Source organism: Zea mays, chromosome 1 (assembly GCF_902167145.1).
Source record: "Zea mays cultivar B73 chromosome 1, Zm-B73-REFERENCE-NAM-5.0, whole genome shotgun sequence".
Taxonomy (NCBI): domain Eukaryota; kingdom Viridiplantae; phylum Streptophyta; class Magnoliopsida; order Poales; family Poaceae; genus Zea; species Zea mays.
In genome coordinates this window covers 43,496,329-43,567,199 of record NC_050096.1, presented here as the reverse complement: position 1 = coordinate 43,567,199, position 70,871 = coordinate 43,496,329, and the positions used below count along the sequence as shown (strand labels likewise).

General features: G+C 47.5%; 4 protein-coding genes across 5 annotated transcripts; 1 reads left to right on the top strand and 3 right to left on the bottom strand.

The window, feature by feature from the left end:
• Positions 1–32,318: 32,318 nt before the first annotated feature.
• Positions 32,319–35,142, top strand: LOC100272353 (uncharacterized). Its single transcript, NM_001146836.2, has 5 exons — positions 32,319–32,755; positions 33,103–33,232; positions 33,325–33,795; positions 33,878–34,061; positions 34,752–35,142. Exons 1-5 carry the CDS (start codon positions 32,583–32,585, stop codon positions 34,922–34,924), a joined length of 1,131 nt encoding a protein of 376 aa, NP_001140308.2. The 5' UTR covers positions 32,319–32,582; the 3' UTR covers positions 34,925–35,142.
• Positions 35,143–36,005: 863 nt separating this feature from the next.
• LOC103634485 (vesicle-associated protein 2-1) lies at positions 36,006–38,601 on the bottom strand. Of its 2 annotated transcripts, none has more exons than XM_008656213.2 (5): positions 38,480–38,601; positions 38,256–38,370; positions 38,002–38,143; positions 37,868–37,894; positions 36,006–36,485 (listed from the first exon to the last, which is right to left on the bottom strand). In XM_008656213.2, exons 1-5 carry the CDS (start codon positions 38,598–38,600, stop codon positions 36,366–36,368), a joined length of 525 nt encoding a protein of 174 aa, XP_008654435.2. In that variant the 5' UTR covers position 38,601; the 3' UTR covers positions 36,006–36,365. The 2 variants fall into 2 exon arrangements, with proteins under 2 accessions (XP_008654435.2, XP_008654440.2); XM_008656218.2 differs by having other exon boundaries at positions 36,006–36,482.
• Positions 38,602–39,480: 879 nt separating this feature from the next.
• Positions 39,481–42,445, bottom strand: LOC100285887 (APx1 - Cytosolic Ascorbate Peroxidase). Its single transcript, NM_001159274.2, has 9 exons — positions 42,174–42,445; positions 41,890–42,064; positions 41,724–41,789; positions 40,549–40,597; positions 40,323–40,408; positions 40,162–40,241; positions 39,911–40,013; positions 39,780–39,838; positions 39,481–39,707 (listed from the first exon to the last, which is right to left on the bottom strand). Exons 1-9 carry the CDS (start codon positions 42,290–42,292, stop codon positions 39,692–39,694), a joined length of 753 nt encoding a protein of 250 aa, NP_001152746.1. The 5' UTR covers positions 42,293–42,445; the 3' UTR covers positions 39,481–39,691.
• An 8,785-nt stretch (positions 42,446–51,230) lies between these two features.
• LOC100277770 (uncharacterized) lies at positions 51,231–51,769 on the bottom strand. Its single transcript, NM_001364102.1, has one exon. It carries the CDS (start codon positions 51,675–51,677, stop codon positions 51,504–51,506), a length of 174 nt encoding a protein of 57 aa, NP_001351031.1. The 5' UTR covers positions 51,678–51,769; the 3' UTR covers positions 51,231–51,503.
• Positions 51,770–70,871: the final 19,102 nt, after the last annotated feature.

Below are 70,871 nucleotides of genomic sequence, written 5' to 3'. Positions count from 1 at the left end.
AAGTCCCGGCTTCGATGTCTGAGGCGCTTGGCCTCACTGACGTCGGCTGGATGATAGTACCCCTGTAGGAACAGGGTTATTGGTGCCCGCCAGTCTTCGGTCATGATTAGGTTGACTATGCGGTGGCCCTCGCTATCATTAGTTATTTGGAGCCCTTCGGGGCTTCGGACGGCTGGCGTGTCGATGGTGTGAAAGAACACGTCGGAGGGCAAGGGCTTGCCCCTGGCGGCAGCCTTGGCCAATGCATCGGCCTCCTCGTTCTTGGCCCTATCCACATGCTACAAGGTGAATCCCTTGAACTGTCTCTCGAGACTTCGGATGGCTGCGAGGTATTGCATGAGCGCGGGGTCTTTTGCTGCATAGTCTTTCTCGACCTGGCCGGCAACTATCCTGGAGTCTGTTTTGATGATACATGTGGTGACTCCGAGGGCCCTTAGCTTGCGGAGGCCGAGGATGACCGCTTCATACTCTGCTATATTGTTTGTGCATTTGTCGGATTCCAGAGCGAAGCTGAGGCGTGCTGCATATCTGTGTTTGACTCCGGCTGGTGAGGTGACGACTGCAGCGACGCCTGCCCCCGCATGGCACCATGCGCCGTCGCAGTGGATAGTCCAAACCTTCTCTGTGGACGGGTCTGGCTGCGTTATTGGCCCAGTCCAGTCGACGACGAAGTCTGCCAGGACCTGTGACTTGATGGCTGTCCTGGGCTCGAAGCTGATGTGGTAGCCGGATAATTCGGCTGCCCACTTGGCAATCCTCACCGATGCCTCCGGGTTTCTGAATAGTTCGCCGAGTCCCCTGTCTGAGGTGACTCGGACCTTGAATGCTTCAAAGTAATGGCGCAGCTTGCGCGAAGACATAACGACTGCGTAGACGATCTTCTCCAGCTCTGTCATGTTGCACTTGGACGGTGTCAGTACTTCGGAGACATAGTAAACAGGGCACTGTCTGACCGCACCCTCAACCGTCTGCTCTTGCACTAGTGCCGCGCTGACCGCGTGCGGCGAAGCCGCGACATAGAGCAATAGGGGGAGCGAGGAGTCGGGGCTCGTGAGGATTGCCAACTCCGACAGGTACTGTTTCAGCGAGGCGAAGGCCGCTGCCTGCTCCGGTCCCCAGGCGAAGTCTTTTGCACCGCGGAGTGTTTTGAGAAAGGGGAGACTTCGCTCGGCGGACCTAGAGATGAACCTGTTGAGAGCGGCCAATCTGCCTGTCAGACGCTGGACGTCTCTGGCGGACTGCGGAGGCGTCATGTTTATGATGGCCTGGATCTTGGTTGGGTTGGCCTCAATGCCGCGATGTGATACCAGGTAGCCCAATATCTTGCCCTGGCGAACACCGAAGACGCACTTTTCCGGATTTAGGCGGAGTCGTGCGTCTCGCATGCTCGCGAATGTCTCGGCGAGGTCGGCGAGATGGTCCTCCTTATTCTTGCTGGCGACGACGATGTCGTCCACATATGTAAATATATTTCTGCCAACCTGCCCTTCGAGTACTGTTTTGGTGAGTCTGGAGAAGGTGGACCCGGCATTCTTGAGTCCCTCCGGCATTCTGATGAAGCAATAAGTGCCGAAGGGTGTTATGAAGCTGGTGCTGGCCTTGTCTTCCTCCTTCATGTATATCTGGTGATAGCCGGAGAAGCAGTCGAGGAGTGACATGACCTCGCATCCGGCCGCGCTATCGACTATTTTGTTGATCCGTGGCAGCGGGAAATGGTCCTTTGGGCAGGCCTTATTGAGACTAGTGAAGTATATGCACATTCGCCATTTTCCACTTTTTTCTGCACCATTACAACATTGGAGAGCCACGTGGGGTAAGCCACTGGCTCGATGAATTTGGCCTCTAGGAGGCGGTGCACCTCTGCCTTGGCGGCCTCAGTCTTTTCGTCGGACATTTTGCGAAGCCGTTGCTTTTTTGGTCGCACCGAAGGGTCAATTCCCAAGCCGTGCTCAATTATGGATCGGCTGACTCCGACCAGGTCGAGGGCGGACCAGGCGAAGACATCTTTATTCTTGGCGAGGCAGCAGAGAAGCTTCTCTTCTTCCTGTGAGGTAAGGTCTTCGCTGATAGTGACTGTCTGCTTGGGCGTGGCCTGATCGAGGGGGACAGTCTTTGTCCCGTCTTGGCTCTGCAACTGTGCCTTGTCGTGCTGCTTATCGGTTGGGCTGGCGGGCGCAGGGACCTCGCGCTGAGTCGTGAGACAATGCACGTTTCTTTGACCGGGCACGAAGTCCCGCTCTATGTTGCGCGCAGTCTGTTGATTGCCGAAGACTGTGATGACGCCTAACGGACCTGGTATCTTCATGCATAGGTACAGTCCGTGGATGGCAGCTTCGAACTTATTGATGGAGCCCCGGCCCATGATGGCGTTGTATGGATATACCATGTCGACAATATCGAAGGTTACTTGCTCACTTCGGGCATTGGGTGCTACACCGAAGGAGAGGGGCAACTCTATTTTGCCGACGGGAAAGGTGCCCTTGCCGCCGAAGCCATACAACGGGTTGTCCGAAGGCTTTAGCAGGCTGTGGCTTATACCCATGCGGTCGAAGGCGTGGAGGAAGATGATGTCCGCCTGACTGTCGTTGTCGACTAGGACTTTGTGTAAGTCCCAGCCTGCCACGCTGCAATTGATGACCATAGCGTCGATGTGGGGGGCGCTGCGCAGGTCGACGTCTCGTGCGTCGAAGGTTAGCGGTATGTGGGACCACTTTGTCTGCACGACTGGGCCAGTGACGGCGACATGGTTGATGCTGCGGTAGTGGTCCCGCTTCTGCCGCTTGGTGTCGAAGTCAGTGCTGGACCCCCCTGTTATCATGTGAATGACTCCGCGATATGGTTGATCGGCGAAGTCTTCCTGCTTTGGGGCATGGGGGATGTTTTGGTGTTGCTGGTGCGGTGGTGGGGGTGGAGGAGGTACGATTTGTACTTCCTGATGGTGTTGGTAAGCGTGGTGCGGTGGATGCGGAGCGGGGGCGTGGATATATGGTGGAGGGGGTTGCTGGTAGTTGTGCGCGACAATTCTGGGGTTGTCGGCTGGCTGCGCCCGTGCCATTCTGTCTCTGGTGGCCTTCGTTTCGGGGCAGTCTTTGGTTTGGTGGGCGCAGTCTTCGCCATGAAAAAGGCAGTAGAATCGGCGCGGCGGCTGTGCGCGCCCTCGGCCCCTGCCGCGAGTTCCATTTCCGCGGCCCTGGGGGGGGGATATTCCTGGCGGCGAGGGGGGTCAGCAGCGGGATGCTGGTTGGCGATGTTGTGCACTTGCTGCTGACTGCGGCCGTCTCGACCGGAGTCTGGCTGCGGAGTCCTTGTCCATGTGCGGCTGGACTGCGGGGCGTCTTTGGGTTTCCGCTGTGACTCAACCTTGCGCTGGTGGAGCTCTTCGGATTTGGCATATTTTTCAAAGAGCTAGTATAGCTCCTGGAGGTTCTTGGGTGGATCTCTGATACAATGACTGTAGAGGACGCCGGCACGAAGTCCACTGATGGCGTAGTGGATAGCGATCTGATCATCGACAGAGGGCAGCTGTGACTTGAGTGTTAAGAATTTGCGGTAATACTCCCGCAAGGTCTCCTTTTCCAGCTGCTTGCAAAGCGAGAGCTCGGCCAAGGCGTCAGTGTCTGGGCGGTACCCTTGGAAGTTGAGCAGGAACTTGTCCCTGAGACTTCTCCATGAATCAATGGACAGCGGAGGCAACCTGGTGAACCAGGTGAGTGCTGGGCCCTCTAGGGCGATGATGAAAGACTTTGCCATTGTGGCGTCGTCCCCTCCGGCGGATGCAACGGCGACCTGATAACTCATTATGTATTGCGCCGGGTCGGTGCTGCCGTTGTACTTGGGATAGGTCCCTGCTCGGAAGTTAGCTGGCCAAGGCGTCACTTGCAAGTGAGGCGCCAGGGGACTTCGCTCGTCGAGGTAGTTGACCCCTTGGAATGGCGCGGCGTGCTGGAAGGTGTAGTCACGCTGGGGGAAACGCGGGTTCTCCGGCTATGCTCGGTGTTGCAGGGGTGGCCCATGCTGCAGGCCGAGGTGGCCTTCGCGCGTGTCTTCCGGTTGTGCGCGTTGCTGGAGGGGTGGCTCTTGGTGCAGGCCAAGGTGGCCTTCGCGCTGCATTAGCGCGATCTCGCGCTCGAGGTCTTGGGCCTTCTGCTCCTCGTCGCGTATCATTTGCCGCACCTTGGCTAGTGCGGACACACGCTGGCGCTTGGCCTCCAGTATCTCTTTCTGCCTCTGGAGATTGCGGTTCTTGAGGCGCAGGGCACGCAGCTGTAGCTGTTCTTCTGTTGAGACGCCGAGGACCTCGCCGTCCTCGGTGAGGTCCGCGCCTTCCAGTGGGGCGAAGCCTGGGGGCGGCTGCGATTGTCCTTCGGGCCCGCAGGTGCGGAAGGTGTCGTCTTCGCAGGTGCGGGGAACATTGTCTTCAGTGGGCTCTTGGTGGGTGGATTGGGTGAGGGCGAGGGCCTTGCCCTTTCTTGCGGCAAGCAGTGCTGCCTTCGCAGCCTCGTCAGCCTTCGGGTTGGCTCTCTTGGGTGCCATCGCGGGTGGTGTTGTCGTAGCACGAACGGTGGGCGCCAAATGTTGGAACTTGCTCTCAAACGCAAGGAGGCCAACAAGGGTGAACAGTGGTGACAACAGGGTTACGTGCTAGGAGGCAATAGCTCTGTTGATCTCTCCTCTCACGGGCACTGTGCGGGGGTATTTATAGGTACCTGAGCGCCCAGCGCCTTGTGTTAAGGACGCATGTGCCCTCAGCTACCCAGGTTATCCCCAGAATATTCCCATAAAGCAAGGTTACAGACCGTAATTATAGGAATGCCTTTACAAATGAGGCCCGTAGCACACAGCGACCGCGCAGGGCCCGTTACAATGGGCCGGATCGTACGTGGGCCTCCGAACTGGACGAGGCCGCACGGTGGGAGGACCTCGTCGCAGGCCTTCGTCTGGCGTCGTACCGGGCGAAGGGTGTCCCTGCCCGTTTTGTCTTCGTCGGACCAGCGGCACCGGCGAGGACTTCGAGCGGAGGGTGGCGGCTATGCCTTCGCCCCAACACTCGCGTGGGCTTCCCTTTGCGTAGGGACACCAACGAGGATTAGTCGGGACCTTGCGTGGTTCCAGATACCTCATTAAAAATACCGACGTCATCCATGAGAGTTTGCATCTCTACCTTGCTCTTTAAGTTTCCACATTTATATTAAGCATTTAAGTTTCAATCTTGTATTCTTACTTATATAGTATAGATTGAAACTTAGCCATTGCAGTAGAGATAGCTAGACAAAACCTAGTTTGCACATTCTAGTTTGATTACTTGCATAGGTTTTGCTCTAGGGATTTATTTGTGACCTAGTTTAGTGAAAGTTTTAGAAGTCCTAATTCACCCCCCTCTTAGGCGTCACCTATTTTATTCAATTGGTATCAGAGTCTGGTTTGGCTCATTTGAAACACTTTAGCTTCACCGCTAAAAGAGTCGACACGTTTTAGAGGAAAGGATGGATACCCATAGGCCACCACACTTTGACGGCACTAACTTCTCATATTATAGTGCTAGAATGGCTTGTTACCTAGAGGTCGTTGATCTAGGTGTTTGGAGAGTCACTCGTGATGGGATGAAACCCCCCAAAAATCCCGAGAAACCCACCACGAGTGAGGAAAAAGAAATTCATTTAAATGCTAGAACCAAGAATTGCTTGTATGAATCTCTTAGCATGGATATTTTTAATCAAGTATTTACAAAAAAACTGCTAATGAGATTTGGCTAAAATTGCATGAGCTCCATGACGGCACATCCAATGTCCGTGAGCAAAAACATTGCCTTGTCTTAAATGAGTATAGTTCTTTTGCTATGAAAGAAAATGAGCTTATTAGATATATGTATCCTTGTCTGAATCTAATCATTAATGAGCTCTATTCTATTGGCATAAATAAGCAAGGTGATGCGGATATTGTAAGGAAGATTATCTCCCTGCTACCACAACAAAAATACGGGAGCATCATCACGATTCTTCACAACATGGAGGACTTGAGTACAATGATCCCAACCATTGTGATTGGGAAAATCACGGTCTTTGGAATGTCGTGAAAAATGTGTCAGGGAGAGGAGCCAACTTTCTCAAGGCCATATGCTTTTGCATGTGATGAAAGGAAGGGTAAAAATAGAGATGGCAATGGGTACCCGAAACCTGAATACCCGATGGGTTTTACCCGATATAAAGGCGGGTACGGGATGATTTCTCTACCCACAGGTATGTTAATGGGTAAAAATCTCTACCCGTTGGGTAGACGGGTACGGGTTGGAACTACCTATACCCGTCTACCCATGGGTAAAATATACTCGCATCAATACAACTATAACCATCTAATAGAGCCCATCTTAGCTAAAATAAAACCCTTCTCTAGCTATCATTTGTCTAGATACCAAGTTATGTAATCATATGATTTGTTATATGTGAAGTTGAAGTTGTTTTTATATGTTTATTTAATATTTTGAGTGATTGGTATATTGGAATTTAAGACTTTTCTAGCGGGTGCGGGTTACCCGACGGGTAAAAATACCCGAGTGGGTACGGGTATGGATAAGATTTTATACCCGCGAGTATATATGGGTAACGCGACGGGTAGAATTTTTTTTGATGGGTACGGGTATGGAATGGTACTACCCAACGTGTATGTACCTGTTGCCATCCCTAGGTAAAAAGAAGGCTTCCACTCCAAGTTCCTCAAGTGAAGAAGAGGAAGAAGAAGAAAGTGATGATGAAGAACATAATCAACCATCAACATCATCCTCCAAGGACAAAGAAACAATCTGACGCGTCGGAAAGGTAATGGGTATGATCCGCAAGATTAATCTAATGGGTGTGCCCCTGCAGGTAGAGGATATTCTCTTAACATTGAAAGGAAAAAGCAAAGAAAGAGAGGATGCTTCACATGCATGCGGGGAGAAGGACCACTTCAGGGACAGCTGTCCAACTATTGTAGAACCCAAAAAGGAGAGGAGCAAAGGCAAGGTGCTAACAAGTGTCAAAACTTGGGACGATTCTTCAAGTGAAGATGAACCTCCAAGGATGCGCAGCCACCGATCCTCATCACGCTCATCACAGTCATCACACAAGTGCCTTATGGCAAGAGGTAAAATGAGTATTCCATCCTCTAATGATGAAAGTAGCAGTGTTGATGAAGGTGAGGGAAAACCCTCCGTAGATGAGCTTGTGAAAGCCGTTAAATTTTTTCAGGATGTCTGCACTAAACAAAAAGCCCAACTTAAAACTTTGAAAAATAAGTTGATTAGCTCTCAAAATGATTATAAAGGTTTGCTAGAAAAATTTGAATTGTGAGCTGTTAACTAAAATTGAGCAATTAGAATCTAGTGCTACATCCACAACTATCGATGATGGCCTCATTAAAAAGAATGAAAAACTTAAGGCTAAGTTAGCTAGCTCCCAAGAAGCTATTGAAAATTTGCTAGGGAAAATGGAAATTCTTAGCATACACAATAACGAGCTAACTACTAAGCTAGAAAACATTGGTAGCACCCCAGAAGTATCTTTAGTTGAAATACATGAATTGTTAAGAAAGATGCTTCTACTTCCTGCTTTGATTTAAATTGATGATTCTAACCCCTGCAATCAAGTTTTTGTTAAGGATGTTATTATAGAAACTTGTTCGGGCGAGATTGCAATGGAAAATGAGCAATTAAAGCAAGAAGTGGCTCGCCTTGGATGACAAGAAAGGCAAAGCCAAACAAATCCAACCTCCAGAGGATAACACCACTGCGGGAGTGAACAAGCCTATGGAGGGTGAAACTGTGATTTGTAGGCTATGTCACAAAGAAGGCCACAAGTCTTTCTAATGCAAGGCGAAGACCGGGGATAAGCAAAAGCAAAAGTTCAAGCAAAAGCCAACGAACAAAATCTCCAACACCTACATAAAAAAGGTGGATAAAAATGCTGCCACACCATATTTGATCAAGAAGGAAAAAAATGGGAAGGTGATAGCAATCAAGGCCAACAAGCAAGCCAACAAAGGGAAAGGGGCCAAACACATCTGGGTGCCAAAGGAAATAATTTCAACCATGAAAAGCACCAAGAAGGTTTGGATCCCGAAAGGGAAGTGAGGAGTCCGAAGAAAGATGGGGAATTTGGAGACTTGGCAAAGTTGGGAAGTATATCATGGGATACATCATATTGAATCAAGTTTATTACCAAGTGGGTTAGTAAATATTTTGGACCCAAATTTCCCCACCCATGACTAAGGTAACTAGATTTATTGTATTCTTTATTTTAGATATGCGTATCTATTGTTGTATCTAGTTGTACCTTCCATGCCTAGTATTTCATTTGATACTTACTTTAGATTAATAATGCATGCATACTGAAAGTCGCCTAGAGGGGGGGTGAATAGGGCGAATCTGAAATTTATAAACTTAAGCACAACTACAAGCCGGGTTAGCGTTAGAAATATAAACAAGTCCGCGAGAGAGGGTGAAAAACAAATCTCAAGCAAACAAGGAGTGAGACACAAGGATTTGTTTTACCGAGGTTCAGTTCTTGCAAACCTACTCCCCGTTGAGGTGGTCACAAAGACCGGGTCTCTTTCAACCCTTTCCCTCTCTCAAACGGTCACTTAGACCGAGTGAGCTTCTCTTCTCAATCAAACGGAACACAAAGTTCCCGCAAGGACCACCACACAATTGATGTCTCTTGCCTTGGTTACAATCGAGTTGATCACAAGAAGAATGAGAAAGAAGAAGCAATCCAAGCGCAAGAGCTCAAATGAACACAAGTGTCGCTCTCTCTAGTCACTATTTGATTTGGAGTGATTCCGGACTTGGGAGAGGATTTGATCTCTTTGGTTGTGTCTAGAATTGAATGCTATAGCTCTTGTAATGTGTTGGAAGGTGGAAAACTTGGATGCAATGAATGGTGGGGTGGTTGGGGTATTTATAGCCCCAACCACCAAAAGTGGTCGTTGGGAGGCTGTCTGTCGCATGGCGCACCGGACAGTCCGGTGCGCCACCGGGCGCTGTCCGGTGCGCCAGCCACGTTAGCCGGCCGTTGGGTTCTGACCGTTGGAGCTCTGACTGGTGGGGCCTCTGGGCTGTCCGGTGGTGCACCGGACAGGTCCTGTAGACTGTCCGGTGCGTCGTCTGGTGCTGCTCTGACTCTGGCGCGTACTGTAGCGCATTGAATGCGTTTGCAGTCGACCGTTGGCGCGAAGTAGCCGTTGCTCCGCAGGCACACCGGACAGTCCGGTGTGACACCGGACATTCCGGTGAATTGTAGCGGAGCGGCCTCCCATTTTCCCGAAGGTAGCGAGTTCAGCTTCGAGTTCCCTGGTGCACCGGACAGTCCGGTGCGCCAGACCAGGGTGCCTTTGGGATGTCTTTAGCTCTCTTTATTTGAACCCATCTTTGGTCTTTTTATTGGCTTGTTGTGAACCTTTGACACCTGTAGAACTCATAATCTAGAGCAAGCTAGTTAGTCCAATTATTTGTGTTGGGCAATTCAACCACCAAAATCAATTTAGGAAAAGGTGTAAGCCTATTTCCCTTTCAATCTCCCCCTTTTTGGTGATTGATGCCAACACAAACCAAAGCAAATATAGAAATGCAAAATTGAACTAGTTTGCATAATTGTAAGTGCAAAGGTTACTTAGAATTGAACCAATATAAATTCTCATAAGATATGCATGGATTGTTTCTTTATATTTTTAACATTTTGGACCACGCTTGCACCACATGTTTTGTTTTTGCAAATTCTTTTGTAAATTCTTTTCAAAGTCCTTGTGCAAATAGTCAAAGGTAAATGAATAAGATTTTGAGAAGCATTTTCAAGATTTAAAATTCTCTCCCCCTGTTTCAAATGCTTTTCCTTTGACTAAACAAGACTCCCCCTCAATAAAATCCTCCTCTTAGTGTTCAAGAGGGTTTTAGATATTAGTTTTGAAGAGGGTGAACCAATTTGAAATTCTATCAAAAATAAGATACCAATTGAAAAATTCATCACTTCAAAAAGTCTTTTCTTAACTTAAATTTTGAAAATTGGTGGTGGTGCGGTCCTTTTGCTTTGGGCTAATACTCTCCCCCTTTGGCATTAATCGCCAAAAACCGATACTTGAGTGAAATATAAGCCCTTGTCCTAACTACTTTCTCCTCCTTTGGCAAACAAAATATGAGTGAAGATTATACCAAAGACGGAGAGCGTTGCGGAGCGACGACAAAGGATGAGTAATTGCGATGGAGTGGAGTGGAAGCCTTTGTCTTCGCCGAAGACTCCAATTCCCTTTCAATCTATGACTTGGTTTGAAATACACTTGAAAACACATTAGTCATAGCATATAAAAGAGACATGATCAAAGGTATATTAATGAGCTATGTATGCAAGACATCAAAAGAAATTCTGATAATCAAGAATATTTAGCTCATGCCTAAGTTTGTTAAAAGTTTGTTCATCTAGTGGCTTGGTAAAGATATTGGTTAATTGTTCTTTGGTGTTAATATATGCAATCTTGATATCCCCCTTTTGTTGGTAATCCCTTAAGAAATGATACCGAATGGCTATGTGTTTAGTGCGGCTATGCTCAACGGGATTATCCGCCAGGCGGATTGCACTCTCATTACCACATAGAAGAGGAACTTTGGTTAATTTGTAACCATAGTCCCTAAGGGTTTGCCTCATCCAAAGCAATTGCGTGCAACAATGGCCTGTGGCAATATAATCGGCCTCGGTGGTAGAAAGAGCTACGGAATTTTGCTTCTTTGAATCCCAAGACACCAGAGACCTTCCCAAGAACTGGCAAGTCCCCGATGTGCTCTTTCTATTAATTTTACACCCTGCCCAATCGGCATCCGAATAACCAATTAAATCAAATGTGGATCCCCGAGGGTACCAAAGCCCAAACTTAGGAGTATAAACTAAATATCTCAAGATTCATTTTACGGCCGTAAGGTGAGCTTCCTTAGGGTTGGCTTGGAATCTTGCACACATGCATACGGAAAGCATAATGTCCGGTCGTGAAGCACATAAATAGAGTAAAGAACCTATCATCGACCGGTATACCTTTTGATCTACGGATTTACCTCCCGTGTCGAGGTCGAGATGCCCATTGGTTCCCATGGGTGTCTTGATGGGCTTGGCATCCTTCATCCCAAACTTGTTTAGAATGTCTTGAATATACTTCGTTTGGCTAATGAAGGTGCCCGCTTGGAGTTGCTTCACTTGAAATCCCAAGAAGTACTTCAACTCCCCCATCATAGACATCTCGAATTTTTGTGTCATGATCCTACTAAATTCCTCACATGTAGATTCGTTAGTAGACCCAAATATAATATCATCAACATAAATTTGGCATACAAACAAATCATTTTCAAGAGTTTTAGTAAATAAAGTAGGATCCGCCTTTTCGACTTTGAAGCCATTAGTGATAAGAAAATCTCTTAGGCATTCATACCATGCTCTTGGGGCTTGCTTGAGCCCATAAAGCGCCTTAGAGAGTTTGTAAACATGGTTAGGATACTCACTATCTTCAAAGCCGGGAGGTTGCTCAACATAGACCTCTTCCTTGATTGGTCCATTGAGGAAGGCACTCTTCACGTCCATTTGGTAAAGCTTGAAGCCATGGTAAGTAGCATAGGCAAGTAAAATGCGAATTGATTCTAGCCTAGCTACGGGTGCATAGGTTTCACCAAAATCCAAACCTTCGACTTGTGAATATCCCTTGGCCACAAGTCGGGCTTTGTTCCTTGTCACCACACCATGCTCATCCTGTTTGTTGCGGAAGACCCACTTGGTTCCTACAACATTTTGGTTAGGACGTGGAACTAAATGCCATACCTCGTTCCTAGTGCAGTTGTTGAGGTCCTCTTGCATCGCCACCACCCAATCCGAATCTTGTAGTGCTTCCTCTACCCTGTGTGGCTCAATAGAGGAAACAAAAGAGTAATGTTCACAAAAATGAGCAACACGAGATCGAGTAGTTACCCCCTTTTGAATATCGCCGAGGATGGTGTTCACGGGGTGATCTCGTTGGATTGCTTGGTGAACTCTTGGGTGTGGCGGTCTTGGAACTTGTTCATCTTCCTTAACTTGATCATGGGCATCTCCCCCTTGATCATTGCTCTCCTCTTGAGGTGGCTCAACTTCTTGATCTTCTCCTTTATCTTTTTGAGCCTCATCCTCATCTTGAGTTGGTGGAGATGCTTGTGTGTAGGAAGATGGTTGATCTTGTGCTTGTGGAGGCTCTTCGGATTCCTTAGGACATACATCCCCAATGGACATGTTCCTTAGCGCGACGCACGGAGCCTCTTCATCATCTAACTCATCAAGATCAACTTGCTCTACTTGAGAGCTGTTAGTCTCATCAAACACAATGTCACAAGAAACTTCAACTAGTCCAGTGGACTTGTTAAAGACTCTATATGCCCTTGTGTTTGAATCATATCCTAGTAAAAAGCCTTCTACAGCCTTAGGAGCAAATTTGGATTTTCTACCTCTTTTAACAAGAATAAAGCATTTGCTACCAAAGACTCTAAAATATGAAACATTGGGCTTTTTACCGGTTAGGAGTTCGTATGATGTCTTCTTGAGGATTCGGTGTAGATACAACCGGTTGATGGCATAGCACGCGGTGTTGACCGCCTCCGCCCAAAACCGATCTGAAGTCTTGTATCATCAAGCATGGTCCTTGCCATGTCCAATAGAGTTCGATTCTTCCTCTCCACTACACCATTTTGTTGTGGCGTGTAGGGAGAAGAGAACTCATGCTTGATGCCCTCCTCCTCAAGGAAGCCTTCGATTTGTGAGTTCTTGAACTCCATTCCGTTGTCGCTTCTTATTTTCTTGATCCTTAAGCCAAACTCGTTTTGAGCCCGTCTCAAGAATCCCTTTAAGGTTTCTTGGGTGTGAGATTTTTCCTGCAAAAAGAATACCCAAGTGAAGCGAGAATAATCATCCACAATAACTAGACAGTACTTACTCCCGCCGATGCTTATGTAAGCAATCAGGCCGAATAGATCCATGTGTAGGAGCTTGAGTGGCCTGTCAGTCGTCATGATGTTCTTATGTGGATGATGAACACCAACTTGCTTCCCTGCCTGACATGCGCTAAAAATCCTATTTTTCTCAAAATGAACATTTGTTAGTCCCAAAATGTGTTCTCCCTTTAGAAGTTTGTGAAGATTCTTCATTCCAACATGTGCTAGTCGGCGATGCCAGAGCCAGCCCATGTTAGTCTTAGCAATTAAGCAAGTGTCGAGATCAGCTCTATCAAAATCTACTAAGTATAGTTAACCCTCTAACACTCCCTTAAATGCTATTGAATCATCACTTCTTCTAAAGACAGTAACACCTGTATCCGTAAAAAGACATTTGTAACCCATTTTACATAGTTGCGAAACTGAAAGCAAGTTGTAATTTAAAGAATCTACAAGAAAAACATTTTAAATGGAATGGTCAGGTGATATAGCAAATTTACCCAATCCTTTGACCAAACCTTGATTTCCATCCCCGAATGTGATAGCTCGTTGGGGATCTTGGTTTTTCTCGTAGGAGGAGAACATCTTCTTCTCCCATGTCATGTGGTTTGTGCATCCGCTGTCGATGATCCAACTTGAGACCCCGGATGCATAAACCTACAAAACAAATTTAGTTCTTGATTTTAGGTACCCAAACGGTTTTGGTTCCTTTGACATTAGATACAAGAACTTTGGGTACCCAAACACAAGTCTTTGATCACTTGTGTTTGCCCCCAACATATTTGGCAACTACCTTGCCGGATTTGTTAGTTAAAACATAAGATGCATCAAAAGTTTTAAATGAAATGTTAGAATCATTTGATGCAATAGAAGTTTTCTTTCTAGGCAATTTGGCACGGGTTGATTGCCTAGAGCTAGATGTCTCACCCTTATACATAAAAGCATGATTAGGGCCAGAGTGAGACTTCCTAGAGTGAATTCTCCTAATTTTGTGCTCGGGATAACCGGCAGGGTACAAAATGTAGCCCTCGTTATCCTGAGGCATGGGAGCCTTGCCCTTAACAAAATTAGACAATCTTTTAGGAGAGGCATTAAGTTTGACATTGTCTCCCTTTTGGAAGCCAATGCCATCCTTGATGCCAGGGCGTCTCCCACTATAGAGCATGCTTCTAGCAAATTTAAATTTTTCATTTTCTAAGTCATGCTCATTTATTTTGGCATTAAGTTGAGCTATGTGATCATTTTGTTTCTTAATTAAAGCTAGGTGATCATGAATAGCATCAACATTAATGGAAACATGCTCGACAGTAGATGTAGAGGGTTTGCAAGATTTAAGTTCAACAATCTTAGCATGTAAAATGTCATTTTCACTTCTAAGATTGGAAATTGTAACATTGCAAACATCTAAGTCTTTAGCCTTAGCAATTAATTTTTCATTATCATTTCTAAGGCTAGCAAGAGAATCATTCAATTTTTCAATCTTAGCAAGCAAATTAGCATTATCATCTCTAAGATTGGAAATTGAATCATCACATAGATTTGAATCAACCTTAGCTATTAAACTAGTATTCTCATTTCTAAGGTTGGTAATAATATCATGGCACTTGCTTAGCTCACTAGATAATTTTTCACATTTTTCTACTTCTAGAGCATAAGCATCCTTAACCTTAACATGCTTCTTATTCTCCTTAATTAGGAAGTCCTCTTGGGAGTCCAAGAGTTCATCCTTCTCATGAATAGCACTAATTAACTCATTTAATTTTTCTTTTTGTTGCATGTTAAGGTTGGCAAAAAGAGTGCGCAAATTATCCTCCTCATCACTAGAATTATCTTCATCACTAGAGGATGCATATTTAGTGGAGGACCTTGATTTTACCTTCTTCCTTTTGTCGTCCTTTGCCATGAGGCACTTGTGGCCGACGTTGGGGAAGAGGAGTCCTTTGGTGACGACGATGTTGGCGGCGTCCTCGTCGGAGGAGGAGTCGGAGGAGCTCTCGTCCGAGTCCCACTCGCGGCATACATGGGCATCGCCGCCCTTCTTCTTGTAGTATCTCTTCTTTTCTCTCCTCTTTCCTTTCTTGTCGTTGCCCCTGTCACTATCACTTGATAATGGACATTTTGCAATAAAATGACCGGGCTTACCACACTTGTAGCACACTTTCTTGGTGCGGGACTTGTAGTCCTTCCCTCTCCTTTGCTTGAGGATTTGGCGGAAGCTCTTGATGATGAGCGCCATTTCCTCGTTGTCGAGCTTGGAGGCGTTGATGGGGAGTCTACTTGATGTAGATTCTTTCTTCTTCTCCTCTGTCGCCTTGAATGCGACCGGTTGTGCTTCGGGCGTGGAGGGACCATCTTGCTCGATGATTTTATTTGAGCCTTTGATCATCAATTCAAAGCTCACAAATTTTCCTATTACTTCCTCGGGAGACATTAGTGTGTATCTAGGATCACCCCGTATTAATTGTACTTGCGTAGGGTTAAGAAAAACGAGTGATCTAAGAATAACCTTGACCATTTCATGGTCATCCCATTTTTTGCTCCCGAGGTTGCGCACTTGGTTCACCAAGGTCTTGAGCCGGTTGTACATCTCTTATGGCTCCTCCCCTTGGCGAAGCCGGAAGCGACCGAGCTCCCCCTCGATTGTCTCCCGCTTGGTGATCTTGGCCACCTTGTCTCCTTCGTGCGCGGTATTTAGCACGTCCCAAATCTCCTTGGCGCTCTTCAATCCTTGCACCTTGTTATACTCCTCTCGACTTAGATAGGTGAGGAGCATAGTGGTGGCTTGGGAGTTGAAGTGCACGATTTGGGCCACCTCGTTCTCATCATAATCTTCATCCCCTACGGATGGTACCTATACACCAAACTCAACAACATCCCATATACTTTTGTGGAGTGAGGTTAGGTGATATCTCATCATATCACTCCACCTAGAATAATACTCACCGTCAAATGTCGGTGGTTTGCCTAATGGGACGGAAAGTAATGGAGTATGTTTAGGAATGCGAGGATAGCATAGGGGGATCTTACTATACTTCTTGCGCTCTTGGCGCTTGGAAGTGACGGACGCGGCGTCGGATCCGGATGTAGAGGGCGAGGAAGAATCGGTCTCGTAGTAGACCACTTTCTTCATTTTCTTCTTCTTCTCGCCACTCTTGTGCGATCGAATGCGTGAAGGGGATCCATCCTTCTTCTTGTTGGCGGACTCCCTTGATGGAGCCTTCCCATGGCTTGTAGCGGACTTCTCACCGTCGATCACCATCTTCTTGGCGTGATCTCCCGACATCACTTCGAGCGGTTAAGCTCTAATGAAGCACCAGGTTCTGATACCAATTGAAAGTCGCCTAGAGGGGGTGAATAGGGCGAATCTGAAATTTATAAACTTAAGCACAACTACAAGCCGAGTTAGCGTTAGAAATATAAACAAGTCCGCGAGAGAGGGTGAAAAACAAATCTCAAGCAAACAAGGAGTGAGACACAAGGATTTGTTTTACCGAGATTCGGTTCTTGCAAACCTACTCCCCGTTGAGGTGGTCACAAAGACCGGGTCTCTTTCAACCCTTTCCCTCTCTCAAACGGTCACTTAGACCGAGTGAGCTTCTCTTCTCAATCAAACGGAACACAAAGTTCCCGCAAGGACCACCACACAATTGGTGTCTCTTGCCTTGGTTACAATCGAGTTGATCACAAGAAGAATGAGAAAGAAGAAGCAATCCAAGCACAAGAGCTCAAATGAACACAAGTGTCGCTCTCTCTAGTCACTATTTGATTTGGAGTGATTCCGGACTTGGGAGAGGATTTGATCTCTTTGGTTGTGTCTAGAATTGAATGATATAGCTCTTGTAATGTGTTGGAAGGTGGAAAACTTGGATGCAATGAATGGTGGGGTGGTTGGGGTATTTATAGCCCCAACCACCAAAAGTGGTCGTTGGGAGGCTGTCTGTCGCATGGCGCACCGGACAGTCCGGTGCGCCACCGGACACTGTCCGGTGCGCCAGCCACGACAGTCGGCCGTTGGGTTCTGACCGTTGGAGCTCTGACTGGTGGGGCCTCTGGGCTGTCCGGTGGTGCACTAGACAGGTCCTGTAGACTGTCCGGTGCGCCGTCTGGCGCTGCTCTGACTCTGGCGTGCACTGTAGCGCATTGAATGCGTTTGCAGTCGACCGTTGGCGCGAAGTAGTCGTTGCTCCGCTGGCACACCGGACAGTCCGGTGAATCATAGCGGAGCGGCCTCCCATTTTCCCGAAGGTAGCGAGTTCAGCTTCGAGTTCCCTGGTGCACCGGACACTGTCCGGTGGCACACCGGACAGTCTGGTGCGCCAGACCAGGGTGCCTTTGGGATGTCTTTAGCTCTCTTTATTTGAACCCATCTTTGGTCTTTTTATTGGCTTGTTGTGAACCTTTGACACCTGTAGAACTCATAATCTAGAGCAAGCTAGTTAGTCCAATTATTTGTGTTGGACAATTCAACCACCAAAATCAATTTAGGAAAAGGTGTAAGCCTATTTCCCTTTCACATACTATGTAAATCACATGGTAGGATTGCTCGTTTTCAATTCTTATTCGTGAGCAAACCTACATGGTTTAAATTGTTTAATTAAGCATGTCACATAACTTATTTAACATCCCTAAGTAAATGACACTAATGCTTCAAAAGATTATATCCTACAATTGGTATCATTTAACTTATATGTGCCAAAGCTCAGATTATGGATAATCTGCCCCTCTTGATATCAAATCAAAGTGCATGTCCTCTACAAGTATTCAAAACTTGTATGCACACTTTAAGGGGGAGGCTACTCTATAATCTAAGACTTTGAGACTAATATCTTTTACGAGTTTATTTCATGTAGTAGTCTCATTGTAAGGAAAATGAGTCTCCAGAGAAAGACAACAAACTTCCAATACAAATCTACAAGAATTCTTGTGTCTCACAAGTCTGCCATTGATCTTCAATTGGTTCGCCATTGATTTTCAAATTGGTATATTTGAGACTACATTTAATATTATTTACATGTATTCTCCAATATTTGATTAGACTATATTTCATATCTTATACTTCCCATGTTGCTAAAATGCATATATTATTGACTCATATTTTGTCACCTATGCATAAGGGAAGTTAGTCTATTCAAATCATGTCTTGCACCTCTATTTCTCACATGCTTTTTCCTAAGAAGAAGATCTCTGTCAGAGGGAGTATTTCTTCATCTCTAATGGGGGAGAAAATTCTTTCTAAAAGAGAACACTCATTTAGGGGGAGTAACAATTTGGTACTTGTCGGAGAGGAAATTCTCCGGCCGGGTGGCGGAACGCACCCGCCCTAAATCCTAAGATGAGGAGGGGCCTAAGCGTTTTGCCTGTCTACTAAGCGATGAACGAACACAAGAACACACAAGGGTTTAGAGTGGTTCGGGCCGCTAGAGCGTAATACCCTACTCCATAGTGTGATGTATTGAGCTTGAAAGCTTGTATGAACTTGTGAGTCTGAGAGTCTAAGTGAGCTTTTTTGTAACACCGTGTGCCCTCCCTTTTATAGCTCAAGGGGGGCACGTACAAGGACACTGAGCCCTGACATGCGGGCCCAGGGACATAGCGGATGTAATACTTAGAGCAACTAATGCCAGTTACCAGTGTAATCTCCATGCACCCTGATATCAGCGGTCTGTGTAGCATTGGCGTGCAATGGAAGCTTCCCTCGCAACGTACGAGTGAGGATGAGCATAGTGTATGCCGCAGCACGGGCGTACCGCCTGCCAACGGAAAGGACAGGCACACCACCTGCAGGGTGACTGGGCCACCGTACATCAGCGGAGTGGACAGGGCGCATTAAATGTTGAGGCAGCACATCGCCCGCCAGTGGAGTGGACAGGACTCATTAAGTGTGGGGGTAGCACATCGCCTGCCAGGCGGCACGTCTTATCCACAATAAATGCAGAGGATGCGCGGCCCAGGAGCCTTACGTCAGGCTCTGCCCGTTGGCTTACGTCACGGGCAGTCGGCCACACGGAAGCATTGGGTCTCTGCCTGAGCGGGGAGCGGAAGCGTATGCGGTATGGTTCGGACACGTGTTAGCTCCGGACCCCCGCCTTGCCTTGGTCAAGGCCTGGGTATTCTTTGTCTCAGAATTCTGGGGACCTTACTGTGAGTGGCCCGGACCCTACACAGGGGGTCCGGGACCCGTCCCAGGGGTCTGGGCACGCCCGCGGAGGTTTTGGACCTTGCTCGGAGGTTCTGGACCTTGCCTGGAAGTCCGGTTCGTACGTACAGGGGTCCGGCACTTTCCCATGGGGGTCCGGACCCTCTGTTGATATCCTGGAATATATCATCTTATCTGGCCACGTGGCGACCCTCGAGCTGTCCATGTGGTGGGGTCGGGTGTTGTTCACCACACGACTAGAGATAGCCACGCGGGCACCGTGTCTTCATACTGTAGTAAGGGGTACCCCTGATTCAGGGTACCGACAGTGGCCCACGGGCCCACCTTAGGGGAGGAAACGAGCCTGCAGGTGGGGCCAAAGCTTGATTGGCGATTGGCACGCTGCTTCTGTGCGCTTGCTGACGTAATTACTGCCAGTCCGCCTTCGGTCACGCCAACTGTCACGCCTGTCCCCGCGGCTGACTGACCCGTGGCCTCCGCACTTGACGGTTTTGCTGGGCCACGAGTGGGGTGCCTCGATACCACGACATTGGTTTTGAAAATTCACCTTCTCTGTCTTCTGCCGCGGCCCCGATGAGACGCGGTACTGGCGCGAGCGGTGGTTCGACTTCTCTGCACCCAGGAACCGGTGCCTAGGGAGGATGACTCATGGGCCCAGGCCCCCGTGTCAGAGACTGGGCTGTTGGTTTCGGTGGAGGTGAAGAGACGTACTACCGCGGGCGGCGGCTTGCTCCTCCACGGCGATTTGCCTTCTTTGCACACGGAGGCCGACACCCAAGGAGAATGACTCATGGGCCCGGGCCCCCGTGTTAGAGGCTGGCCCGCTGCTTTAGGCGGAGATAAAGAGGCGCGGCGATTCGCTCCTCGCGTGGCGGTTCGCCTTCTTCGCACACGGAGACCGACGCCCAAGGAGGATGACTCGTGGGCCCGGGCCCCCGTGTCAGAGGCTGGTCCGCTGCGTTCGGTGGAGATGGAGAGGCGCGGTGGTTCGCTCCTCACGTGGTGGTTCACCTTCTCCGCACACGGAGACCGACGCCCAAGGAGCATGACTCGTGGGCCCGGGCCCCCGTGCCAGAGGCTGGGTCACCTTGGCGCGCGTCGGGCGAGATCTTCTGCGGTGTCTCGGGGCATCAGTGGGGGAATCTTTCTTTAAAAAGGGATTCCCCCGAGCGCGGTAGCCATTCTCATCACTCGCAGCGCCCTTTCGCCCTTGAGTTCTCCGCGCTCTTCTGCCGCCGTAGTCGCCATGGCCTTGCTAGACCCTCCCGAGTGCTTCCAGTCCGAGGTGGCACTCGACTTGGTGCGCAACCTGCTCGGATGGGGTGCGCCGGCGTTCGCCGGAAGGATCCGTGTCGGTGCCTCTCCTCACGACGATCTCGCTGCCGGGGTGTTCGCGCTCTTCGTCTCCAACCTCTCCTGCGGGTTGGCGCTGCCGATCTCGTCTTTCTTCGTGCTGCTGCTGGAGGAGCTCGGCCTCCACCCTCAGCACTTCACGCCCTGCTTCATCCTTCAGGCGGCCATCATCGCCTACCTTTGCAAGATGTTCGTGGGGGCAACGCTTCTTCCTCCAATATTCGAAGGAATGGGTGTTGCGCAGCGACCTTCCAGAGGCGGAAGGCGAGCTGAGCTGCGGCTCCATCTTTCGTGTGAGCTTCACCAGCATCCCATGGTACACCACCATGAACTGGTCTAGCTCCAACTCCATGAGGTGGGAAGCGAGCTGAGCTACGGCTCCATCTCTTTGGCTTTGATGGCTTTGGTGCCGCCTCCAACGGCGACCGCTGTCCTGGCTGCTGATACTAAAGACGCCACCTAGGAGGTCGTACAAGATGTCGCGGAGATGGCGGCCGCGCGATTCCAGCGTGACCCTACTGATGTCGAGTAGGTCATACCTGTAGACATAAGGCTAGGGCCCCGCTTGAAGGCGGATGTAATAACTTTATTTTTGTAAGATACTTTTGGGAACTATCAATTAAATAGCTCTTATCTGTATGACGCTTGTTCTTGCTGTGTGTGGTTTTATCAACTCCTTTCTTGATACCTGGCCCCCTTGGGATGTAGGATCGACATGTCGAGGCTAGATACCAGCATACCAAGGAAGAGTTGGTGTCCCGGCCTCCAGGAGGTAGCCTCGACTGGGACCTGGAACGCACACAGCTTTGGTTACAAAGTGTCAGTAGCACACCCATTAGGGTCCATCGTCTGTATCAGCCATCCTTTGATTCATGCAATAGGACCTGCAGGATTTGGCCTGGGAAGCCAAGCTGTGTACCCGGACCCCCTGAATCACCGTTCCAGATACTAGGACACCCATCGCAGAGTGGTGGAGCGTGTAGGCTTACGGTACGGACCAGGCTAAGCGGCTACACGGCTCCGGACCACCCTAGGGGACGTGCGTCCATTCTCTAGAACCGGACTCAAGGTTCCCAGACCCACAGGGCTATAGTTCCAAATACTAGGATGCCCATCGCAGAGTGGTGGAGCGTGCAGGCTTAGGGTGCGAAACCAAGCTAAGCGGCTACACAGCTCCGGACCACCCCAGGAGACGAGTACCCATTCTTTAGAACTGGCCCCCAGGCTGCCGGACCCCCTGATTTCATAGAGGGGTCCTAAACCGCAAGCCTGGCTACTCAATTCGGATGTCATCATACCAGCAAGGGTGGGAGACCGTATGGGTGGGTTAGATAAAAAATAATAATATCTGGAATCTGTAGCAGAATAAAACCATCACAGGGGCACATCTGAGGGAGTAAATTCTTTCCTTATAACTTGACATGCATGAGTGCAGACCAACAGGCCAGGCTTATGAGGGTGGACCTCACTGGGTTGGCGTACACGTATGCACAACCTAGTTAACAGAAGAAATCATAACCCCTCGGACTTGCTTCTGTGGGTAGAACTTACAGGAATACTCTATATTCCAGGGATTGGGAAGAGGCACCCCTTCAGTTGCGGCGAGGCGGGCACTCCCGGGTTGGCATACTTCCGTCACCTTGAAGGGTCCTTCCCAACTGGGGGAGAGTTTTTGGAGCCCTTCTCGGTTTAGTACTCGCCGTAGGACTAGGTCCCGGACCCCGAGCTCCCTACTATGCATGATCCGCTGGCGGTGGCGCCCAAGCGCTTGGTTGTACCGTGCATTTCAGGTTACCGCTTGCCATCTGCGTTCGTTGATGAAGTCCATGTCCTCACGCCGCAGCTATTCCTGCATAGACTCGTTAAAATACTGGACCCGTGAGGAGCCCATAAAGGTTTCCGGGGGGAAGGCAAGCTTCAACCCCGTAGAACAGGAAGGATGGGGTCTCCCCGGTGGCCCGACTAGTTGTCATCGCCGGAGTCAGAGTCTCCGGTGAAAACATCCTTCAGGACCGCCTCGGGTGACTGATACCCGAGGTCCGGTTCTCCCGCAGCCACCTCGCCACTGTCGACCCTTTCCTTGCCAGGCCAGTGACGAGGAGGGGACCCGTCCATGGTTGTCTGCTCGCGTCGTTCGCTGACGCGCTTCGCGAGTTCGATGATCTCGCGACACTCCGCGGCGCTATGGCGACTGTTGGGGTGTACAGGGCATGGGTCGTTGTTACCCCTATGCAGCCATGGGCGCTTGTTGCGCTCATTCCGGCCCCTAGTCACAGCTACGACTATCGGAGCGGCAGACGGCGGCCTCTCGGAGCCGCGGTTCTTCTTCTTCTTCTTTTTGCCGTCCTGAGTGACGGCACCCGAGCCACCCATCTGGGCAACCCTGGTCTGTGGTGCTGAGTGCCATGCGCGGCCCTCAACGGCCCTAACGCACTTGTCCGCCAGAGCGAAGAGCGTGGTGACAGTTTCCACGTCATGCGTGGCCAACTTCTCCAGCATCTTTTCATCACGCACCCCCTGGCGGAAATCGGTGATGATGGAAGCATCGAAGATACGGGGTATAGTTCCTCGTACCCTGGTGAAGCGGGAGATGAAGGTCCAGAGAGTTTCCCCAGGCTCCTGCCTCACTGCATGGAGGTGAGCCTCCACGCCATGCCATTGATAAGCACTGGCGAAGTTCGCTGCGAACCGCGCACAGAGCTCTTCCCAGGAGTAGATTGATCCTGGGGTAAGGTTCATGAGCCAAGTCCGGGCAGGCCCAGACAAGGCAACATGAAAATATGTTGCCATCACGGCGGTGTCTCCACCTGCTGCCGTAATGGTGGTGACGTACACCTGCAAGAATTCCGACGGGTTGGACGTACCGTTGTACTTTTCCGGCAGGTGCGGCCGGAACTTGGATGGCCAGTTCGCCGTGCAGAGATGATCTGCAAGTGCGGCGCAGCCCATGCCGGCCAAAGGGACACCCGCCTAGAACCGGGCGCCTATTGGGGTTTGTGGTGCTACCGCAGCAAAGTCTTGATCGAGGTTGCGACCCTCGATGTTTAGCCAGCGCTCACGCGCCCTCTTTAGAGAGACTCGAGCGTCTTCACGACCCTCGAAGTTTTGTCGGTGTTCCCGCGCCCTCTCTAGAGAGACCCGGGCATCCTCTCCCGCACGCCTACGGTTGAGCTCTGCCCGGAGGTCGTCGGTCTGTGCACCCCTCACCGAGGGTGAGCGCACAGACGTCGTTGCCTCATGTTGGCGCCAGGATGACCGCGGCCTAGACCTGGTCGAGCCGGAGTGCGCCATGCCGAGCAGTCGGTCGACGTCGTCACGCCACTGCTTCATGGCCCCCGGTGAGGCCGTGGAGCTTGGAGGGTGGCGCAGCAACTCCCTGGCCGCAGACAACGCCCCCCGGAGCTGCCCTCGATGGAGTCTAGGATGTCTACGCAGTTGTATGCTGCTGCGCAGCGTGCACAGCAGCAGTGCCCAGCACTGGGCGGTTGGGAACCCGTGGCATGGAAGAAGCAGCTTCCTCCTCCACCAGGAAATCCTCCGAAGTCTCGGCGCGGTGCTCAATGATTTGCACCATCATGCTGAGCAAGAAAACAAGCAAAAACCTAAAGCCTAGGCCCCTACCTGGCGCGCCAAATGTCGGAGAGGAAATTCTCCGGCCGAGTGGCGGAACGCACCCGCCCTACATCCTAAGATGAGGAGGGGCCTAAGCGTTTCGCCTGTCTACTAAGCGATGAACGAACACAAGAACACACAAGGGTTTAGAGTGGTTCGGGCCGCCGGAGCGTAATACCCTACTCCACTGTGTGATGTTTTGAGCTTGAGAGCTTGTATGAACTTGTGAGTCTGAGAGTCTAAGTGAGCTTTTTTTATAACGTCGTGTGCCCTCCCTTTTATAGCTCAAGGGGGCACATACAAGGACACTGAGCCCCGACATGCGGGCCCAGTGACATAGCGGATGTAATACTTGGAGCAACTAATGCCAGTTACCAGTGTAATCTCCATGCGCCCTGATATCCGCGATCTGCGTAGCATTGGCGTGCAGCGGAAGCTTCCCTCGCAACGTACGAGTGAGGATGAGCACAGTGTATGCCGCAGCACGGGCGTACCGCCTGCCAACGGAAAGGACAGGCACGCCGCCTGTAGGGTGGCTGGGCCACCGTACGTCAGCAGAGTGGACAGGGCGCATTAAATGCTGAGGCGACACATCGCCCGCCAGTGGAGTGGACAGGACTCATTAAGTGCGGGGGTAGCACATCGCCTGCCAGGCGGTGCGTCTTATCCGCAATAAATGCAGAGGACGCGCGACCCAGGAGCTTACGTCAGGCTCCGCCCGTTGGCTTACGTCACGGGCAGTCGGCCACACGGCAGCATCGGGTCTCTGCTTGAGCGGGGAGCGGAAACGTACGCGGTATGGTCTGGACACGTGTTAGCTCCGGACCCCCGCCTGGCCTTGGTCAAGGCCTGGGTATTATTTGTCCCGGAATCTCGGGACCTTGCTGTGAGTGGCCCGGACCCTGCACAGGGGGTCCGGGCACGCCCGCGGAGGTTATGGACCTTGCCCGGAGGTCCGGTCCGTACGTACAGGGGTACGGCACTTTCCCATGGGGTCCGGACCCTTTGTTGATATCCTGGAATATATCGTCTTATCTGGCCATGTGGCGGCCCTGGAGCTGTCCACGTGGTGGGGTCGGGTGTTGTTCACCACGCGACTAGAGATAGCCGCGTGGGCACCGTGTCTTCATACTGTAGTAAGGGGTACCCCTGATTCAGGGTACCGACAATACTTCAATTGATATTATTTATCAAATCATTCTTGAGGGCAAGTCTTTTTTACTTCCTACATGCTTTTAATGTCTTCCTTTTCGGTGGTTGATGCCAAAGGGGGAGAAGTTTAGGGACCAAAGCAATGAAAATTGTATCAAATACCAAACACCACAAAATTAAAATTTTAATCCTTCAAGTGGTTTTGGCTCTTTGGTCTAAAATAGGAAGTAAGTGAATTATGGATTTAGGGGGAGGCTTAAGTCCATAATCTCACTCTATGGGGACAAACATGCATCCTAGCAAGTAGATTGCATATTTTTATTCAAGTGTTTATTATATTTTCTTGCTTTGGTTGTGTTGTCATCAATCACCAAAAAAGGGGAGATTATAAGGAAAATGGACCCCTGACCATTTGGCTAAATAGATTTTGGTGTTTGATGATTAACACAACCTGTGAACTAATGTGTTTGCTAGTGTTTGTATTTATAGTTCACAGGATGCTAAAGTAACTTGGACCAAGATATTGAGGAAAGCAACACCTCAAAAGAAGACATTATGAATATCAAGTGAAGTCCAAGAGAAGAAAGAAGTGTTGCCTGCGGACTGTCTGTGTGAGGAGCACCGGACTATCCGATGCCACACGTCGGACTGTCCGGTTCACCAGGAACAGGACCCTAACGGCTAGTTCCAGGTGGCACTGTGGAGAGAAGACCAGTCCGAACTGTCCGGTGTGAAAAGCCTACGCGCCAAAGGTCGTCTACGATGCCAGAGCAATGGCTATGCGCACCGGACAGTGAATAGTGCACTGTCTGGTGCACCATCGGACTGTCTGGTGTGCCGCAGAGAACAACAGCTTTTCTCCAATGGCTAGATTTATGTTGGGGGCTATAAATACACTCCAACCGACCATTTCCACGTGTGAGAGCCCAAGCAACATATCAAGGCATATAGTGCACAGTTACAAGAGCTCAAACATCCAAGTGCTTAATAGAATCACTCGGTGATTAGCGTAGGTGCTTTGCGAAGTGCTTAAGTTAGTTAGACCGCTTTAGCGCTTGCTCTAGGTGAACCCTAGTTAGTTGAGTGAGTTTTGTAAAACAACACAACCCCTCGGCTCTTGCGCGGGCCGTTGTAATTGTACCGAGTGGGACGAGAGTTTTGCGAGACCGTGACAACCGTGTTTGTGTTACGGCCGCCACCGTGTACCGAAGGGAACGAGGTCCGCGGTGTTTTGGCTGGAAGCTTGATAGTGGAGACGGCGGGGAGCGTCCGAGAGGAGCCAGAAACAGAGCACCACTTGCGCGTGGAGAAGGCCCGCGTCTCTCTACGGAGTTACTCGACTGAGGTGTTTGGCCCTCGCGTGGGCTTCCATTTGCATAGGGGCACCAACGAGGATTAGTCGGGACCTTACGTGGTTCCAGATACCTCGGTAAAAATACTAACGTCATCCACGAGAGTTTGCATCTCTACCTTGCGCTTTAAGTTTTCACATTTATATTAAACATTTAAGTTTCAATCTTGTATTCATATTTATATAGTGTAGATTGAAACTTAGCCTTTGCGGTAGAGATAGCAACACTTAGACAAAACCTAGTTTGCACATTCTAGTTTGATTACTTGTATATGTTTTGCTCTACTGATTTATTTGTGGCCTAGTTTAGTGAAAGTTTTAGAAGTCCTAATTCACCTGTCTTAGGCGTCACCTGTTTTCTTCAGTTGGCGGAATTTTTTTTAACAGCCTTAACTTAGTTAAAGTTATATGATCGAGGGACGGTTAGAAAAGAACTTCTTTGTAGATAGAATTTATTGTATACTAGATATGTGCTCGTGCGTTATCACGAGAGTTAAAATTTCTAAGACATTAATAACCGCACGCAGATAGTTAAATTTCTAACCCGTCTTATGTTGCACAAGTTGAATCACATATTAATGCATAAATCATATATTGTTTTATCACTAGTCGTACTTTCAGCCTTCGGCTCCATCTAGTTGAATAAATTTGGTCGTGGCCGTGATCGTGTTCTACGACCGCGTCGGGGCGGGGAACGCGCACAGGCATAGGAGCAGTAGCAGCACGCTCAGCCTCAGTGCATGCACAGGCGGCCGCCGCATCGTGTCTTTCACCATGGATAGGCGACGGAGAAGGCGGCGGCAACAGACACGTACGTGTCCCCGGGGTGCATGACGTAGGTGACGAGTCACCGATGGCCGCGAGATCGAGCGGCACACCCGCGAAGCCGGCGCGGTAGAGTGCGTACGCCTGGTATGGGTACGTGCGGTTGGCGGTGCAGTTGAACCCCTCGACGGACGCCGGCACGGCCATGGCCATGGTCGTGTTCTGCGACTGCGCCGGGGCGGAGAACGCGCACAGGCAGAGGAGCAACAGCGCGTTCAGCCTCAGTGCATACAACAAGACAACGACGATCGCAGAGCATCAGAGGAAACACGATGGGTGGCGCCTCGCTAGGTTCCTCCCGTCCAGCCCCGTCAGTGCTTGCATAATGTTCCTTAGTGCATAGTGGTTGATGACCTAAATTAAAAAGTATATATGGCTAATTGTTTTTGTGCGAGTACATATTAGATTTTGTTGGATTTGTGGTTTTTGTCTAGCTGATTTTATTCTCGAACTGAAAATTGTAGATTGTACGATGCTACCAACGGCTGCGCCCAGCGGATAAGAGTAAGATTGCGAACCGGGCCTCGAGTCCATAGCTGCCAGGTAGGGGAACCGATCGAGCCGACAACAACTGAGCAGCATTGCATGCTTGCAGCAGAGGGATAGGCAGACAACAGCACTGCAGGCTTGCAGCAGAGGGTAGGCGGACAGCAGCACTGCAGGCTTGCAGCAGAGGGACAGACGGACAGCAGCCAGCCACCAGGCCAGCCCCCTCAATTTCCACGACGCTTCATGAATGGAGGGAGACACGATGCTTGCATGCAGCAGCCATGCAGATGCTTGCATAGAGCAGGTTGTGCGGCGGCTTGCATGCTTGCATGCAGCAGCCATGCAACAGCTTGTGCGGCTTACATGCAGTGGGAGGTTGGTACATGCGGCGCGAGATAAGGGGAGGTTGGAGCACGGCGTGGTCTACGTTAGCTTCTTAATAGTTAGTAGAGATATGCTAATGTAATCGTACTCCTCTGTTTCTATAGATTAAAAAACATAGAGTTAAACCTGGTGTAATGGCTGTAACTGATATGGATTTGTATTATGATCCCCTAGCGTAAACACAAGCCATAATCTTCCGATAAAGACAAATGGTAACATATTTTTTACTCCCACGCGCCGCCGGGTGTTGTGATTGAAACATGGCAAACAATACGAACCGGAGATACTTTGCTCAACTCGCGCATCACGCGACGATGCTTCCTGGCAAAACAATAGAAAGTTCAGCTTCGCCCGTCCCGGCCTCGGGTTCTAAGGCTTCCATTGTTCCGATCGCCCGGGCAACGCTGTACTGCTAGCAGTGCACATGAGTTAGTTGTTAGTGTTCCTCATCCATTACGCCATTTTTCTGACAAAAAAAATGCAGCTTGTACAGCAAACTAGTTTCAATCCTGCATCGAGCCGCCAAGCCTCGACCTTGTCTTTAGCAAAGATGTCAAGCTGTCGAACAACAATTTGGCTGACGTCGTGAAACTGCTGTTTGCGAGTAGCAATTCTAATCACAGCTGTTAAGGTTAACCAGCAGAATTGAGCATGTGTGTTTTTATTCTGATTTCTGAAGCGCGTAGCGGCTTGCATAGTTACTCACTTACTCGTTGCTGATGGTCTTGTGCCCTTGTACGAATCAGACCACGGCCTTTCAAACTACCTCTGCAGTATGTAACCGTGGAGACAGGCACTTCCACTCTTTCTCTGAAATATTCCGACCACTCGATCCAGCTCTCCACAGCAGCAGCATAGTTGACATCGCCATCTTGGTGACCACAATTTACTTTTCAGCGAGCAAAGATCTTGGTACTGGTCGCAACAATGGTTAATTCCAGGAAGTTTCATCTCTGTCTGTCTGCACCCGTTTTTTCTGACTAATCTCTCTCTCTCTCTCTCTCTCTCTCTCTCTCTCTCTCTAATTTCATTTTCATCACCATGCTTTCTCATTTGAATTTCCACAACTTCGTACGATCGCATTAAGAAACGCTCACCATGGGGCACAAGCGCTGCACAAGAAGAAGAGCCGTAAGAAACGCTCACGACCGACGGGGCACTCAAGAGAGACGGGTCCGGCTGAGCTCGACAACCCGCTAAGGGCTTGTTCGTCACACTCCAATCCTTCTGCGACCGAACAGAACCCGAATGGAGTTCAGTTATGGAAAATGGAAATGGATGTCGTATCCCCTAATATGGATATTCATGTTTGTGTCTGTTCTCGATATGGATATTCAGATTTGTTTTTAGTGTTTCTTAATCCGTTTCTAGTTTTATTCGATAATATACAGCAGTATCTGTACTCCCAAACAAAACAAGGTATTATAAACCTATTTAAAACATTTCACTTTACAACATGTGATCAAGTATTTAATAGTATTATTAATGTTGTATTAAAACTAGTTACTAGTATACCAACAAATAACTTTTACTGTTAATTTAAAATTATTAATGATACATAAAGATTTAATTAATGTTATTAGTTTGAATCTAATATATTTGTTGTTGTAAATTATTTTAACACTTTAGTTTAATTTTATTTTTGTAAAATATTTATATAATTTACAACTTTATGGTAAATATTTATATAAACATAATATTAATTGATATTTAATTGATAACTGTATTGGTTTAATTTGTCTCTTCCATATACACAAATATGTTAATCTCTACTCGTGCAGTAATTTTATAATTCCAAAAAATATAGATAAACGGAATGGGCATTCATTTTAATTTTTATTATCTGATTTTTATTTAACATATTATTTTATTAAATTTTATTTATTATAATTCAATTAATTTTGATATTGGAGATTAGGATACCGAATATACCCAAATGTAATCTAGATATGTGCTCAACCTGGATACATTCTAATATCGAAACCTGAGGAGCAACATACAGATGTTCAGACCATAGAGCGTGGCGTACCATATATATCCTTGTATGTGATGGATTGATAAACAAAAAGGTAAAAAAAAAAAGATTACATGCTCAAGTTACACTGAACATCATGGCCTCTTTGTTTTTCCTTCCCTTATGGTTCTGATAAAAGATTTAGCTTAATGATCTCTACCTCACATTTATGGCTTCCCTTAGACATTGTACACCTTTAGATCATACAAGATGATTCGGAATCGAACCCCGTTTTACGTCGCTCTACTCCATTTTATAGACCAATGGATGAGATAGAGTTACAAGTCGGTAGGACTATCAATCTCGCTCTATAGCGATCCAACAATGCCAATCTTATTTTGGTTGTGGAGTCATACATAGTGTCATGTCTTTGTCAATGCCACAATGTTGATGATGTCTTGCTGCAATGGAAGTCGTACATGTCGTATAAACAAATATATCTCGTTGTTTGGACGAGTACTAGTCTATACCATCTGTTATGGTGTAGTTGATACATGGTGTAGCATTCTGTACTTTATATTACTTGTTAACCTGGCATGCTCAAACATGACTGCATGTTCAATGACGCTTATCGAACAATGACATTGAGCATGTTTGATGCTAGTGTCGTGGCTTTAGTATGCCTATAAGACTGCAACATCGGATATCACATTTAACATGGTGCATGATAGCCTTCTCCAAAGTGCCATTACTATGCTGCCATTAGGAGCCGATTCCGATCACAATGCCATACCTTTGAAGGTCATCTTGTCCTTATGATAGTGGCCAACAATATTCTTTAGTCTTGCTTGTGCTTCTTTAGGAGTTGTTTTATCCTCTCGAAAGACCATAGAGCCAGGGTGGGCTCGGGGGCCTGGCCATTGGGATTATTTGAGGCCAAGACCTTGGAGTTTTTGGGCCCATAGAGGATCCTAGACGATCGAGAGAACTAGGTTTAAAAGCACCCTGGTGTTAAGGAGGATTTGGAGCCCTAAGACGCCTAGGATTTAGGGCGTTCTTATGGATGGCAGTGGCAAGAACAAAGTTATTGCTTCAAGGGGTCGAGATCATGCTCCTTGACAAGGTGGGCCTAGGGGCTAGGATCATGGGTCTGATAGTAGTTAGACCTCTGATAATTTCTGATAGCAGCATGTAGAAGTATGGACTTCCATGGGTACTGACTGAGGTTCCTCTGGGTACGCCGGTGAACCTATATTTCGTGCAATATGCTTGATAAAATGGATTCATCCTGTGACTAGCACTTACGGCGCGTTTCGTCGATGAGGGGTGCTGACAGGTGACATGACAACCAAGTTCGTGGACTAAGCCACTAAGGTACAGCGCAAGGACATGATGAATAAGGTTAGAAAAAACAACACATCATAATAGAGCGGATTCATACCATGATTCCACTATTCTTGGGGCTCCATCTTCAGACCTCATCGGTGTGCTTAGCGCGGGGTCATGGGAACCTGATGGCTGATGGACTGCAGTCGAGCAGTCGGCGCGCAGGATTTCCTAGTCGTCATTCCATTTCCACACGTCGCCACTGAGGACGACGACGTGGGCGGTCAAAAACCACCGCGCCAGGCGCGGCCGGTCACGCACGCACGCAAATCGTATCGTCATCAGCCCTGGCCCAACGGTCACAAACGCCGCAGCAGACCGGCCACCTCTCCCCGTCCCCGTCGCCGTCCAATCCGGCGCCAGCGCCAGCGCCAGCAAAACAACGCGTCGTCGTCGTCGTCGTCGCCTACTCGCCTCGAAGGCTATCGGCCAATTGCCAACCCGCTCGCCGGTGCGCCGAGACCCTGACACGATGGCCCACTGTCGCAGCACAGCGTCCCTATCCTCCGTAGTCCGCACCCGCACCGCACCCATCACCCGAACCGCGTGCGACGCCGGTTATCCGATCGGGTGGGTGCGCGTCCTTGCTGGTCCGTTCAAACTCCCTGCCCCGCCGTTGGATCCGAGCAGGTCCTCCCATCAGCGCCGTCCGTAGCGGAGCAGTGCCAGTGGCCGTGCCGTGCGTCACGCACAAGGCACACGGCCCCCCGCCCGGTCGTGGGCAGAGCACCCGGCGGCAGCGATCGAGGCTTTGCTCCTGCTTCGGCTTCAGCCCCCCCAATTCTTTATAAAAATCCCTCGCCAGCGCTTCCCTCTTTTGACAAATCGGCCGCGGGGGAGAGAGATATATAGAGCCAATTTTTGCCCGATTTGCCTGTCTGCTCGGGACTGAGCCGGTATTCCTCTTCCTCGTCGACGAGAATAAATAAGCTAAGCCAGGGCCCCGGGGAAGAAGAAGATGAGCTCCGCCGGAGGCATGGACGGGTCTCCGCCGGTCGCCGAATTCCAGCCGACGGTGACGCACGGCGGCCGGTTCCTCCGGTACAATATCTTCGGCAACCTGTTCGAGATCACGCGCAAGTACCAGCCTCCCGTCATGCCCATCGGCCGCGGCGCCTACGGGATCGTCTGGTACGTTCTGCATGCTCAGGCTCGAGCCGTGGCTGATTCCTTGCGGACTGCAAAAGATGATTGCCAAGTGTCAGGATTAATTACTAGTTCATAGGGAATAGCAGGATGATGGTCATGGACTGATCTGTTCGGACGTCCATTTTTCCTGGACAGCGCGAATTGCAGCTGCACGCCTGCACCTAGTATTTAGCTAATGGTTCGGTTAATTTAAGCTAGTATCTAGTGCAGTGGTTGGCGAGCTCTAGAATCTCACCTTTTAGGAAAGCATTTTTAGGAAATTGTTACTGGTGGTTGATTATAATTCTGAAAATATCCATCATCATCATCTTCTGCGGGGACGCGCGCAGCTCGGTGATGAACTTCGAGACGAGGGAGATGGTGGCCATCAAGAAGATCGCCAACGCCTTCGACAACCACATGGACGCCAAGCGCACGCTCCGGGAGATCAAGCTGATGCGGCACCTCGACCACGAGAACGTAAGCACACATGGCCGGATTATATTACGCGTACGTACACATTTCCTGGCTTGAACAGTTGGATCCATCCGCTGACGCCGACCGACGAACAGATCATCGGCATCAGGGACGTGATCCCGCCGCCGATCCCGCGGGCTTTCAACGACGTGTACATCGGCATGGAGTTCATGGAGACGGACCTCCACCAGATCATCCGCTCCGGGCAGGAGCTGTCGGAGGAGCACTGCCAGTACTTCCTGTACCAGATCCTGCGCGGGCTCAAGTACATCCACTCCGCCGGCGTGATCCACCGCGACCTCAAGCCCAGCAACCTGCTGCTCAGCGCCAACTGCGACCTCAAGATCTGCGACTTCGGGCTGGCGCGCCCGTCCTCCGACAGCGACATGATGACGGAGTACGTGGTGACGCGGTGGTACCGCGCGCCCGAGCTGCTGCTCAACTCCACCGACTACTCGGCGGCCATCGACGTCTGGTCCGTCGGCTGCATCTTCATGGAGCTCATCGACCGCCGCCCGCTCTTCCCCGGCCGCGACCACATGCACCAGATGCGCCTCATAACCGAGGTACGCGGGTCCTTTCCTTCCTTCCTTCCCTAGCTAGTAGCAAAGTGCCCTGACGCCTGGTGGTTGTCGCCGGCGCTGGCAGGTGATTGGAACGCCGACGGACGACGAGCTCGGCTTCACCCGGAACGAGGACGCGCGGAAGTACATGCGCCACCTCCCGCAATTCCCGCGCCGGCCGTTCGCGAGCCTGTTCCCCCGGGTGCAGCCCCTCGCGCTGGACCTCATCGAGCGCATGCTCACCTTCAACCCGCTGCAGAGGATCACAGGTCAGTCAGTCGGCGGCTCGCAGCGAGCCTACTGCACCTAGCTTGTTTTTTTTCGCACGTGTTCTTTTCTGTTCTCGTGCCGTGTTGACAGTTGACTATTACGATTTAGTAGGAGCAATACGCAGATGCTCCCACTTCTTCGTACATTTTATTAAAAGAAAAACTACACTCTTTGTAATGCTGTCCGCACTGGCCACTCTATATGTTACGCTACATAGCAATAGGGTTCAAAAACAGCTGCAGCGGCGTACTGATGGAGTGATGGTTGAAGCGCTGCTGCTGTTTTGACCCATCCTCGGCTTCGTAGCCTCCTCTACATCGCCTTTGCCGAAGTGACGATGACGGCTATGTGCGTACAAAATAAACATGTCTCAAGATGGAAAAAAAACAGCAAAGGCTATAGATAATCTTGAAGATTAGATTCCTCTACTGGCAGGCAGGCAGCTGTCCAGACCAGCGGAGTTTACTTCAGAGAATCAACCAATCAACCCCCTATTGGTTTCAGATTAGCAGACTTTATTTTTTTTTTTTGGGTTTTTATGGTTCTAGATTACAAGGCTAGCATATATATGATGTGTAGTATGGGCTGCCTGTATAGATATACAGTGACTGTAAGAGTTCACGAATGGCACCATGGCAGGTTTTGTCCTCGCACTTCTCACAGTCACCGGGATCTGTTCTGCCATGCAGTTGCGGAGGCGCTGGCGCACCCGTATCTGGAGCGGCTACACGACGTCGACGACGAGCCCGTCTGCACGGAGCCGTTCTCGTTCGACTTCGAGCGGCAGGCTCTGACAGAAGACCAGATGAAGCAGCTGATATTCAACGAGGCCATCGAGCTGAACCCCAGTTTCCGATATTAGAGATGGATCGGATCCGTGCACGATTCCTCGTTAATGCACGGTGTTTGTAAATAGGCGTAATATAAGATTGAAGGCTGCATTTGTTTGTTTGTTTGTTTTGATGTTCGAACCAAGGCAACCATCCTGTGTCTGTGAGGCCGTGTAATCTGTCGCTGCAGGTTTCAGGCGTCCCTGTAATGACTAATGAGTTGTACCAAACATAAAAGGTTCGGATCAAAAGGCGATGAGTTGTACCAACTACCAAGATAAAAAAGGTGATGTGATGGTTAATGGTATCATTTTCAAGTTATATGAGAATTTAGTGATAATTTGTATTCGTGGGCCCTCTTTACGTATATCTTAATCCAAGCAAACATGTATTTAGTCCTTAGCATATGCTCTAAATTCTGACTACTTTTTAAATACTCCGCTGTTAGAATTTAGCGTCCATTGTAGGTGACACTTTGGTTAGAAGTTGGAACAAAATATAAATTTCATCAAACTTAATGAGTCGGCTGAATCACTAGCCACGTTCACCCCATGCGCCACTCTAGTAACCCTATCAACATAATGACTCACTAGATAAATGCCTGTACGTTGCTACGGAGCGAAAATATTTAAAAATGTTGATAGAAAAGACATATAGATAACTCTATTTCATCATACAATTGATACAAAAGTAGCAGTTAAATTGCCAATAACATGTGATGCTAAGCATCACCCCTCTAGGAGATGTCCAAATCTCATAATTGCCTCGTCTAAAATACCGGATGATGTAGACTGGATTATAGGCTTTTAGAACGTAACTGTTGTATTTGTGTATGTTCACTAACTCAACGCTCCCAATTAAAATAAACCGAAGTAGCACCAAAGGTGCAAAGAGCCATCCAATTTTGTCCTGTAGTGTTGCATCTAGAATAAGACAATTAATATGAACATTGCGACAGTTACAACCACATCTATCAGAAATGGAAGATATTACACCAATTAGTATAAGATATTACACCAATTAGTATAGGTAAAGTAAGTTATACTCCTCATCAGATCATGGAAAATAGTACACCAGATTCAACAATGAAAACAATATAACTATACAGAGAAGGGAAAAAATACATGTATCTCGTGTTCTGATTCTGAACCTTATTCCACTTGCTACAGAAGAACTGCATACAACATATAAAACTACATCTTAGATTGCAGTTACATTAGGTTTACTCATAAACTATTATTCTGAATACATCAGATTGCAGGAGTAAGGATCCTATCTCCAACGGCAGTGAGGGGGTTGGCCGCCTCAACGACCTCGATGACGATGTTGGTGGTGCCAGGCAGCTCGAGCGACCACGCGTTGAGCGTGGTCTTGACGGCGTCGAAGATGTCGAGATTGTGCAGTCGCACTGTAGAGACACTGGCGGCGCGGAGCAGCTCAGCAACCTCCACCTCGATGAGATCGTCCTACGTCCTAGTGTTTCCCTTGATGATCACGTCGTGGACGCGGATGCCCACGGGTCCGATGACAGGCGCCGTTGCACGGACTACATCCGCTCTCGCTCTGCCGCCGAGAGAAATGTTTTCGCTGCTGCTGCAATTAATCAGGTAGTTTGCACTTAATTCAATGGCAATGGTTTGAGCTCTAGTACAGGTAGGAGAAGAATGTTATATCAAAACAATAAAGAGACAAATCAACATAGGCTTTATATAACTTGAATAAAAAGGTAAAATGATCAGATATTCTTGGGGAAATGCTGATGACACATACAAATATCTAGAAACAAGTTAGATGCAAACAAATTAATAACTTTATAAGCATAGGTCCAGTGGAAATTTAGTGAATATTATAGGGCATTTGAAAAGAAATAAAGGAACAAATGTGAAAGAAAGGGACTCTGAGGCACAGAAAAAATGAATTAAGAATGAATTCGCTAGCACATTAATTATTCATGGAAAAGGTTATAACAGTAGTCCATGAACTAAAATCATGATGACACTGTGAACACTGAGGGATGAGAAAAATGTCGTCCATACAGTAAATTAAGTGAGGACAAATAAATCATGCAAGTAACAGGTTAATAGTTAATAATACTGATACCCGACAACAAATACATACCATATCATTAATAAACATAATAATAATGGCCACAGACAGACATCGCAGAAGCTTCCTTAAGAATGAAGTTAACGATCTAGAAGGCTAAAGCCTAAAAGTGAGTAAGGGACCCAAAGAGTAGCATGCTCTGCAATTCTCACAATCGCAGTAGCATAATAATCTAAAGTTAGAAGACCTACCAATGCAGCAACTTTATAATTGATCAATAACGTAGAGACATGCAAGTCATAACAATTAGAGAAAAAACAAATGATTTTGTATTGTTGAAACCTTTTAACCCAGCCATTGTGATGTTTATAAAAATATAAGTAAATTCCAGTTACGTTTATAAAACATGTAAATTCCAGTTATGTTTACTAATTTAGTTTTAGTATAGAGGCAAAATAAATATAATGTGACACATTGTAGATAGATATCAAGAAAAACACCGAAATATAGCCAAAGCTATAAAATATAAGTAGCAAATCCTTATACTCACTTCATCCTAAATGTATCCACACATAGTGTATATCTTAGTGTATAGAGAAAAAAACTTTGTATAGAAAAGCCAAAGTGTCTTCATAATTTAGAACAGAGGTAGTAAATAGGTATGAAGAAAAGCTAAAAACAATCTATAAGAATCCAACGTGAAAGAAGTAGCAGTTCTCTCAATGCACAATCAATGTGTAAAGAAACAGATTGTTCATGTGCCACACGATGTTAAATCATGATAAAAAGCTTCAAGCATATAATATTCAAGTTAGCAAAACTATTCGTCCTATGAATTCGTCAGAGAAAAGTGATGAATTCACTTGTTTTCAGTGAAGACCCAAAGTAAAAAAAAATATGGTAAGAATTGTTGGCATAGAGCGTATTACCTCTTCAAGGCTTGCATTCTTCAGCATCTGAAAAGTACGGCCAAAGATACAATCGACAGTAAGAGTTACAACTGAAAATTTATAAGTGAATCACAAGTTCCATACATATCAGAAGAGAGCTGCCACAGTCTCACCATCAGATCGTCAGACGCTGCTTTGAAGCTCCGGCTTCCTAAAAATGATACGCTAGAGTCATTTGAACCTCCGTAGCTAGGTAATGTGTAGACAACCTTGAGCTTCATTTCCTCGATTACCTTATCAGCCTTCCTTGTTGAACTGCGCACATGTAATGTAACCGTGTATAGCGTGTGGCTGTGGACATCATTTCACTATAGAGATAATGCAACGCTAATAAACCTTACAAATCTGTTCTGCACTTCTTGCTCACCGTATCAGGGGGATCTCATCCATCTCGGTACCGGTGGCCACCTTCGTGCTCTGAATCAAGAATTTATCCTTGCATTGCATGTCTGGTGGGTAATCTTTCTGTGCCTGCAGGGTAACTGCACCCCCAAATGGGAGAGAAGGTAGGGAGACACAAACACCCACACATCGAAATCCAAGCGGAGGATGCTAAACATAGCCATGGTCCATGGAGAAACAGGTGCTTACTCGTTATTGTGCAAGAATCCCATGGCTGGACGATGCTCGCGTTCGGCCGGACGAAATACTTCCTCGGCGATGTTGTTTTGACCTGAAATGCAGCGAAGATGGGGACGGGGGAGATTTGCATCATGGGGGCCTCGGAGGGCGGCGCTGCGGCCTGGAGCATGTGGGCGAAGATACGGCGCGCGGCGGGGGGGGGGGGGGGGGGCTGTGGAAGGAGGAGCGGTCGACGGCGGCGAGATGGAGTTGGTTGTACTGGTGAGCGGAGAGGCGGGGAACGGCGTCGAAAGCGGCCATGGCGGCGGTCGCGTCCCCGCGGTTGCAGTCGGTTAGGGTGCGTACGGAGGGCACGACGCGCGGGGGTATCTCCGCGGTTGTTCCGCGGGCGTTTGCGGCTGGGGTGGGGTTAGCGAGGGCACGGCGCGTGGGGGTTTCTGCGCGGTTGTTCCGCGGGCGTAGGGAGGCGGCCGTTCCGTGCCATGGCTGGCTGTGTGGGCGCGGAATCCGCGGCGGTCGTGCGGAATCCATGGCTGGCGGCGCACGCGGGAGACAATTGCTGGCGCGTGCGGGAGCGGCGAGTTGCTGGCGTTGCGGGAGCAGAGGCAGTCTACACTGCCCCCTTAATAGTTAGTAGAGATTGGTCATCAGGTCCTTCACAACGTGCGCCACTCTGTTACAAGGTGTTGTGCAGCACACGGACAAAGACGAAAAATCTAAAATAACCAAATTTTAAATCTTGTACGTAACTAAATTGTTAGGAATCATTTGCATCATTTATAAAATCCGATACACCACCTAGGTATGTTTTAGACATTGGAATATACTCCGATCATAGGATAGCAAGGCACATCAAGTGTGTTAGCCGCCAAGAGAAAATTGGAACTATGGAAGACTCGGACTCAAGTTGCACGACCAGTCACGCAGCACAAGCACAACCTATTAAACCACACAAGCTGTGAACCGAACCAACGGAAACTAGATAAACGCACAGTAACACAAGAACATACTGCAGCCTTAAGATCATAGATTTACTCGTTTCAGTTGCATACAGCATCAGAGTCTAGGAAAACGAACAAAGGGTCCCACAATTCAAGCCTAAGGGCTCAACATTGACAAATTTATTACGAGAAAGACAATACGACAATCTGCTTGTTCACATTGACTCCAGATGCAAAAGACCACATGCAGCAGAATGTATCACTCCAGGATAGGGTCTATTTAAGCATCAGCAAACCTGCATTCCACAAGAGTAAACGATCAAATTTGTTAAAATTGACCAAGCACAATTTGTGCAATCAATGGTTACCCCAGTTCGGAGAGCTTGAGGTGGGCCTCTTTGTAGTCATCAAAGAAAGCCTTCTCATCCTACAAGGCACACCAAATAATCAGTGGGTTACAGATCTCCATAATAACCTATAACAATACCGAAAGACATACCGCAGCATATTTCTCGACAAGAGGGCGGAAGACAGGGTCACTCAGCAGGGCTTTGTCACTTGGGAGCTGAAGAAGGCCCTCCTTATCACCACTCAGAAGTTCCCTACGAAAATAGTTTGGGAGAAATGGAATAGATTGATTTCTAGTGTAGCAGTCAGCTGGCCAGGAATGACATAACAAGGTAAACAAATTTTAAGTATTTCCTAACTAAATGCAGTTGCTTTTCAATAGTAAACGAGACTAAGACTCACTTGAAGTAAGAGTTGTCAAAGACCAAAGGGTTTGTAGTCCAGGCCCCCTCGAAACCAGACCGCTCTTTGTGGCACCTTCCCTAAATAAACCTCAAGAAAATTAAATAAGTGCAAGCATACATATTACATACCTGAAACAAACATGAGTGACAGTAACAAACCAAGGTGTGGCCACCAGAGAGGGCAACAATGTCCTGATCGCTCAAGCCCATCTGCTTGCCAAAAACTTGCCTCAGGTGGTCAGAACCTGGTTAAAAAAGGGGCAGCAAGAAATCAATGACAGTATAGTATATCCTAGCCAAGAAAATTGGCAAATGAAGAACATGTGGTAAATATAACCAATCAATTCATCATTCAAGACAATCATAGTGAAGACGAGAGATCTACCCTTAGTGGCATCAGGAAGGCGGCCCTCAGGTGGGGGCTGAGGCTTGTCCTGAAAGAGACAATAAAAGATGTAAATACTTAGGTGTTTACATTGACAAACATTGGTGACAAAAAAGGGGTGGAACAAAAAATACTATCAGTCAGTCATGCCAATCTCTATACTTGTAAGAATTTCAAGAGCAATCTCTATACTTATAAGAATTTCAAGAGAAAAAGGGGGGTATAAGCAAACAACTTTATCACCAAATGTTAACTAATTGTCACCCAACATCATAATGACAAATCACGGGAAAATAGATAGCTTTAGACAACATGCAGAAAATTTATGGTCTATGTGTATAATATGACAACGTATCAACTGGGATCATACGTGTGCGTGGTCTGCATAATGCACAACATCATCTGGGTAAGGCAACCAGAACTATCTAGACGGCACAAAACAGGTACTGTGAATAAGTATATATAATCATTCAAAGCACTAAAAAGTTGGATGGAGAACACCAATATGAAATGACAAAACGGCTGATTATTTGTCCATGAGAAATCAAGCATTTCAACAGTACTTCACAAAACGAAGGCTATATGAACATTTTCTAATTGCCAAGGAACCATTGATGTTAGAAACAGCTTCTAAAAGCAACAAATTTTTTGATGTTTTTCCTCAAACACCCTGGAGAGCTGTAAGTATGAAAAAAAAATCATTAGAGTTAGTAATAGGACTACCCTACCACATCTACAAGAGACAAGGAATGCAAACAAACAATGAAATACGGAGTACTAACTATACACATACTGACAGCTGTATCTCATATATTGAGGAAGATTACACTAAATGGGTAAATTAACTTTCACAGCACAATGTTCAATATGATATCTATAAAATAATCGAAACCTGAACTAGTGGACACAAACATCAGAGACAAAGCTTACAGGAAAACAAAGGTTACCTGCAGCGATAAAATCACGTGTCATGAAGAAATGGTTATCGCTAACTGTAAGAGGTATCTACCAAGCAAATGGTAAAAGGCAAATAGATAGGTCGTACTAAGCAACCACGATCTAACCAAACGATCTTCACACCAACCTCTTCGGAGATTTCGAAACAAAAGGTTAAGCCCTGGCTAAACCCAAAGGCAGATAAAGATGGACGACAAAAAAAAGGACGAAAATCTCACCTCCCTACCGGGGTGGAAGGGAATCTCAGGCCCACCGGTGACCTCCACGGCCACAACTCCCGCGAGCTGCAACAGGAGCAGAGACAGAAAGGTACGTGGTCAAAACGCACATCCGTTCAGGCAGATCGAATCATTCAACCAGATCGATGCGGGGTCAGGGACAGACCTGGTAGAAATCGGCGTAAGAGAGGATTGGGAACTCCTCCTTGATGGGCTCGAGCAGCCGCACCGCGATGTCCAGCCCCGCGTTAGCGCCGTGAGCCAATTCCGACTGATGCTTCATCGTGCCGAATGGACCGCCGGTCCTCGACGACACGTCGAACGTCCCCGCGGAGTGCCACCTGCGCGACCAAACGGAAACCCAAATCATGCAACCGAAAAAACTCGCCCACGAAGATCTGGAAATCCGCGCGCAGCGCAGGGGAGGTAGGTGGGGGAGAAGAGGCTTACGCGAGGCGGAGCATGAGCGGGGCGCAGCTCTTCTCGGCGATGAGGGCTCGGAGCTTGCGCCTGGCCTTGTCCACAGCCTCGCTGTACTCGGCGCTCACGGTCGGGTAGTTCTTCGCCATGGCTGCGACCTGCGACCAGAGAGAGCTTTGGATCGTAGGATGCGACGCGACGCGGCTGAGGGAGGGTCACAAGATCTGCTGGGGGCAAATGGTCGCCACGCTCCCCGGCAAGTTTATATTGCGACAACCGAAAGGGCGGAGGGTTGCAAGGACAAGGAGAAAGGGAAGCTTCTCGTAGGGTGCATCATGGCCGTCAATCTGAACGATCGTACGGGGAGAAAGGATATAAATTTGGACGGGCATGATTGGGCCGTGTGGCATGTCAACGCTATCGTCTGCGCTCAGGTGGGCACTCAGAATTAGAGATGGTAATACTTACCCGAAACCTAAATCTCAATGACCAGTAGTTTTAACCGATATAAAAATGATATAGAAATGCAACAGATTTTACTCGATATAATCATATAAGGACGGTATAGAATAATCTCTATAAAATTGAATATGTCAATGGACAATAATCGGACAATAATCTCTATTCGTTGATAATGCATACGGATATGGGTAGATACTACCTATAGCTGCATGTTTATGGATAAAATGTACTTGTAGTATATCGTTATTATTGTCTAATAAAGTCTATCTTAGTTAAACAAATCATTCTTGGTATATTGTTTGTTTAACTATGAAATTATGTAATCATCTAGTTCGTAATATTTGAAGTTAAGCTTATTTTTGTGTGATTATTTGATATTTGAATGATTGAAATGTTAGAATTTGAAACTTTCTTAGGTGTATGGGTTTTGGAAGGCCACCGGAGCAGCGACGGGTTCACGGACGCGCGGACCACGTGAGGCGAGCGGTGGGTGGCCCACTGGCCCTGGCCTGCTGAAATAGTAACGCCGGCCACTATTCTCGAGCAGGGTGCCACCGGCATGATCCGTCCTCTATCTCACGCACTGTTCAATTCAATGGCCACCGCGCGCAAGCAGCAACGGCAAGCCAGCCATGAATCCCGGCTTTGAGAAGCATGGCAGCCTGATGCCTTCCTGTTCTGAACGCGAGCTGCAGAGACATTTTTGTGACCCGGTGCCGGTGGCAGACCACGGCAACCCAAAGTCCAAAGGTGGGTGAGACGGGCAGATCAGCTATCGCCTCGAATCGATTCGTCCAGATTACGTACTGTCGTCTGTATACTGACATTTTCTTTTATAAAAAAGAACTCGCGAACAACATCATTTGAGGAACGGATCCGTCGTGCTCGTGCTCCAATCGTCTACTGTCTCCAAGCGCTAAATTATCTGGATCGAGTGTGGAAGGCGTTCCTCGCTGCTCTGTCCCAGGCAACACAGCACGCCGTCACCGCTCCTCTCGACGCTACGCCGCAGTGGCCGCAGCAGATCGTCACGCAGAGTCGCAGAGGCAGCACAGCACAGTACGCCGTCACAGCTCGCTACGTCCGGCGTAGCCGCGTAGAGAAGGACGATAAAAAGCTCGGAATCAGACCAGATCGTGCGAGCAACGGAAGCATATTCCGGCTTAAAAAAATAGCGCACCCAGTACAGCCATGTCCCACCCCACCCGGCCACGGGCCAGCAACGGCCCCCATTTGCTGCTGCGAGGAATCCGCACCAACCCCGCATCAAATGCGCACGCGCACCGCGACAACGGGTAATGGCACCCGCGCGGCGGTGATTCGTGTTAAGAACCTTTTGCTACTGAATGTAGTACAAAGGTTTCTTAACTTATAAAAAACTGAAGATACAAAGATATAGGAGGAACTGATATTCTCATTCATGTATTCTGTTCACTGGTTACAACAAATGGTGATGTCCTCCTCTATATATAGTGCATAGTTAGGGTTTTGGCTAGATGAGTCACATGGGCCTTCGGGGCCTAAACTGGTTTCTTAACATTCCCCCTTGGCCCTCTTGCCGTGAGATACACATGTCCCAAAACTCCACAAAACCCAGTGGGAAAATTTGGAGAAAGAGTACATGGCTCACGCTTGCTGTGTTGCATGATTTGTCTCATTAAAAACCATACGTGAGAAACTTCTATTGAAAACTCACATAAGGGGAAAAGAGTACAAATCACATTTTTCTTCATTTAATCTTAAGGCTATAATTAGGTATTTGAACTTCCTGTTCAAGATTCAATTTAGGAGTATGCAAATTTCTCCCCCTGAGAACCACACTTTTAAGTCTTTTATAATTGCTTCAAGTCCATCCTTTCAATGATGGATGCAATGCTTAAATGGAGATCTACTAGATCCTCTTGTGCCTTATTATGCAAGACTCTAACGTGGTTCAACATATGCCTTCTTGATCATATATTAATGGGATTTTCATACATAGCACATATCCCATCATTACCTATGCAACACAAGCTTCTTTATTTCATAAGTTGATAGTGGGATTCCTTAATCCACGTTACTTATATCGTGGAGTGTTTCTTATTCAAAGTATACATCTTCACAGAATCTTTATGCTAGACCTTGGTTCCCATATGAGTTTGTCATTGTTGACACAAAGGTCCACTTTCTGACTTCAATATGACTTTAATTTATAACAAAGGGATTCATATTCATATTTAGGTACATGTCTTGATCTTTGATGCAAAATTTCTTAGCCCTTTGGATATATTGGAGTATATTCATGATTCATATGCATGATATTTATTTATACTTAATGCCATTACCGATCAAGCACAATGACACATAGAGTGTCTACCTTTGGTGTATCGACATGGTATTTCCTCCCCCTCATCCTTAGGTTCTTATAGGTCTGGGTTCACAAATGACCGACCAATTAATAGTATTTTCATAATGCGCTTTTCTATATTGAGAACCTATTCAGTATGATAAGGTATATGTTTCAATATTCATTCAAGCATACCTCAAGCTATATGCTTAAGCTGTGGCATGCTCATACTTCGAGTATGTTTGCATTCTTGCATGATTCTTTCAATACTTGTGGTAACTTTTCGAAGTTACACTATGCTTAATTTTATTTGCCTTTCTTAGGTTATGGTCAATGACACTTTCATGTGCCTATAAATATATAAAGTCCAAATCAAGATCTTTCCTTTATTTAATCATCCTCTTATTCAACTTCAAGTTGATTTCTGCCAATGAGATAAACATACTTACAAAGGAGATAATGCCCATGATTAGGAAAACAGATCTTCAAGACCTTGAGCTTCTAGTAGTCATTGTATCTTTGCTACAGTGATTGCCATCTTTTCAAGGTGGTCTGCATTATATGATAGATACATAATGACTATTGCTCTTGTTCAAGTATTACCATTCCTTTTCAGAATTCACAGGAGTGCTTTATGCACTTTATCTTGCTTTACTCTAATATTTCTTAATACGGTAGCAAGCTCCTTTATTAATAGCTGATGAGCTCAAATTTGTTTCAGCTTTCTCTTCTTTTTCATTTACTGGTATATTCATATCCTGAAGGCACCTCGCTAGCAGGCTGTTCTCCAGTTACCAGCTCTCAACTGGTTCCCCATTATTTCGTTGGGGTGTTTCGTGACTAGGCTATGATAAGCTCTCTTATCCATTTTTCTCCAGGCGTCCCCGGGTACTTGAAATTAGAGTAACTAGATTTCCTATCCTTTTCTTTGAGGCCTCGGAATAGGATGAGGAATACCATTCATGGTACTTAAGTCCTCTCTAGTGCACTAAACAATAGTGCGACTTGATCACGCTCTACAAATCACAAAACAAAATGGCAGTTCAATACTTTATTTCAATGTCTTCTTGACATTCCAATTTACTTATTTGTATTGCACGGGAATATTCTATGTGAATTCCTGGCTTCTTGATTTTCTAGTTTTCTTATTAGTGCGGGTCTTGCACGTGGATCTTTTTGGCTTTTCGAGCGATTTCCCGGCATTCTTATTTCAAGTATTCTTTTCCTCCCCCTAATGCCGTGGAATAGATACTTGAGCATTATTGTGATAAGTACATATACCATAGATTTGAAGTTGGGGAGTTGTTCTTATGATCATTTGCATTAATCATATGCAATAGGACTATATGCCCCTTTTCTTTCTTTTGAAATTATGGACTTCATGTCCTTTTCTTGAAAAAGGGTAATTCTTCTAGTACGACCATATTTTCTAAGTGTATCCTTATTTCTTTTGGCATCTTTATTCACATTGCTAGACTTCATAGTGATGATTATCCAATATATCCATAATTTTTATGAGCAATGCTATCAACTTCATTGGTATGTGGTTTTTTAAGGAGCGCACTCACTTTTGACCATTTTGATGAAGCATATTTTGACACGTATAAATTCTTAAAATCCCTAATAAGGATTTTATATGACCATGGATATCTCCTAGATGCATTCTAGGCAAGGGTTATTCTTTAAATTACACTTTTCATAAGAGAGTATTGCACTTTTAGTTCCCCCAGTGGCTCAAAAGTGCTCACAAGGATCTTCTTAATTCAGGGGATACTAATGTGATGGTCTTGCAAATTGATAGCTTCTCATTATTTGCGAATATAAATGAAATTTCTTATGATGCAAAAAAGGGAGAGGATATCTAAGATTCTAAACTATTTATCCAAATAATAAATTGACAATTCAAGTGTGCATTGAGATTCAAAAAGGGGTAAATTTTCATAAATGATTTTCGCATTCAATCTTTCTTAATAATTCATATGGAAAATCATCCATATTTCCTAACAATTCATAGTGAAAGTACGATGTTCATTGTTTCTTCCTTAAACGAATTCTTATGGATCTCTTTTAAACTTGAGAGGGTACTACATGTATGATGCTTCATATGATCATGCTTCTTCAAGTGCTGATGTAATGTCACATTTTCATTCTATGCATATAATGTAAAATAAATACTTCGAGGAATGACATTATAGAGGGCAACCTTCGTGGCCTGCTTGGATGCACTCTTCTTAAAAATTCTTTTTTTTGTGTCGATTTCTCTCTCGACATTTTATATCAGTCGGATACTTTCATAGTATTTAAGAGATGATTCATATGCTTCTATGTTACTTTCATGCTTCATAATAATCGAGTAAATGCAAGATTCCATACAAAGTGGAAACAAACATCGAATGTATTTCAAATAAATACTAAGTAAAGATTCATATATAATGATGAGAAAAATGTGACCTTCTCTTCAAGAATTTGGAAATTATTTGCCAAAACGGGTCTACTCTTCGTGGCTTTCTAATTCATACAATATTTACAATCACAATTCCAAAATGATGTAAGAGATGTTGATCATTTATAAAAGATCATTCAAAATAAATATTGACTTTAATTTCAATACTATTGTTTGGGGTATTTTCTTTTTCAATCCACTTCATGTGGTTTTTATACGATTAGGGGCAAGGGGGGATTTCTTCAGGACCGAGCATTCACAGTGTCAATGACTTACTACTTGCATGTTCGACCATAAACTTACTTTGGTATAAACCAAGTTAGTGTGCTTTCATTTGACGATTCATAAGACTGAATTTGGATATGCATAAGGTAAGTGGTTGTGCATATTAGAAACAACAAGATGACCTTCTATGGTTCATATGGATGATTACGGTTGTTTATATGCTAGTATTAGACTTCTTGTAAAATATTTTCAACTAGATCAAGAGAATTATTGACCATACATCCACGCATGTGACTTGTGCATATTAAGGTTCTTAACACGTTATCAGCACGAATGCTCTCTACATAAGTTCGCAAAGCGTGAGCCATGGGCGCATGTGAGTTTTCAATAAGTTCAACGCTACAAATATACATGGGCGCATGTGACTTGTGCATATTAAGGTTCTTAACACGTTATCAGCACGAATGCTCTCTACATAAGTTCGCAAAGCGCGACCGTGTGGCGACGGCGGCGCCCTGCGCCCGCGCTCCAACGACGGCGAGGCAGCGCGCTTTGCTGTGGACCATGGAGCGGCAGCGACTGAGCTTGCGCACTCGCGTGACCACGAGTATGCACTGCCTTGGAGTGGGTTGGGCTCACGCGTTGGCATTTTGGCGGTGGTGCCAGCGCCCGCACCCGTGCTGCGGCGGCAGCGAGGTGGCAGGTGTGCTTCTCGCTCCTGCACTACGAGTTAAGGTCGTAGTTTGCTTGCTAGTGCGGCAACGACGTCAACCTTAGCACTGTGTTGCCATTCTTTTTTTCTTTCTTTCGATGATGCAGTAAAATCAATGAGCGTATTCCAAGTTCCAACAGCTTCGTGCCGGTGAAAAAAAAATCTGCTTGGAATGCTACTTTTCTCTTTTCTTGTGTGCTGTGTTTTTCTAGAGGGAATAAAAAGGGATTCAAGAGATACAGAACCTTCCTACTTACTTTGCGAACTTATGTAGAGAGTATTGGTGCTGATAACGTGTTAAGAACCTTTTGCTACTGAATGTAGTCCAAAGGCTTCTTAACTTATAAAGACTGAAGATACAAAGATATAAGAGGAACTGATATTCTCATTCATGTATTCTGTTCACTGGTTACAACAAATGGTGATGTCCTCCTTTATATATAGTGCATAGCTAGGATTTCGGCTAGATGGGTCACATGGGCCTTCGGGGCCTAAACTGGTTTCTTAACATTCCCCCTTGGCCCTCTTGCCGCGAGATACACATGTCCCAAAACTCCACAAAATATTGTCATAGCGGCGGTGGTCCTTGCCCGCGCGCTCGTGCCTGCTCGCGGTGGCATCGGCGGTCCTGCCGGCATGTGACTTGTGCATATTAATTCATCGCGGTGGCATCGTGCTGATAACGTGTTAAGAACCTTCCTACTTACTTTGCGAACTTATGTAGAGAGCATTCGTGCTGATAACGTGTTAAGAACCTTTTGCTACTGAATGTAGTCCAAAGGCTTCTTAACTTATAAAGACTGAAGATACAAAGATATAGGAGGAACTGATATTCTCATTCATGTATTCTGTTCACTGGTTACAACAAATGGTGATGTCCTCCTCTATATATAGTGCATAGTTAGGGTTTCGGCTAGATTGGTCACATGGGCCTTCGAAGCCTAAACTGGTTTCTTAACAATTCGCGAGAAACTGATGGTGATGGCGACTTCCACGCCAGATGCCCCTGCGGCCCGCAGCAGCACGGCGCGACGGCACCGGCGGACATTGTTTTATTTTTTTTCTTTTCCTTTTTCCCGGCAGCTCCACTTGGGCAGAGGGTGGATGGAATGGAATGGAACCATGCTTTGCGGGATTCGCGACGACGGCTCTCGCGCGCGCTAGCGCTTCCCGGCGCCCGCTCGATGCCGACCGCCGCCGATCGGCGAAAAGCTCCAACCGCCCCACGAGCCACGAGCGCGAGTGATAAAACCTGTACAGTGTACTATGGATATGCATCGGACCGGTTCCATTTCCACCTTGCCAGCGTAGGTGGGCAGGCATGACGAGCAGGGCCCAAGTGCGTGCTGAGCTTGGCATCGAAACACGACCCGCTGACTTTGGGCCTTTTCCAGTATTCGTTGCAGGCTAGTAAAGAAACAGGACATCCGCTGGAGGCCCATCTAGAGCCTCCCAGACAGCGGTGGGAACATATTTGGGCCTGTATTGCATGCAATCTACCTGAACAGCGAACGCGCCAGACGGGAGATGGACAAGGGACGATCTGACGCAAGCAATGACGAAAGCTAGTGATGATTGGTGAGTGACGTCAAGCAAGAGCAGACCGGTGGATAGTGGTTGGCTGCCTGTTAGTCAAGCCAAAGTCCACGGAAAGTGAAGTGGGCGTTCCGGTTACCCGAAATTTTCGGGTCGGGTAATTCGGGTTTTTAAAATTTCGGGTTTTGAGAATCGATACCCGAAATTATAATGGGTTTTTCACTACCCGAAAATTTGGGTACCCGGAATTTCGGGTTCGGGTTCGGGTATTCCCGAACTACCCGAACTATTGTGTTGGCTTCATAAAAACACATGCACCTTATTAAATTAGTATAAAAATATAGTTTGAATAATGATATACATGGACATATAAAACACAAGCAATCTACAATCACAAGTTATACACACTTACACATAATTATAGATGTACAAATTAATAATTAAGCATGACATTAGTACATGACACATGAAAGTTCGGGTAATTCGGGTATTTCGGGTACCCGATTGTGATACCCGAATTACCCGAAATAATTTCGGGTTTTGCAAGTTGCTACCCGAAATTCCCGAACAAAATTCGGGTTTCGGGTATTTCGGGTTCGGGTATTCCGGATTCGGGTTTCGGGTTACGGGTTTTTTGCCCAGCCCTGTCCGGAAGGCAGGAACGAGCAGGCGTGCCGCTGTGTGCGTGTGAGAGTGTATGTATCTAGAAGATTGCCTTGACGCCCAATCCAGGACCAGGAGCGCGCGTACTCATCTAGAAGTACAGTGCCTGCTAGGAGCCGATGGACCGAGCCGCGGCGCCATCTCGAACAAACGGCCAAGAATGATGCACACCGGAAGATTGTTTGTTATCTTCTCCTAAATAGATACTGCACGATTCGGTTCTTGGCTCAATGTGAAGACCGAAGAATTTCCCGCAACGAGCCAGGACAGGTGTAGGCCCTTTCGTGCGTACGTAATTCGTCTGTTTAAGAGTTGTTTGAATATACTATAGTTAATAGTTAGCTGATTAAAAATTACTGATTAAATTAGCTAGCTAACTAGTAGTTAATTTACTAAAAAGTAGCTAATAGTTGAATCATTATCTAGACTGTTTGAATGTCTAGGTTAATTTTAGCGGTTAACTATATTAGTTCTTATACATCCAAACACCCACTAAACATGACTATTTCCGGAATAGGTTTCGCAATAACAACAAAAAGAGGTATATATATTCCCGGAACGAATTACGGATGCATGCAATCACGATCCGAGGTGGTGAAAGTCTCAAGGATACAATTAACACGCACGAATTAATCCGTTCGTGGGGAGACAAAAAAAAAATATAATAATTACCACGTGAATAGTAACGACAACGAGGAGAGATTCAGCAAAGAGGAGAGAGACGCAAATAGGTGCGGGCGTGCGGCCCCATCGATTTGATCATCCACAATTATTGAGCACAAGTGTTACACAGCACAGTCTTAAATTGCACACCACCCATCCCGCCATCCGAACGCTGACCGCCCCCTACACTAACGTACGATACGCAGCCGGCAGCTAGCCTTGCCAGATAACCAGATTCGAGAAAGCAACAACTACACAAACCATCACGGATTCACGGGGGCTCACCGCTCGCCCCTGCCGTCGTAACTGGGTACGCACGCGCCATGTGCGTCAGTCGGCGCCAGCGGGGGTGGAGCCGGAGCCGCTGTTACCACCACCGTCACTGGCACCGCCGCCGCCGTCGTTGCCGCCGCCGGTGAGGTCCTTTATGATCCGCTTCATGATGTCGCCCCTCTTGGGGTCTGTTTTCCCGTGGGGCTTCTTCCTCTCATCCTGCTTGTCCATGCCGACGACCCACGCAAGCGCAGGAGCGGCGTTGCGCGCGCCTTGAGGCTGGCTGAGAGTGGTCTTTGCGTCGGGTGATGGCGCGAGTGGGATGCCTGCGTAGGTCGGGCGGGGGGCTTCTTTATACTAGTGCTACTACTACTAGTGCCAAATCACAGACGCGCTCAACACAGCCTACTGGTACTGACATTAGTTTTGTGCCTATTGGCAGTAGTAGTAGAAATATTTGGAGAGCCTGGGCACGCACGACTAGTCGTCACACAACAGGGTTAGGGGACAATTAGGGCATGTACAGTGGAGAGACACCAAAACAGTTCTCCAAGCACAGGAGACAACTAAGAGACTCTATTGTACAATGGTGTGTCTATAAACGTAGTCTATTAATAAATACAGAATTAAATGTATTTGTATAGCATCAGATCGATAGAACAGACGACAAATTCGTACAATGGGAAATGAAGCGTCTGTTGCTACTTGGTTTACGAGCCAGAGGCGTCTCTTCACGGAGAGACGGCTCTAAGATTTTTTTGCAAATAACCCCCTTAAACACCTTACGAGCCTCCACATTAAACACCACTGTACATGCCCTTACCAGTTGGTTTTAGGCTTTGTCGGCTCCTTCGCTCAGCCGTGTGAGCATAGCAATAACAATTGACCAAATCGATCTGTAGCCCAACCCTTCAATGCATGCTTGCGATGCCAAAGAGCCCAAAGGAAAGACGTCTAACACACATGATATTTAGGGTCTGTTTAGATGGAGGTAAAGCAAAAATGACTAAGGTCTTGTTTGTTGCTGTTTGATTACAAAGTAACTAGAACGGAATTGCTCCAATTAAGGAATATTCTCCTCAGATCCGGAACCATTCCGCTCCAAAAAATCAACCGGACAAAGCCGCTCCGTTCCCATCCCGCTCTCACAGTCACGCCCCGTTCCGTTCACTCTGCAACCAAACAAAAAACAGAGCCGCTCCATTCCAGATTACCAAACACAGAACAGAGCGGCTCCGTTCCTATAATCAGGGATGGAACGACTCCGTTCTACTTGGCTCCTCAACCTAATTTTGAAGAACTGGAATCTTACTAATAGAATAGACTATTTTTTTAGAACGTGACATTCCATCACTTTCCAAAGTTATGATATAAGTCTATCTCAAATTCATGGGGTGGGAAATAGAAATTGATTATATAGATTTACATGCTATTTTTCCGATGTACAACTTATAGCACACTCTTCTACTTACTTCGCTATAATATAAATGTAGTATATAACTATCTGTCTCATATGATTTAGGATAATATACAAACATTATTATATATATATATGAACTTAATTAGTTTTGTCTAAATTATTATTATTAAAATGAAATTTAATTCCAACGAAACAAACAGGCCTTAAGGGTTTTTTTCTTTTCTTAGGACTAGTTTGGGAACTCCATTTTTCTAAAGGATTTTTATTTTCCTAATGGAAATTAACTATTTTTTCCTTGAGAAAATATAAATCCCTTGGAAAAATTGTGCTCCCAAACTAGCCCTTAATGCTAAAGTTTAAGGGTCCATTTGTTTCCCACTGCTAAACTTTAGCATTTCACTTTTTGCTAAAATTTAACTACTAAAGAAACAAAGATGGTGACTACAAGTGGTGTGCTAAAGTTTAGCACCTGTAAAGCACTTTAGCTCTAACAAATATGCTTAACTATGCTAAAAGTGGTGCCCAACTCCATCTTGTATTGAATACCACTTTTTCTCTCTCTCTCTCGCCATTGGTCGCGTGCTCCACGTGGAACACAAGTGCTAAAGTTTAGCACTTTATTCAAATAGCCCTTAAGTGCTAAAGTTGAGCAAGATTTTAGCACTAGAGAAACAAACATGCCCTAACACATGCCAAAATTTAGCATGTGCTAAAGTTTAGCACTTGAGGTCCAGTAGAAGCACACGACCAATGGTTGGGGAGAGAAAAGGGTATTCAATGTAAAATAGGGTTGGGACCACATTTAGCATAGTTTTGCATCTTTAGTGGAGCTCAAGTGCTAATAGGTGCTAAACTTCACCACAACACTTTTAGCCACCCTGTTTGTTTCTTTAGTAGCTACACTTTAGCAAAAAAAAGTGTAGTGCTAAAGTTTAGTAAGACAAAACAAATGGACCCTAAAGTTTAGTCACTTGGAAGCTAAAGATCCAAACATATAAAACTAAAAGTGACTAAAATAGCAAAAAATATTAATTTAGGCACTGTTTGGATATATTGGGCTCAAGCGGAGTGACTAAAGTTCAGATGCTAAACTTTAGCCGCCCCTGTTTGGATCAACAAACTAAAACAGTTACTATAACAATTAATGTTGACAATAAAGATAAAAAATACCCTCATATATTACTTGGGGAAGAGAGAAACTGAAAGTCGCCTAGAGGGGGGGTGAATAGGCGGAAATTGAAATTTACAAACTTAAGCACACACTACAAGCCGGGGTTAGCGTTAGAATTAAATTCGAGTCCGAAAGTGAAAGGGAAATGTGCCCTTGGGCCATTTCTAAGTGTTTGGTGATTTAGTGTCCAACACAAGTGCTTAAGTGTTAATATATGCAAGGTGGTGGACAAAGTGCAAATCAAGTCAAAAGGTATGTTTCTAAGACTTAGTACATTGTTTTAAAGACTAATGTATTGTGTCTAAGTGCTAGAAACAGGAGAAAACAAATTGGAGAGAGATGGCTTTGTTTCAGCCAAAGCCAGCGCTGTCTGGGTGCACCGGACTGTCCGGTGGTGCACCGGACAATGTCCGGTGGTGCACCGGACAGTGTCCGGTGTGCCAGGCTGGCTCAGGCGAACTTGGCGCTCTCGGGAATAAATTAACGGCGTACGGCTATAATTCACCGGACTGTCCGGTGTGCACCGGACTGTCCGGTGAGCCAACGGTCGGCCGAGCCAACGGTCGGCTGCGCGATCTGCGCGTGACACGTGGCCGAGCCAACGGTCGGGAGGGGGCACCGGACTGTCCGGTGTGCAACGGACAGTGTCCGGTGCGCCAACGGCTCCAAGGCTGCCAACGGTCGGCTTCGCCAAATAAGGAAGGAAATCTGCACCGGACAGTGTCCGGTGGTGCACCGGACTGTCCGGTGCGCCAGGCGACAGAAGGCAAGAATTGCCTTCCCAGATTGCTCTCAACGGCTCCTAGCTGCCTTGGGGCTATAAAAGGGACCCCTAGGCGCATGGAGGAGAAGACCAAGCATTCCTTGAGCACTCTTGATCACTCACACTCCATTCTCGCACACTTGTTCGACATTCTAGTGATTTGAGCTCCGTTCTAGTGTGCTAGTCTTTTGAGCTTAAGTCTGGGTCTTGTGTGTGCGTATTTGCTGTGATCTTTGTGTCTTGTGTGAGTTGTTAATCCCTCCCTTACTCCGTGCTTCTTTGTGAACATCTTTGTAAGGGCGAGTGTAAGTGCAATCAACCCTAATTAAGGGTTTTGGTGATTAATGACAAAACAAACTGAGATTCTAACCGGTTTGCTCCTAGCATGTACACAGTACTTCTACAGACAGGAGAAGCACAGATCTTACGAGCATAAAGGTATAAAGCACAGCGGATTTAAAATTCCACATCAAGTGGCGTGCTCCAAGTGTTTAGAAACAACGGCGGTGCTAAGTTTATAATTCTTGAGTCATAGGAATCGCCGTGCAATTAAGAGGGATCCGCGACGGTTAAGTAAGTTGTGCAACGAGACAAGTTCAAAATCTTTTGAAAACATCTTGGAGAACATTTTTTTCCAGATCATGAATGCCCTTGAGAAAAACAAATTTTACTTCCCACAAAGACTCCATTTTGTTCTCTTCAAAATGCTCAAAATTTGGTTTCAGCCCCCAAAACCGGTTCAACCGGTCCTGAAACCGGTTCAACCGGTTTTGGTACTGTTCACCTTCCACCTCTGCTCTGACTTGTCTGACAGTCAGAGCTGTCAGAAAAGTCGCTGCAGATATTTTTTGAAAACCGGTTGAGCCGAAATTTTTCCTTACTTAGCCGGTTTTGAAACCGGTTGAGTCTCCGGCTGAGTAGCTCAGTGGACCGAGATCCCCCTGGTAGAAACTGGTTCAACCGGTCTGAAAACTGGTTCAACCGGTTTTTACTTCTTTTCTCCTAACGGCCGCCAGCTTTTGGGGGATCCTTTATATACCCCCTCACTCTCTCTCTCTCATTTACTCCTGCCTCTCCCACGAATTCTTGGCTGACCAACCTTCAAACAAGCGCATTCATTTCACCTTTCACACCCGCAATCGCATCTCCTTCAATCATTTGAAGGGCCCTTGGTGTGAGGTGAACTCGATCGAACTCGCTGTCAATTTCATCTCGATTCTCCCATTCTCTTTGTTCTTGAGCTCGTTGCAAACTTAACCGTGTGCGGATTTGTTACTCTTGGAACCTCGTGTTCCTTGACGGTTAGAGGTTGCTTGGGTGTCACACCCGGTTTTGGAAGGTAAACCGAATGCGAACTATGTGCGTGCTAGGATCAGAACTCACGTACACAGCGATTACATAAATGAACATCATCGCACAGTGCTCGAATAATAACATAAAAGGGTATTAACTTATTACATCACAGAGTCATAGACATCCACATAGTCATCAACTTAACTGATAAATCAAAGTGCTAAGCGAAACGCAGTAAAGATAAGGCCTTCACAGGCAGCTGACTGGGGGTTGCCGCCAACCCACACCTAGAATTCGTCGTAGTCTTGAAACTCCTGGAAGTCTCCTTCCACGGCTTCATCTTCTCCTGAGCAGTGGTTACAATATGGACAACCTGGTGTTTTGTGGTAAAGCAAGGATGAGTACACATCAACGTATTCAGCAAATGCCCCGTTTGGCTGAAGTGGCCTAGCTTTATGTGGGGTTAGGCTCAAGCAGTTGCTTTTAGTTGGTCAAGTATTTATTGTTAGTAGAAGCCAGATTTTATCATGAAACCCAAGTTATAATCCCAAAAGTACCTCCTCAGAGAGGAAATACTAGAATTCATAATTGAAGTCACCATCATTAACCATCATCATTAAAGTCATCATCCAAAGTGTATCCGGAGTATCTCTAATCAAAGAGGATCCCAAGGCTGCTCTTAACCGTGAGCACGGCTGATATATCAGTTTCACTACCCTCTGCAGAGGTCGCACACTTTACCCATGAGTCATGATTCCCTTTCTGCCCAGGGAGAGCTAATCCCCATTGATCACTTCCTAGGTGGTCCGGGAGGGTATCACTATGTAGCTTTTACAAAGATTCCCTAGAGATCATAGCCGCCCGTTAGGTTTCTCCAGTTTGATAAACACAGTACCCCTCCCCGCAGGAGAGTGACTAACAAAAAGCAAAACGAAAGAACCTCGGCACTCAGCCTCGACAGAGCAAGCACTGTGCCTGGACCCCATTGACGGCACGACGGCGAAGCAACTACACCTCTAGTTCCTCTAATTAATTAGCTAAGGGCATCCCATTTCACCCTCATGGTTGCACTGTTATCCCGGGTGGTCTCTCAACGAACAGGTCCTTACGGAGAGGTACTCAGGAAACAACCTGAGCCCCCTAGAGTATCACAAGATCACCAATATCATCAGGATAACAGTATAGTATCATAAATAGTCACATCATGTTCATTGATTAGGTTAAGACAATAGCAAAATGCTAACCATAATAATAACCCAAAAGGTCATGAAGGATAAGGTAAAGTATAAAGCTAGTCAATCCTTAGGTTTCAATTAAGTAATGCGGGAAAGTGAATTATAAGTGAATAGGACATAATGGGTCAGAGGACACTTGCCTTCACCAAAACTGCTGATCAGGGACTTCTTCTGCAGCTTCCTCGGGAAACACAGACTGCCCGTTGTCTACGTAAAGTAATCATTCATTCTGTGCACTTGGGAAGTAACAAACAAAAGCAATAAACCAAACATATGCAGCAGAGAGATCACAAGTTCACAGTAGAAAAGGATTGGCAATCTGGTGTTCCCTAGGTCTAGGGTAGATGACTATACAAAATGATTCATTATCCACTAATCAGGTCTAAGTCAGTGGTGGGGTTAAATCATTACATGGTGTTAAGTCCATAAATTTAGGTGCTCCAACTTTTATTAAAGTCTAGTATCTTCTATTTATCTCAAATAGGGTTCCAATAACATTAATTTTACCCTAATGATCAACTATTATTTGGGACATAAAAACAGCAGGGAAACATTGTTTAAATAGATAGATAAGAATATTATGAACATTTTGCAATTTGAAGCACCTAATTTGGAGTTCATATGACAAAGTTATGAATTTTACAAGATTAGGTATTAAAAATATGCCTTAAATACTTATTTTGGATTAAATAAAAGGTCCGAGGACCTAACTGCGAAGATCCAGGGACGGCGGGTTAATTTGCAGAAAGGCGGGGGTCTCTTTAAGAAAGTGCGCGGGCGAAGGGGTATCGGACTCTTATAGCCGTTGGATCTCAGATCAACGCCCGAGATTAGATCCGCGGGCGGGCGCGCGAGCGCGCGGCGGCAGGAGCGGCTGACATGCGGGGCCGGGCGGGCAGAGCGGGCGGACGGCTGACAGGCGGGGCCCGATTGACAGGAAGGCGGAGTGCGGGGGGGGGGGGGGGGGGGGTGGGGGAACGGCCCTGGGCCGTTGGATCTCAGGCGGACGGCTAGGGCTGGGCTCGGGCTATTTAAAATAGAGTCGTTCGATCTGGGATAGACGGCGGGGATTGGGTGGCCGGCTTCTGTCTTCCCCTCCGGCTAGCAGAGGCGGCAGCGCCTGTTCCCACGGCGGAGGACTCGCCGGAGACGAGGGGCGCGGGGGCTCTGCGGGTCCTTGAGGCGACCTGGGTGGCCGGGGAGGTCGGGGAGGGCACGGGGAACCCTCTGGTGGGGACTAGGCCGGGACAGGGGCACCGAAGGGGGGCGGTCCACGGCGAAGTGGCTCGGCGACGGCGCTTAAGGACTCCGGCGAGGAATTAAGCACAGCGGGGGCAGTAAAAAAAGAAGGGAGAGGGCGGAAGAGGTTCCTTACCTCAAGGCGAACTCCGGGGACTCCTCGGTGGCGGCGAAGACGCGGCGGCAGCCCGAGTCGACGGTGGCGGACCTCGGCGATTGCGCAGAGAACGGCGGGTGAGCGCGGGCAGAGGAATTCGGGGAGGGGGAGGGGAAATTGGGGCGTGTCCCGGGTTGCAGACGTCGAGGCGAAGCTCACCGTGGCAGAGGGCACGACGGGGCTCCAACGGCGACGGAGAAACGAGCTCGGGCGACGGCGGTTAATGGCGGCGGCGCTTTGGCGTGTGAGAAGCGTGGGTGAGGTGGAAGGGAGGTCTGCAGGTGCGCAAATGAGGGAGAGAGAGAGAGGGTGGGCTAGGCTCCGGGCTCAAGTGGCCGAGGGCGAGGTGGTTGCGAGCTCCACGCGCGACGTGGGCGCGGAGTCCGCGGCACGCGCGGCTCGGGGCGGCGGTTACGCGGAGACGGAAGAGCTGACAGCTCGGGCCCGCGAGCAGAGAGAGCGGGGGAAGCGGGCGCGGGCGCGGGGAAGGCGGTCGCGCTGACGGGCGGGCCCGCTAGGGCAGAGAGAGGAGAGGGGGAAGGAAGGCGCGCGCGGGATGGGCCAGATGGGCCGAAAGGCCGAGGGGGCGGGGGATGTGGGCTTCTTTCCTTTTTTTTATTCTGGCATTTGTTTTCCCTTTTCTTTTTATTTACTCTATTTGATTCAAATTTAGATGGGCCACTAATTCAAATTAGCACTTCCAAGTATTATGCACCAAACAAAAGTAGAATTTAGGGTTTGACATGATGCCACAATACATACTCCTTGGAGTTTTAGTCTAATAGACTATAATTACACAAAGTAAATAGCCACTTTTCTTCTATAGAAAAGAGAAAGAGGGGATTGGGAAGGGTGTGAAAAGAGAAGTAACACCTGAATTTGTGAATATGAGCAAAGAAATTTTATACCCCCAAATTCAGGGTGTTACAAACCTATCCCCCTTAAGAGAATCTCGCCCCGAGATTCAAGGTTGGTCAGCAAAGAGTTCATGGTATTTGGCTTTCAGATCATCTTCTCGTTCCCAGGTTGCTTCTTCCTCAGAGTGGTGGCCCCATCTGACTTTTCACATTCTGATGGTGTTTCTCCGGGTGACTCTGTCTGCAAACTCCAGAATCTGCGTTGGCTTCTCTACGTAGGTCAGATCCTCTTGGACTTCCAAGTCCTCCACGGGCAACTGTTCTTCTGGTACTCGCAGACACTTCTTCAATTGTGACACGTGGAACACATTGTGCACTGCTGACAAACTTTCTGGTAGGTTGAGCTGATAGGCCACTTCTCCACGCTTTGCTTGGATCTGATATGGTCCGACGTACCGGGGTGCTAACTTGCCTTTAACTCCGAACCTTCTGACTCCTCTGATAGGTGACACCTTCAGATAGACGTAATCTCCCACTTCGAAACTCAATTCCCTTCTCCTTCTGTCAGCATAGCTTCGCTGTCTTGATTGTGCTATCTTCAGATTCTCCCGAACCATTTTGATATTCTCCTCGGCTTCAAGCAAGATGTCGGGGCCAAACACCTGTCTCTCTCCAGGCTGGTCCCAATGCAGCAGAGTCCTACAACTCTGTCCATAGAGTGCCTGAAACAGTGACATCTTCAAGCTGGCCTGGTAACTATTGTTGTAGGAGAATTCTGCATAAGGTAACCTTTTGTCCCATCCTGACTTGTCTTGCAACGCACAGGCTCTCAACATATCTTCTAGGATCTGATTAGTTCTTTCAGTCTGACCGTCTGTCTGCGGGTGATAAGCCGAGCTGAAGTTCAAATGTGTGCCCAAAGCTTCTTGTAGCTGCTGCCAAAAATGAGAGGTGAACTGTGTTCCTCGATCTGACACTATCTTCTTCGGCACGCCATGAAGGCAGACTATCCGTGACATGTATAACTCAGCTAGCGTTGCTCCGGTGTATGTTGTCTTCACGGGTATGAAATGGGCCACCTTTGTTAAGCGGTCCACAACCACCCAGATGGAATCATAGCCGGCCCGGGTACGAGGTAGGCCAACTATAAAATCCATCCCAATCTCATCCCACTTCCACTGAGGAATCCGCAATGGCTGCAACAATCCGGCGGGCCTCTGATGCTCTGCTTTGGTTCTTTGACAGCTATCACAGATGGCGACATATTCTGCGATCTCTCTTTTCAAGCCATACCACCAAAACCTCATTTTTAAATCCTGATACATCTTCTCACTTCCAGGGTGTATGGAGTAGGCTGTCTCATGAGCTTCCTTGAGGATCAGCTCCCGAATAGGTTTGAGGTCGGGAACACACAATCGGTCCTTGAACCATATTACTCCCTCTTCATCCTCTCGAAAGTCCTTGCCTCTTCCTTCTAAGATCAGCTGCCGGATCTTGTTGATGTTTTCATCATCCTTCTGCCCTTCTTTGATCTCCCGTTCTAGGGTGGGTTCTAATTCCACTGTTACTCCTTGCGTACTGTTCAGAAAACCGAGACTCAGTCTGTCGAACTCCTTGGCCAACTCATATGACATTGGGTACGTGGCCATCATATTGACTTGACTCTTCCTGCTCAGAGCATCTGCAACAACATTGGCTTTGCCTGGATGGTAGTGTATCTCCAACTCGTAGTCTTTGATCAATTCCAACCACCTTCGCTGCCTCATGTTTAACTCTGACTGGGTGAATATGTACTTCAGACTTTTATGAGCTGTGTAGATGTCGCACTTCTGCCCATACAGGTAATGTCTCCATGTCTTTAACGCATGAACCACTGCTGCCAACTCCAGGTCGTGTGTGGGGTAATTTTTCTCATGGATCTTCAACTGTCGAGATGAGTATGCTACAACTCTTCCTTCTTGCATTAGCACACATCCCAATCCGGTGTAAGAAGCATCGCAGTACACCGAGAATGACTTGTGAACATCAGGCAGAACTAACACATGTGCTGTGGTCAATCTATTCTTCAGTTCTTCAAATGCTTCTTGACACTTTTGGGTCCACTTAAACTCAACTTTCTTCGCTAGTAATGCTGTCATTGGTCTAGCAATCTTTGAAAAGCCTTCAATGAAACGCCTGTAGTATCCGACCATTCCAATGAAGCTCTTGATCCCACGAACATCCTTCGGTGCTTTCCAGTTCAGGATATCTGCTACTTTCTTTGGATCCACTGCTAACCCATCTTGGTTTATGATGTGAGCCAGAAACAAGACTTCATGAATCCAGAACTCGCATTTACTCAGCTTGGCATACAACTGATGCTCTCGAAGCCTTTGCAATACCATCTTCAAATGCTCCACATGATCTTCCTCACTTTGAGAGTATATGAGAATATCATCGATGAACACTACCACAAACTTGTCTAGATAGTCCATGAACACGCTGTTCATCAGATACATAAAGAAGGCTGGCGCATTTGTCAAACCAAAAGACATAACTGTGAACTCATATAACCCATACTTGGTGATGAATGCTGTCTTCGGTATGTCCGAGGGTCGGATTCTGAGTTGATGGTAACCTGATCTCAGATCTATCTTCGAGAATACGCTGGCACCTCTGAGCTGGTCAAACAGATCTTCTATTCTTGGCAGGGGGTACTTGTTCTTAACAGTGACTTCATTCAGGGCTCTGTAATCTATGCACATCCTTTTGGTACCATCTTTCTTCTCTACAAACAACACTGGAGCGGCCCAAGGCGAGGTGCTTGGTCTGATGTAACCCTTCTCTAACATCTCATCTATCTGCTTCTTGAGTTCCACCAATTCTGGTCCAGACACTCGATAGGCTCTTTTGGAAATGGGGGCGGTACCAGGGATAAGCTCTATGGCAAATTCGACTTTTCTCTCGGGTGGCATGCCCGTTAGCTCCTCGGGAAACACATCCGGAAAGTCCGACACAACCTTGATAGCCTCGAGCGGGTTAGTCTCCTTACTATCAACTAAAATCTGGTGACAAACTCCCTCCGCTGATTTAGGCATCTTTAGCTCGGCCACTACCTCCTCTCCGGACGGGGACTTCAATGTTACGGTCCTCTTGTCACAGCTGACATTCGCTTCATATTTCATTAACCAATTCATCCCTAGGATGACATCTACCCCAGGGGTGTCTATTACTATTAGGTCACTGGGGAACCCTATCCCCCTTATTTCCACCCTTATATTTGAGCATATTTTATCTGTTTGCACCTTGCCACCAACCGAATTAATCCTCATGGGCGGCATCATTGCCTCTACTGAGATGTTATGCATTTCTACCCATGTTGCAGTGACAAATGAATGAGTTGCACCAGTATCAAATAGCACTTTTGCGGAATGAGATTCGACTGAGAACATACCTACTGCCACATCTGGTGCATCCTGGATTGCTTCGACCTCCAAGTGGTTCACCTTTCCACGGTTGTACGCTTGGCCACGATTGCCTGCTGCCTGCTGCAGTACACCTTGCCTTGTTGGAGCATTGGGGTTGGTCTGCTGCTGCGCCATCTTCTTTGGGCACTGCATCGCCCAGTGGCCTTGTTCTCCACAGTGGAAACATCCCCTGCCTCCTCCTTGTGCTGGGGCTGCTTGGTTGTTCTGATTTGCTGCGGGGGCAGGAAGGCGAGGTGCCTGGTTGTTCTGCTTCTGATACTGATTACCTCCCTGTTGGCTGTTCTGACGATACTGCTGCTGTTGTGGGTACTGCCTCTAAAACTGCTGCTGATGCGGGCGCTGACTCTGATGCTGATATCCCTGTGGGTGACCGGGCCTGCCTTGCTGAGATGAACTGCCTGAGAAGCGAGGACGACTGATGCTTCCGGACTGGGGTCCACTCATCTTGCGCTTCCGATCTTCCATATCCTTACGCTTCTTCTCAGTCATAACTGCCCTATCGATCAGGTGCTGGAAGGTGGGGAAGGTGTGATTCATCAGCTGGTAATGCAGGGGATCCACCAAACCCCTCATGAACCTGTACTGCCTTTTAGCATCAGTGTTGACATCTTCAGGTGCATAACGAGACAGCTGCAGAAACTTGTCTCTATATTCACTATGGACAGGGATCCCTGCTTCAGAGCCAGAAACTCCTCCTTCTTCATGATCATCAGTCCCTCTGGCACATGGTACCTGCGGAAACTCTCGCTGAATTCTTCCCAGGTGATGGCTTCGGGGTCAGCATGGGTAGCGAGGTAGGACTCCCACCAGGACTGGGCTGCTCCCCTTAGCTGACGGGGACCGTACAGAACCTTCTCCCTGTCGTCACATTGGGCGGTGCACAGTTCCCTTTCCACTGCGCGCAGCCAGTCTTCTGCATCCATGGGATCAGCAGAATGGGCGAAGGTAGGAGGGTGCCCTCTCATGAACTCGCCACGCTTATCCCGTGGCATCTGGGGCATCTGCACTTGCATCTGGGGTTGTGGTTGCTGTTGAGCCTGCTGCATGGCTGCCAGAGTCTGCCCAATAGCCTGCACTGCCTGAGTTTGCATCAAGAACATCTGCTCCACTGTCATCGGGGGTGGCGGGGGAGGCTGCCTCTGATGTTCCTCCTGCTGGGCATGCTGCTCTTGCTGAGCATGCCTGTTGCATCGGCGCCTGTTGTTAGACATCTGTGGAAGACATTCATACATCAGCATTGATCTTACAATCCTTCAGCATAAGAAAAGGGAATACAGAATTCTTCATGACACTGAGTAAACAAAGAGCTTCACTGATCCTCATTATGATCCAATACAGCTTCTCAGATAAAAAGGAAAGTAGAAGTAAATGGTTTCCCAACTAAATAACTGACTTCATTAACATCACTAACTAGGCCAAACTGCAGGGGAAACCCACATGTTGGCAACAGTCATTACAAAGATTCAAATCCAGCACAAGTTCACCATAACAAGCATGTAAGCAACTGATAAGCAAACTAAACTAAATGGAAGCATCTGATAAGCAAACTAAACTGACTATCTAAGACTGAGACATCTGACTTAAGAATTATTACAAACTCCGACGCTAACGATCTAAGGATCCAGATCTATCCTGGTCTTACAGGCAGGGGAACCATAAGTGTGGTGACCACGTGGCGGCGAGCGGTATGGGTGCTGAGTCCCAACAGGAGCGGGGGAACCACCCTCCTGGTGGCGGCGCTCTGCCAGCTCAGCACGCAACTCAGCGATCTCCGTTCGAGCCCTGCTTAGCTCGTCCAGAGAGTGATCCAGCTCGGTGTTAAGCACCGCGACTAGGTTGACTGTGCTGCTCAACCTAGGGTTATCCTCACCAACAGGTGAGACAACCACAGTCTCTGTGTTACCAGTAGGACGGCGGGGGTAGTACCTAAGGTTAAGACCATCGGCCACCCCACCGAACAAGGAACAGTACTGGGAGAGTGCACGTCGTGCTGCATCCTGCATAGCTGCCTCTGCAGTGTCCCTCTCGGAGATGGAATAATGCTCTGAAACGGCCTTTGCACCCCGGAGGTCATCCTCCGGATGGCGAACTAGGCAGGTAGCCTCCCAGCGGTCCGGGTACCTCCCGCGACTGTGCTGGTAGACTACACAACGATACTCGATCGACCAGGTGTGCCGGTCGAAAGCTTGGCGCAGCAAGGTGTCGAGTGCGTCGTGGAAGTGACAACCGCGAGCGGCGTCACGGGTGATGGGTCGGGCGACCCATCCTTCCGCCTCCTGCGGCTTAGAGGACTCCGTGCTGTGGTTTGAGTCGTCATCGTCGGGGTCTCCTCCAGGACCTCCTCCAGCAGCCGGGGCGTCCCGCGGTGGTGCAGGGGGCGCCTCCAGCTGGGGAGCAGAGGAACGGCGCCTCACGGACTCCACCTCCTGCTCAGGTGGGGATGAAGAGCCCTGCTGCTCTCTGTGCTGACACCGGCGTTCCTGCTCCTCACGCAGGCGATGGTGCAGTCTCTCCAGGTGACTCGACTGACCAGACACGGTGCGGCGCAGAGGACGCTCCGCAAGGCGAGACGGCAGGAAAGGAATCACCGACTTACGTGCAGTGTGTCTAAGACGAGCCATCTACAAAAGACACCGTAAGCATAAGAGTAAGAACATAACTAATATGACATGTGCATAAACCATAGACAGAACAAAATAAAATTTTAACAAGGTATAATATAGTATATATATATGTAGTAAAACATATGGTTGGTCGAGGTGACCAACTTTTGAAGTAACATCAGAGGTCAAGGTGAGAGAGAAGGTCAATAGTCCTTAGTTCGACCAGTGCTACTCTAGGTTAGCGGGCCTATAGTCAGCACGGCTTTCATACCACTTATGTCACACCCGGTTTTGGAAGGTAAACCGAATGCGAACTATGTACGTGCCAGGATCAGAACTCACGTACACAGCGATTACATAAATGAACATCATCGCACAGTGCTCGAATAATAACATAAAAGGGTATTAACTTATTACATCATAGAGTCATAGACATCCACATAGTCATCAACTTAACTGATAAATCAAAGTGCTAAGCGAAACGCAGTAAAGATAAGGCCTTCACAGGCAGCTGACTGGGGGTTGCCGCCAACCCACACCTAGAATTCGTCGTAGTCTTGAAACTCCTGGAAGTCTCCTTCCACGACTTCATCTTCTCCTGAGCAGTGGTTACAATGTGGACAACCTGGTGTTTTGTGGTAAAGCAAGGATGAGTACACATCAACGTACTCAGCAAATGCCCCGTTTGGCTGAAGTGGACTAGCTTTATGTGGGGTTAGGCTCAAGCAGTTGCTTTTAGTTGGTCAAGTATTTATTGTTAGTAGAAGCCAGATTTTATCATGAAACCCAAGTTATAATCCCAAAAGTACCTCCTCAGAGAGGAAATACTAGAATTCATAATTGAAGTCACCATCATTAACCATCATCATTAAAGTCATCATCCAAAGTGTATCCGGAGTATCTCTAATCAAAGAGGATCCCAAGGCTGCTCTTAACCGTGAGCACGGCTGATATATCAGTTTCACTACCCTCTGCAGAGGTCACACACTTTACCCATGAGTCATGATTCCCTTTCTGCCCAGGGAGAGCTAATCCCCATTGATCACTTCCTAGGTGGTCCGGCAGGGTATCACTACGTAGCTTTTACAAAGATTCCCTAGAGATCATAGCTGCCTGTTAGGTTTCTCCAGTTTGATAAACACAGTACCCCTCCCGGCAGGAGAGTGACTAACAAAAAGCAAAACGAAAGAACCTCGGCACTCAGCCTCGACAGAGCAAGCACTGTGCCTGGACCCCATTGACGGCACGACGGCGAAGCAACTACACCTCTAGTTCCTCTAATTAATTAGCTAAGGGCATCCCATTTCACCCTCATGGTTGCACTATTATCCCGGGTGGTCTCTCAACGAACAGGTCCTTACGGAGAGGTACTCAGGAAACAGCCTGAGCCCCCTAGAGTATCACAAGATCACCAATATCATCAGGATAACAGTATAGTATCATAAATAGTCACATCATGTTCATTGATTAGGTTAAGACAATAGCAAAATGCTAACCATAATAATAACCCAAAAGGTCATCAAGGATAAGGTAAAGTATAAAGCTAGTCAATCCTTAGGTTTCAATTAAGTAATGCGGGAAAGTGAATTATAAGTGACTAGGACATAATGGGTCAGAGGACACTTGCCTGCACCAAACTGCTGATCAGGGACTTCTTCTGCAACTTCCTCGGGAAACACAGACTGCCCGTTGTCTACGTAAAGTAATCATTCATTCTATGCACTTGGGAAGTAATAAACAAAAGCAATAAACCAAACATATGCAGCAGAGAGATCACAAGTTCACAGTAGAAAAGGATTGACAATCTAGTGTTCCCTAGGTCTAGGGTAGATGACTATACAAAATGATTCATTATCCACTAATCAGGTCTAAGTCAGTGGTGGGGTTAAATCATTACATGGTGTTAAGTCCATAAATTTAGGTGCTCCAACTTTTATTAAAGTCTACTATCTTCTATTTATCTCAAATAGGGTTCCAATAACATTAATTTTACCCTAATGATCAACTATTATTTGGGACATAAAAACAGCAGGGAAACATTGTTTAAATAGATAGATAAGAATATTATGAACATTTTGCAATTTGAAGCACCTAATTTGGAGTTCATATGACAAAGTTATGAATTTTACAAGATTAGGGATTAAAAATATGTCTTAAATACTTATTTTGGATTAAATAAAAGGTCCGAGGACCTAACTGCGAAGATCCAGGGACGACGGGTTAATTTGCAGAAAGGCGGGGGTCTCTTTAAGAAAGTGCGCGGGCGAAGGGGTATCGGACTCTTATAGCCATTGGATCTCAGATCAACGCCCGAGATTAGATCCGCGGGCGGGCGCGCGAGCGCGCGGCGGCAGGAGCGGCAGACATGTGGGGCCGGGCGGGCAGAGCGGGCGGACGACTGACAGGCGGGGCCGGGCGGGCAGCGCGGGCGGATGGCTGACAGGCGGGGCCCGATTGACAGGAAGGCGGAGTGCGGGGGAAGGGGGGGGGGGGGGGGAAACGGCCCTGGGCCGTTGGATCTCAGGCGGACGGCTAGGGCTGGGCTCGGGCTATTTAAAATAGAGCCATTCGATCTGGGATAGACGGCGGGGATTGGGTGGCCGGCTTCTGTCTTCCCCTCCGGCTAGCAGAGGCGGCGGCGCCTGTTCCCGCGGCGGAGGACTCGCCGGGACAGGGGCACCGAAGGGGGGCGGTCCACAGCGAAGTGGCTCGGCGGCGGCGCTTAAGGACTCCGGCGAGGAATTAAGCGCAGCGGGGGCAGTAAAAAAAGAAGGGAGAGGGCGGAAGAGGTTCCTTACCTCAAGGCAAACTCCGGGGACTCCTCGGTGGCGGCGAAGACGCGGCGGCAGCCCGAGTCGACGGTGGCGGACCTCGGCGACTGCGCAGAGAACGGCGGGTGAGCGTGGGCAGATGAATTCGGGGAGGGGGAGGGGAAATTGGGGCGTGTCCCGGGTTGCGGACGTCGAGGCGAAGCTCACCGTGGCAGAGGGCACAGCGGGGCTCCAACGGCGACGGAGAAACGGGCTCGGGCGATGGCACTTTGGCGTGTGAGAAGCGTGGGGGAGGTGGAAGGGAGGTCTGCAGGTGCGCAAATGAGGGAGAGAGAGAGGGTGGGCTAGGCTCCGGGCTCAAGTGGCCGAGGGCGAGGTGGTTGCGAGCTCCACGCGCGACGTGGGCGCGGAGTCCGCGGCACGCGCGGCTCGGGGCGGCGGTTACGCGGAGACAGAAGAGCTGACAGCTCGGGCCCGCGAGCAGAGAGAGCGGGGGAAGCGGGCGCGGACGCGGGGAAGGCGGTCGCGCTGACGGGCGGGCCCGCCAGGGCAGAGAGAGGAGAGGGGGAAGGAAGGCGCGCGCGGGATGGGCCAGATGGGCCGAAAGGCCGAGGGGGCGGGGGATGTGGGCTTCTTTCCTTTTTTCTTTTATTCCGGCATTTGTTTTCCCTTTTCTTTTTATTTACTCTATTTAATTCAAATCTAGATGGGCCACTAATTCAAATTAGCACTTCCAAGTATTATGCACCAAACAAAAGTAGAATTTAGGGTTTGACATGATGCCACAATACATACTCCTTGGAGTTTTAGTCTAATAGTCTATAATTACACAAAATAAATAGCCACTTTTCTTCTATAGAAAAGAGAAAGAGGGGATTGGGAAGGGTGTGAAAAGAGAAGTAACACCTGAATTTGTGAATATGAGCAAAGAAATTTTATACCCCCAAATTCAGGGTGTTACATTGGGAGTCTCCAAATTTGTGGACGACCCCAAGAAGTTTGTATCACCCGCTCTTTGAGCTGATTTGAGAAGAGATTGCCTTGACCTTTGTGGTCGGCTTGTGGAGGATTAGGGTTGGAAAAGACCCGGCCCTTTGTGGGTTCCTCAACGAGGAGTAGGACACCTTTGTGGTGGTTGCCGAACCTCGGGTTATATCGCGTGTTCTTGTGTGTTCTTGTTAAGCGCTTTATATTCGGTGGTTGGTTCATATTATTCATTCGAGTAGATTTTGTGTAAGGCAAGTCTTTAGATATATTCTTCACTACTTCGTATTTGTTCAATAGATTATCTAATTTAAGTTGAGCAGGTTCAAACTTGTTCAGTTGTAATTAAAATCGACTGAACCGGTTTGCACCAGTGCAACTTTAATTTAACCTATCTCGAAGTTTTTAGTGAAAATTTTCAGGTGTAGCCTATTCACCCCCCCTCTAGGCTACTTTCAATTGGTATCAGAGCTTCGTACCTTGTTTTACGCTTAACCACGTGAGGAAACAATCATGTCTACACAACGGGACCATGTGGATCCTCTCCTCGAGGAAATCCCCGTCACATCTTCTGGTGAGGAAGTGGACCCCAAGGTCCTCGACCTCGCCATGAAGATTGCCAAGAGAATGTTCCTCAAAATGAAAGAGGAAGATGCTAAGAAAAAGGCCGAAGAATAAGAATCAAGAAGAAAGGCCGAAGAAGATAAAGGTAAGGGAACATTTGATTACAATGACGATCTAGTGGATCTTTTGGTGTCTAAGGTATTGAGCAAGGTAAGTCTCAACACCGAAGGATCATCTACCAAAAGCAAAGGTAACGAATTTAGCAAAGTTCAATTCGATTACTCTAGAAATTATATTCCCAACTTCTCTTCCGCCCCACTAGGAAAGTTATCAACTCTTAGTGAGTTGAACTATGACGAGTGGGCCGACAAGATGAAGTCGCATTTAATCGGTGTGCATCCTAGTCTTTGGGAGATTGTTAATGTAGGTATGTATAAGGCCACCCAAGGAGAAGAGATGACTCTGGAAATGATGCAAGAGGTTCATCGCAATGCTCAAGCAGTGAGCATAATTAAAGGAAGTCTTTGTCCGAAAGAATATCGGAAAGTTCAAGGAAGAGAAGATGCCCGTAACATTTGGAATATTCTTAAAATGTCACATGAAGGAGATCCCAAAGCTAAGAGACATAGAGTTGAAGCTTTGGAAAGTGAGCTTGCAAGATATGATTGGACAAAGGGTGAGTCGCTTCAATCACTCTTTGATCGGTTGATGGTGTTGGTCAACAAAATAAGAGTACTTGGGAGTGAAGATTGGAGTGACTCCAAGGTCACAAGATTGTTCATGAGAGCTTATAAAGAAAAGGATAAGAGTCTTGCAAGGATGATAAGGGATCATGATGACTATGAGGATATGACGCCTCATCAATTATTTGCAAAAATTCAACAACACGAGTCCGAAGAAG

What these genes read in the sequence shown, in the direction of transcription:
- LOC100272353 (NM_001146836.2), top strand. Translation starts at nt 32,583, where the DNA reads ATGAGCTCCGCCGGAGGCATGGACGGGTCTCCGCCGGTCGCCGAATTC. An exon ending in GGCGCCTACGGGATCGTCTG is followed by an intron (nt 32,756 to 33,102) that starts GTACGTTCTGCA and finishes GGACGCGCGCAG; the next exon opens with CTCGGTGATGAACTTCGAGA. An exon ending in GGCACCTCGACCACGAGAAC is followed by an intron (nt 33,233 to 33,324) that starts GTAAGCACACAT and finishes ACCGACGAACAG; the next exon opens with ATCATCGGCATCAGGGACGT.
- LOC100277770 (NM_001364102.1), bottom strand. Translation starts at nt 51,677, where the DNA reads ATGGACAAGCAGGATGAGAGGAAGAAGCCCCACGGGAAAACAGACCCC.
- LOC100285887 (NM_001159274.2), bottom strand. Translation starts at nt 42,292, where the DNA reads ATGGCGAAGAACTACCCGACCGTGAGCGCCGAGTACAGCGAGGCTGTG. An exon ending in TCTCTGGTGGCCACACCTTG is followed by an intron (nt 40,242 to 40,322) that starts GTTTGTTACTGT and finishes AGGTTTATTTAG; the next exon opens with GGAAGGTGCCACAAAGAGCG. An exon ending in TTTGACAACTCTTACTTCAA is followed by an intron (nt 40,014 to 40,161) that starts GTGAGTCTTAGT and finishes CTATTTTCGTAG; the next exon opens with GGAACTTCTGAGTGGTGATA.
- LOC103634485 (XM_008656213.2), bottom strand. Translation starts at nt 38,600, where the DNA reads ATGCAAATCTCCCCCGTCCCCATCTTCGCTGCATTTCAGGTCAAAACA. An exon ending in GGATTCTTGCACAATAACGA is followed by an intron (nt 38,371 to 38,479) that starts GTAAGCACCTGT and finishes TTGGGGGTGCAG; the next exon opens with TTACCCTGCAGGCACAGAAA. An exon ending in GATGAGATCCCCCTGATACG is followed by an intron (nt 38,144 to 38,255) that starts GTGAGCAAGAAG and finishes ACATGTGCGCAG; the next exon opens with TTCAACAAGGAAGGCTGATA.